General features: G+C 51.4%; 1 protein-coding gene across 11 annotated transcripts; it reads right to left on the reverse strand.

Moving 5' to 3' along the window:
- Nucleotides 1-8,337: 8,337 nt before the first annotated feature.
- Nucleotides 8,338-59,667, reverse strand: CELF5 (CUGBP Elav-like family member 5). Of its 11 annotated transcripts, none has more exons than XR_009737451.1 (13): nt 59,250-59,666; nt 40,884-40,966; nt 29,899-29,950; nt 27,973-28,101; nt 26,367-26,446; nt 24,565-24,711; nt 23,511-23,652; nt 23,261-23,407; nt 21,400-21,462; nt 20,629-20,712; nt 17,537-17,639; nt 11,603-11,770; nt 8,338-10,243 (listed from the first exon to the last, which is right to left on the reverse strand). XR_009737451.1 is itself a non-coding variant. In XM_061422704.1 (13 exons), exons 1-12 carry the CDS (start codon nt 59,506-59,508, stop codon nt 11,643-11,645), a joined length of 1,458 nt encoding a protein of 485 aa, XP_061278688.1. In that variant the 5' UTR covers nt 59,509-59,666; the 3' UTR covers nt 8,338-10,243; nt 11,603-11,642. The 11 variants fall into 11 exon arrangements, 10 of the variants coding, with proteins under 10 accessions (XP_061278688.1, XP_061278691.1, XP_061278689.1 ...); XM_061422704.1 differs by having other exon boundaries at nt 17,537-17,680; XM_061422707.1 differs by lacking the exon at nt 59,250-59,666 and adding exons at nt 47,853-49,564; nt 53,274-54,686 and having other exon boundaries at nt 8,338-11,770; nt 17,537-17,680.
- Nucleotides 59,668-67,321: the final 7,654 nt, after the last annotated feature.

The following is a 67,321-nucleotide window of genomic DNA, read 5'->3' on the forward strand; positions in this document are numbered from 1 at the left end:
ACTTGACATTGGCTCATGCCTTTTCTATAGCCAAGAGTGCCCACCTCTGGCCCTTGACCTTCATCCTCATCTTTCTAGGCTCCACCTAAATGCCACCTGGCCTCTGGAAACCTTCCATGACTGCCAGAGGACTTGAGTCTTGAATCAGCCTGGGTTTGCTCAGGCAAATCCCTTCTTTTGTTTGAAACTCAATTTCCTCATCTGTATAATGGGTCCTACAATGTCCTCTTTGCAGCTTTGTTGTGAGAGTCAATCCAGTGTCAAATGTTTCCAAGCCAAGGTTCTGGGCATGGGATGTTCCTTCCTTCTTTCCTTTATCAGACCTTTGTTGAGCACCTGCTGTATGCCAGGTCCTGTACTGAGCTCTGGGGAGCATAGCACAACCAAGGCAGACCCCAGATTCTGCTGAGGGGAGTTCTGGGGAGTCCTGACCTCATCTAAGCCACAGCACTGCCCACTTGGGAGCTGGAACAAGCCTCTTCTCTTTACACAGTCTCCCCTGCACTATGTTCTCCACACAGCAGCCAGAGGGAGACTAACCAATGCAGACGTGACTGCACACCTCACCTCTCCCTCCTATAAAACCCTTCATGGCTCCCTGTTGCCTTTGGGACAGAGACTGACATCCCCCACCAGGTCTCCAGGGCCCATGATGCCTGACAGTTAATCCCCTGCTAACTTATCCCACCCCCACTCCCTCCATGCTAGTTCCTGTGAGAGGAAAGGAGGTGATTATCTAGGGAAAGTGGGTTCCAGGCAAAGGGTCAGCCACTGCAGAGACTGCGAGCCATGGTTGGCATGATGGAGAAGCAGTGATGAGGCCTGTGTAGCTGGAGCAGAGTGAGAGAGGGGGAGAGAGGGAGGAGGAGAGGGCAGGGAGGGGACAAGGTAGGTCATGCAGGGCCGGGGGCAGGACTTGGATTTTACCCCCAGGAGGTCTGTAGGCAGAGGAGGGTTGGGGCCTGACTCAGGTGCTTGTGAGCACCCTCTGAGGAGTGTGCTTCAGGTAGGACAGATGGGTTGGGGGAGGGGGTCAGTGAAGATGAGCCAAGGACCTCGCTGGAGGGGACTGCGCTGGTCCAGGCGGGAGATTCTAGGGCTGGGTTAAGTGGAGGCAGAGGAGCAGGGGAGAAGTGGGCAGATTTAGGATATTTGAAGGCAGAGGCGACAGACTTGCTAATAGATTGGTTATGGAAAGAACAAGCAAAATGTCAAGGATAACGTCAACATACGTGGGCCCAGCACGTGGAACGATGGCACTGCCATCTGTTGACATGGAGCCGACGTGGGAGTAGCAGGACTAAGGACCAGGAACAATTTTGACCTGAGGAACTTCCACTTGAAGATGTAGAGTGGACTCATGCATCTGGGCTCCTTTGAGGATCTCTATGGGGGTGGAGCAGACAGGCAGAGAGAGAGTAGGCCTTTGTTCCTGGGGGCTGGCTGAGGGCCTGGGACGCTCTTCCTGGTCCTTGTCCCCAGAACCTTCTACACACGGGTACACCCACCCACTCAGGGCCCTCCATCTGGGCTCTGGAGCTGTCCGCGACCCCAGGTGCTGAAACTCCAGCTCCAGTGCCTGGCAGGGGGTGTGCGCTCCAAACGTATCCCTGACTTCGTGCACGACGGCAACGCTCTTTCTTCGCTATTAGTATGCGCTGGTTTCCCAACCTGTATTGTACAGACTCCTAAAAAGAGGCAGGTATATGTGTTGCTGTAAGTCAGTTCCAAACTCCCTGCTCTTCAGGAGGTTACTGCGCCTTTAAGTATCGCTGACAGCGTCACTTCTGAGGTCACAACTACCGAGGCTCTAAAGACCGGCCTGAGTTTAGGCTGTGGATTGGCTGATGGGCTCATGAATATGTAGATAATCCCCACCTCCACCTCGTTCTGGTAGGCTCAGGAGAGAGAGGGGCGGAAATGTGGCGGGATTGTGGTGAGGGGCTGGGGCGTGGTCAGGGCTGTGTGTATGTGTGTGTGTGTGTGTGTGTGAGTGTGTGCATTCTGTTCCCGGCTGTGTCTCCAGGACCTGCCTACAGCAGCGCCTGGCACACGGCTGGAGCTCAATAAATGCCTGTTGATATTCGAATCCACAGTGTTCACTTTCCTGATTCAGGAGATCTTGTCTTGTCTATAAGTGTTGTATTATAATGACAACGGCTGTTATTCGTATGCATTAATCCTGATTGTCTCAACAATCCTGGATGATGCACAGTATTTTACAGATGAAGAAACTGAGGCTCGGAGAGAGAATGACAAATATTGAGGATCCAGACGTAAGCATACTGGTCTCTGTCCTCGTGGGCTTCACATCCTGTGTCACCATGTTTAACCACCACGTGCCCTGCTTGCATCCTCCGTGTAGCTCTGAGGCCAACCTGGGTGAAGGGTTCCCTGTTCTGTCCCTAGGATCTAGACCATTGCCACCTCTCCACCTCGGCCAGTTGTGTTCCCTGTACTCGGAAGATATCCTGTGCCCTCATCCCAAGCCAGCGTCTCAGAACTCCAGGGTGGGAGGGTTTCCCGGTGGAGGAAACCACAGATGGAGAGGCCTGGTAGCTGGAGAGATGAGGGGACAGAAGGGAGGTGGGACTGATGCCACAGGCTTTAAGGGACAGGCTAAGAAATTTGGGCAAGGTAGCTTTCACGTCCCAGGAGAGAGCCCAGGGATCTCCTTCACCCCCTCATCCAGCCCCCAGCACGCGTGCAACACGCATTTGCTGTTTAGTCTCTTAAGTCGTGTCTGACTCTTTTGTGACCCCATGGACTGTAGCCTGCCAGGCTTCTCTGTCTATGGGATTTCCCAGGCAAGAATACTGAAATGGGTTGCCATTTCCTTCTCCAGGAGATCTTCGCGACCCAAGAATCGAACCCGTTTCTCCTGTTTGGCAGGCGGATTCTTTACCACTGAGCAACCTGGGAAGCCTCATTGGGTGCTCAATAAATGCTTGTTCCATTTCAAGTGAAGGCGCCACTATTTCTGAACGAAGGCGTGAGTCTCTGTTGCCCCCTGCTGGTGGCCAGGAGCCAAGCGTCTGGAAAGTGAATTTTCTATGGGATTGATTTCTTTTCCACACTCCAGTGTTCTTGCTTGGAGAATCCCAGGGACGGGGGAGCCCTGGGGGTCGCACAGAGTCAAATACGACTGAAGCGACTTAGCAGCAGCAGTAGCACTTACTCTGGGCTTTATAGATATTAACTTACTCATTCACACAACGCTCAGAAGTGTGTGCCCATTAAGCCTCATATTCCAGCCGTGGGGGCGACTGAGCCTCAGAGGGATGAGCCACTGGCCTGACAAGTGTCATAATTGGGATTCAAACCCTGCGCAGTCTCTAGATTTAAGCTTAAGCTTCCAGATTTAAACGCTGTAATTTTAGGACAGTCAGTGAGCAGATACTATGTACTGGGATCCAGGGAACAGAAGAGCAAATAAAACAGGACAGGCACTGATGATGTATAACTTTAGTTACTATAGTTTTATAACATGTCTTTCTGTTCAGTAGAGCCGTGTGGATTCTTTATCACAGTTCAGTGGGCAGACTGTGGCCAGTCACCCAATCTCTCTGTATTCCCCATCTGTGAATGAGATCCCACCTCCTGCGGTGATAAATGAGTTAAACCTAATAGTGCACCGGGAATTGTGCCTGGCACATAGTATATGCTCAATAACAGCCATTCATCTCAGGACATTCCAGCCTTGCTTCCCTTACAATTCAAAGATCCACATGAATTTGAGAATTGGCCTACCCAGTTCCAAGCAAACTTTGTAGGGATCTGAATTGTGATGAAGTTCAATGTTCATCCAGGAGAGAACTGATCCCTTAAGATCGTGAGTTGCCCCAGGTACCTCTGTTACCCAGCTCACCACTTGTCTGCTTTTCCATTTATGTTTTTCAGTAAGATCTTACCGTTTTCTCTCTACAGGTTTTTCTGAAGTTTATTCCAGGTACTTAGTAGTCTCTGTCATAGTTGACGAGCTTTTGCTAATGTGTTATTTACCACTGCTGCACGATGAATTACCTTAAAACTTCATGGCTTAAACCATTTCCTAGTTTCAGAAATCTAAGGGTGCTTAGCTGGGTTCTCTGCTTTAGGGTCTCCCACAGGCTGCAATCAAGGTGTTGTGCTGGGGTGGTGTCTCATCTGAAAGCTTGACTGGGTCAGGATCCTCTTCCAAGCCCAAGTGGTTGCTGGTAGGGCTTCAGTTCCTTGCAGGCTGTTGGCTGGAAGCGGCCCCCACTCCCCACCCCATTCCTTGCCCTGAGGGCCTCTCTGAAGGACAGTGGAGCACTTGAGTTAAATGTAGGTATTTTCCCCCAAATAACTCTCATACCTGTCATTTCCATTCTTTTATCTTCAAAAAAAAAAAGAATATTTGGGGACTTGCCTGGTAGTCCAGTGGTTAAGACTTCACCTTCTAAAGCAAGGGTTGTGGGTTCAATCCCTGGTCAGGGAGCTAGGATCCCACATACCTTGTGGCCAAAGAACCAAAACATAAAACAGAAGCAATGTTGTAACGAATTCAATAAAAGACTTTAAAGATGGTCCATATCAAAAAATCTTTTTTAAAGAACATTTAAAACTAATTCTTAATTTCCTAAATAATAATATATTCACCTTGTAAATATTGCAGCTGAGGTTCAACTCTGCTTAATCTTGGCCTCCAATTCTTCACTTCCCCAAAACCACCCCCATCATTATTTTGGTAAATATACTTCTAGCTTTTTCTTCTCATTCTTACAATCATATACATGTCCCCAGAATGTTTTAAATGCATATATTCTTTTCTCTCTCTCTCTCTCTCTCCCCCATGTTGGATCATGCGCTCTCTGGGAGAAGCCAGCTGCCATGTCATGAGCAGCCCTGTGGGCAGGTCCATGCAGTAAGGAACTGAGGCCTCCAGCCAACAGCCATGTGAGGGTGCCAGCTTGGACGCAGCTCCTCCAGCCTCAGTCGAGCCTCAGATGGTGTCTTAACTTTGACTTTGTGAGAGACCCTGAACCACAGCTCAGTTAAGTTACTCCTGGATTTCTGATCCATAGAAACTGGGTGAGATAATAAATGTGTGGGGTGTTTTAAGCAGCTGATTTGAAGATAGAATATTTGTTATGCAGCAACAGCTAACTGATACACCCTGGGTGTCACTTAGTCTACTTTCCCAGGATGAACACCCTACCTCACAACCAGGACTCAGCCATCCCAAGCACACCCCTAAGTCACTCTATGGAGATACTCAGGTACAATTGCTGTATTGTACAGGTGCACATTTTAATTGTTTAATGTCTTTAAGTTAAATTTAAAAGCTTATATTGGACTATCTCAAATAACAACTTGAACTAAGATCTAATACATCTCATTTCAGCCACTACACAGCACAGGGAAATGGGATAGCACAGTGGTTGAGACCAACCCGAGGTCCTGGGTTCACCTCCAGCTGTGCAGCCTCAGGCAGGTTAGTTAACCTCTCTGAGCTTCAGGCTACTGACTCATAAAGTGAGGCTATTGATAGGACACACTCCACAAGGTTGTGGCAGGTTATGTTATGTACAGTGTTAAGACTGGTGTCGTCCGAGAAAACTCCAGAAGTGATGAACACGTGGCTCTTGAGCCCTTGAAATGTGGCTTAGTGGGACTGAGGAAATTATAGATTGATAAACTGATCTAGATGTAAATAGCCACAGGTGGCCAGTGACTACAGTATTGGATGACATAGGCTTGAAACAACACTTGGCAAAAGGTAAGTGCTTAATAAATGCTTGATAGAAATATTACCCTGCCCAGTTGTTCTCCAGAATGCCAATTTACACCTCAACAGCAGCACAGAGGTCACCTGAGGTGTCCTATCATGCCCCTCCCCTGCTCAAAATCCTCTGTGACTCCCTATTGACATCAAGATAATGTCCCAGGAAATTCCCTGGTGGTCCAGTAGTTAGGACTCCCCATCTCCACTGCAGGAGGCATGTGTTCGAGCTCTGGTTGGAGAACTAAGATCAAACATGCCGTGTGCCATTGCCAAAAGAAAAAAAAAAGGTAATGTCCCAGATTTGTTGGTTTCATTGTGATTACAACTTTTAGCACATTGCAAATTAGTTTTTCTTGTGGGGATGGAGTACTTTGATTTTTCTTTTTTTTTGGTCCTATAAGTACTTTCTCCTCAGCTGCAACTTTGGAGGGCAGAGACAAGGTCCAGCACATGGTAGTGCTCAGTCACAAAAGAACCTCTGTAACCCATCACCTCTGCATCCATCTCTTCATCCAGTGCTATGGTCTTAGCCAGTGGCCCAACTAAAAACCACATCCCAAGACTTTGAGCCTTTGCCCAGGCTGTTCCTTCCACCCAGAAAACTTTTCCAGGTGGACTCGGACTCACCTTTCCAACTCCCACCCGAGCTGGGCCTCTCTGCTGGAGCTGGACCAAGCATTTCCTGTCTCTGAGCCTCAGTTTCCTCAACTGTAAAATGGAGTCATTGATAAAGATTAAAAGACATAGTTTCTGCAAAGCCCCTGGCAGGACATGAGTAGCTCATTAAATCAAGTGCTTAGTATTCCTCCCATGAATTTGGAAAGGCTCAGCTTGGGTGTGGCCACCCCCCTCTACTCACATCCCCACTACAAGCTCTTACCCTAGAGCCCACTCTTCTGCATCCCAGGTCTCGGGATTTTCTTTTTTAGGACCTTTGAGGACTTCATTGGAATGGGGCAGGGTCTGCAGGCTGTCTTATATGTGCTTTTTCAGCCGAAGTCAATTCCTCTTTTGGATCTTACCTCCTTCAGGTCTCACCTCTTCAGGACACTTCTGGGTCCTTTACTACCTCAGCTCCAATGGGGGGATTTCTCCCTCCACATTCCAATTTGAATCTGTTGTGTAACAAGTATTGGTGAGGATGTGGAGACATGGGAACTCTCATGAGTTGCTGGTGGGAACACAGAGTGACCAGGACCCAGGAATTCTGCCCCTAGGTATGTGCCTTAGAGAACTGAGATGGGTGTTCAGACAGAAACTTACACATGAATAGTTATAGTAGCATAATTCATAGTGACCAAAAAGCAGACCCAAATGTCCATCAATGGATGAATGGTCCATCCATAGATGGACCAGATTTTTAAAGGAGAGCACTGACACTCGTTACAATGTGGCTAGACCTTGAGAACACGATGACAATGCTCAGTGAGAGAAGCCAGACACAAGAGGACACACAGCCATGGGATTTATCTGGTGGTCCAGTGGCTCAGGCTCCGTGCTTTCAATGCAGGGAGGGGACCTGGGTTCTGCCCTTGGTTAGGGAACTAGATCCCATATGCCGAAATTAAGAGTTCAAATGGCGCAACTAAAGATCCCATGTGCTGCAACTAAGACCCAGCACAGCCAAATAAATATATTTTTTAAAAAGGACACGAGGTCATTTTGCTATACACCTGAAACTAAAACAACACTGTAAATCAGCTATACCCACAATAAAAATTTTTTAAAAGAAAAAGAGGATACACAGTGTGTGATTCCCTTGATGATAGGAAACGTCCAGAACAGGCAAATCCACAGATACTGGTTTCCTGGTTGTCAGGGGCTGGTGAGTGAGTGTTCATGGGGACAGGGCTTCTTTTTGGGGTGATGAACTCTATCGTCTGGGACTAGATAGATGTGATGGTTGCACATTGTGAATGTACTTAATGACACTGAATTGTACACTTGAAAATGGTGAATTTTACCCCAATTACAAAAATATGTATTGTACAGTGTCTCCCCTGCCCCCACCCCTGGCTGCCTCCTTGAAGCCAGAGCCCAGAACCATCTGGTCACTGCTATGTCCCTGATGGCCAGCATGGGGTCAGTCATTCAGTTGTTGCTGTTTTAGTCATTGAGTGGTGTCAACTCCTTTGGAACCCCATGGACTGTAGCTTGCAAGGCTCCTCTGACCATGGCATTTCCCAGGCAAGAAAACTGGAGTAGGTTGCCACTCCCTTCTACAGGGGATCTTCCCTATCCAGGGATTGAACCCTCATCCCCTGTATTCACAGGTGGATTCTTTACCACTAAGCCACCAGGGAAGCCACAGTCACTCAGTTGGCATTCAATAAATAGTAGACATTTGTTGAATTAATGAATGAACGTGTGAATCAACAAACTTAGGCACCTGCTTTTCATGAGAAAAGAACGCTCCATTTCTTTAGCGTCTGGATGATTCTGTCAGAATTCAGCTGTGGGGACATCAAACCCTTCTCCCCACACACCCCTCACTCTAAATCCGGATTCATCTCTAGCCCAGGCACCCAACTTGACCGGAAGCACATGGTCTTTATCGAGGAGAGGAGGGCAAATGAGGGAGGGCCCAGTCCTTTAGCAAGTAAAACTTTTATTAAATAAACTTTCAGTTTCTCCAGACCAAAGAGAGGTGTTTTGGACATGAAGGTGATGACTGCAGCTTCTCACCTGAAACACGCCACAGTGACAAGGACCTCGAGATTCAAAGCAAGTCAACTCAAAGTTCCCTCCAAGTCTTTTTCTCCTCTTTGTGTGTGTGTGTGTGTGTGTGGCGGTTTGTCTCCAAAAGTCAGTTTTGCAAGTTGAAACTTCATGAAATTACTCGTAGCAGAAATAAAGTACATCGTACAAATCACGTCGGTCTTTGATGTGGAGTATAAAAATGGTATTTACAGCCAGTAAACATGGACCAAAGGACACACACCACTGCACGCCGGCACGCAGTCCCAAGCAGGCCTGGCGGGGGCCGGGTGGGGCAGGACATAGCCGAAGCCCCGCGACCCCTGAGCACACACACACGCAGACTCACAGAACACAGGCACACTAGAGAGGGTCTTGGAACAATTATCAAACTGGAATATCGAAACAGGTTTGTCAGAAGATTTTTTTTTCTTCTTTTTTTTTTTTTTTGCTATGTTTTTTTTTTTCTTCCTTTTTTTTTTTTTTTTTGCTTTTTTTTTTTTCTGGGTCCGTCAACACATTTTGGTAGAAACAAAAGGGAATGCTTTTTTTTTTTTCCTTTTCAAAAATTTTTTTTTCTCTTGAGCTTATGAAGTTCTCTGGTGCCTCGTCTGGCATGAGGCCCCACCGGATGTCCAATAAAAAAAAAAAAAAAAAAACTTGACTCTGTGCTTCAAGGGGGGTTTTCACGGTTTGAGTAGCTATACAGAGGCGCCCCACGGGATATCCCTCCCCGCCCCAACTAGGAAACAAAAAAATCCATTGTTGTTTGATTTTCCCCCCATTTCTTCTTTGTACCTGCTCAGAAAGACCAAAAAAAAGAAAATTCTTTGTAGAGGTATCTCCGGTGAAGGGGTGCTGGGCCAGCGCACACTGGGCTCCTCCGGTGCACGTGGCGATCTTGGTCATGACATTGTGAATTCCAGGCTGGTGATCCAAAGGCAGGGAGGGTGGCTGCCTGCCCTTGGGAGGGGGCTCGAGGGGTGGGGGGGGCTTCCCCCGGCCCTGTCTGCCCCCGACGGAAAGCTAAGGGCTATTGGCCACATGAGTAAGGCTATGACTGGGGGTGGGGGGAAGGGTCGGGGGAGGCCAAGGGGTCTCTTTTGTGCCTGCATCCGGAGAAGGCAGGGCCCTGGGACGCGGGGGCGGGGGCTCAGGAAGCTGCAGCTAGGACCAGGGACACTGAAGCCGGCTGAGCCCTCAGGCCCATGAGAATTATCGGTGGCGGGGGGGTCAAAAGTCCTGGAGGTATATCGCGTTCGTTGGCTGATTCCCAGTGCTTGACCGGCGCCCTGGTCTGACATGACAGCGGGAGGTGGGGGGACACTGGGCTGCCCCGCCAACCTCAGCCCTTCTGAGCGTCCCTGCTGGGTGACTGGCCCAGGGTCACCTTCTCTTGGATGGAAAGAAGTCGGAAAAGTTTGGTCCCATGATCTATACTCAAAAAATATATATACTGTCTATAGCTCTATATATATATGCATATATATATATAGGAAAAGTTGCGATTTCGTTTGGGGAAGCCATGAAGGTTGTGTGTGTAGGAAGCGGGTGGAAGCGAGGAAATCTCCGTGGAAGGGGTAGTGAATCCTTGGCCCCCACCTCAGGAGTCCCCCAAAGACCACGAAGCCCCTTCCCCACTCCATGGGGCCTTGGGTAGCGTTTCACATTTTGGGAAGGGGAGCAGGGGAGTAGGGAGGGGAGGGGAGGGGGCTGGTGTCCAAACTCTGTTGTAATTTACGGAAAAGTCCTGGATCAGTTGGAAGCGGGAAACCCTCCTGGGGTGGGAAGGCCCCTCACCTGGCGGAGAAGGGAGGGGCGTTAGGGCGCTGTGTGAAGAGAGGGGGAGGGTGGGCACGTAGGCCAACAAATCACCTCCCACCCGCTCCCCTGCCCTGGCCAGACTTGGATCTGGGATCCCCAAGGACCCCTATCTTTGCAGAAAGAGTCCATTTTGGGGTTTGGAGGTTGACACACACGGCTTGGAGGGGTCGCTAAGCCCCGTGTCCTCGTCTGGCCACCGGGCACAAATATTTGTTTCTGTCCGTCTCCTCTCCCCTGCTCCCTGTCGCTCCATGAAGCAGCATCCCGCCCCCATTTCTGTTCACTCGTGGCGCTGGAAACAGTGCCTGGTGCACAGTAGGTGCTTAGTAAAGACTTGCTGTCAGAGTTCAAAGCGCGCGGATCACAGATGTTGGCTTCAGGTGGCGAGTCTCCGAGCATGCCCCCAAAGACCCACAACCCTTGAATCTGTGGGTGCTGAACACCCTTGAATCTGTGGGTGCTGCCCTGGCAGAGGGTCTGGAAGCAGACCCTCACTGAACACCTACTTCACACCAGACCCCAAGGTGGGGAGCCTCTGTGATGACCGCGGCAATGGTGGGTTTAGTGGAGAAAAATCAAAATAAGTTATCAAGAGCTTTCCAGGTGGTGGGTCCTGGGCTCAGCTGGAAAAACACCGAGTGCCCCGTGTGAATCCACCCCACAGCCCCTGGGGGAGGCGACGTGCATGAGCCCATTTCACAGATGAGGCTTGTCGAGGCTGGAGCACAGTTATAAGTTTCCCCACTGGCCCTGGAGGCTCAAGGTTCATGCCTCCAAAGAAGTGATGAGTTGACAGGGTCGTTCACTCTGATGGTGCAGACATTAGGGGATTTGTTCATTTGTTCAGGGGATTTCCGCCCCCACCCTCACCCCTGGCATGGCCTTGGGTGGGGCAAACATTTCACTCTCTCATCTACCCACTGGGTGTGAATTGTGCCAAAGGAAGGGCTCCCAAAGGGGCCTAGCTGGGAGAACTGATTCTTAGTACAGGACAAAAGCCCCTCCTCATGGCCCTCCTCACCCCAGACCATGCCCGCTTCTCAGGTGAACTTCTATTCATCCTTCAAAGCCTTCTCCAGGAAAGATTACCTAACTGCCCTTCCCACCCCCATCTTACTGTTCCGGCTCCAGCCCTGACCATGGGGTGAGGGTAGGGGGTTGAGGGGACTGGGGGGGGGTGTCTTTGTCCAGCTCTGTCCCCGTCAACCAAACCTGGGGGCTCCTTGAAGCCTCTTGCATCGTCCCCCCAGCCTGGGGAGGGTTTGGAGAATGAGGAGAGGGTGCGGACAAGACAGGGTGGGGGTGGGGCAGGGGCAGGGCCGCCTAGCGGCTCACCTGGGCCAAGCCCGCAGCCTCTGGGTGGCTGTGGGCCCGGTCAGTAGGGGTGTCCCGGGTCTTTGGGCCGCTTCAGCTGCACTTTGAGCCTCTTCATGCCGATCTGAAAGCCATTCATGGCCTGGATGGCAGTCTGCGCACTGGCCGGGTTGTCAAAGCTCACGAAGCCTGCGGAGACCGGGGTGGACCCACGATGGTGGGCAACGCAGGGGTCCTCGGCTCGCTCCAGTGCTGCAGCCCTGGCTGCCCGGCTTGTGGGGTCCTGGGGGCGGGGGTGTGCGCTCGCAGGAGCAGACGACCCAGGGGAGGTAGGGAGGCTTCCCAGAACACACACAGCAGTCCTGATGTGGTTCTGACATCTTGGTGGCTTGCATGCCTCTGGGGATAGGGCACTCATTCCTTACCTGGGCTCTGCTCTGATGAGGCTTCCCAACTGATAGGGGGAGAGGGGGACAAGTGGGGCTTCTGGGGGTCCAGGGAACACCACGGTCTCCCTCCCCCACCCAGGCCCACCTCCTTCTAGGCTCTGGATCCCTACCTTTTGCCTCCTCTAAGCCCTTCATCCATTTGGGGTCTTGTCTGTCCATCTGACTCTTCCTGTCTGTCTCTGTGTCTATCTGTCCTTGTCTCTCTTCTTCTCTCCTTTTGTGTGTGTCTTTGTGTTTCTTGTCTATGTCTCTCCCTCCCTCTCTTCTCTCTTTTTGTGTCTGTCTCTCTTTGCCACCATCAGTCATTCCAGCCACAGATATCCCCCAACGTGGACCATCAGAAACACTCCAGCGCACCACCTCCTGACACACATACCTTAAACTTCCACCACATAATTCCCTCCACCCAGCCCTACTCCTACCCCTTACCTGTTGGTTCTCATAGACTTTCTGGGGGGCTCTGCAGAGGCTACAGGGGCTGGGGGCCACCCCAGGGGGAGGGGAACCACATGTGTGAGCATTTGGGGGCAGGGTACCTGAGATCTGTGGGAGAAGCAGAGAGGTCAGGGCAGAGAGATGGTGGGATCAGGGCTGAGGGGTCTGGCTGAGGCCCACAGGGAGCCATAGGGGAATCTGGAAATGGGGTAGGGGGGGTGTCTTCATATCACTCACACCTCCCATTATACAGACGAGGAAACTGAGACTCAGAGAAGGCATGTGACCCCCTGACTGCTGAATGTTATGGAGGTTTTCTTCCAGAAATTTCTTTATTCTTCCTAGAAGCAGGATGCTTCCAGAAGCAAAAACAACAGCCAGTTAAGGATGTGACTGGTGATGGAAGTAAAGTTCGATGCTGTAAAGAACAATACTGCATAGGAACCTGGAATGTTAGGTCCATGAATCAAGGTAAACTGGAAGTGGTCAAACAGGAGATGGCAAGAGTGAACATTGACATTTTAGGAATCAGTGAACTAAAATGGACTGGAATGGGTGAATTTAACTCAGATGACCATTATATCTACTACTGTGGGCAAGAATCCCTTAGAAGAAATGGGGTACACCTACAGTCAACAAAAGTGTCTGAAATGCAGTACTTGGATGCAATCTCAAAAATGACAGAGTGATCTCTGTTCGTTTCCAAGACAAACCATTCAATATCACAGTAATCCAAGTCTATGCCCGAACCAGTAAAGCTGAAGAAGCTGAAGTTGAATTGTTCTATGAAGACCTACAAGACTTTCTAGAACTAACACCCAAAAAAGATGTCCTTTTCATCACAGGGGACTGGAATGCAAAAGTAGGAAGGCAAGAGATATGTGGCAAGGCAAATTTGGCCTTGGAGTACAAAATGAAGCAGGGCAAAGGCTAAGAGTTTTGCCAAGAGAACGCACTGCTCACAGCAAACACCGTCTTCCAACAGCACAGAGAAGACTCTACACATGGACATCACCAGATGCTCAACACTGAAATCAGACTGATTACATTCTCTGCAGCCAAAGACGGAGAAGCTCTACAAAGTCAGCCAAACCAAGACCAGGAGCTGACTATGGCTCAGATCATGACTCCTTATTGCCAAATTCAGACTTAAATTGAAGAAAGTAGGGAAAACCACCAGGCCATTCAGGTATGACCTAAATCAAATCCCTTACGATTATACAGTGGAAGTGACAAATAGATTCAAGGGATTAGATCTGATAGACAGAGTGCCTGAAGAGCTAGGATGGAGGTTTGTGACACTGGTACAGGATGCAGTGATCAAAACCATCCTCAAGAAAAAGAAAGGCAAAAAGGCAAAATGGTTGTCTGAGGAGGCCTTACAAATAGCTGAGAAAAGAAGAGAAGCTAAAGGCAAAGGAGAAAAGGAAAGATACACCTATTTGAATGCAGAGTTCCAAAGAATAGCAAGGAGAGATAAGAAAGCCTTCCTTTGTCAATGCAAAGAAATAGAGGAAAACAATAGAATGGGAAAGACTAGAGATCTTTTCAAGAAAATTAGAGATACCAAGGGAACATTTCATGCAAAGATGGGGACAATAAAGGACAGAAATGGTATGGACCTAATAGCAGCAGAAGATATTAAGAAGAGGTGGCAAGAATACACAGAAGAACTATACAAAAAAAAGATCTTCATGACCCAGATAACCACGATGGTGTGATCACCCACCTACAGCCAGCCATCCTGGAATGCAAAGTCAAGTGGGCCTCAGGAAGCATCACTATGAACAAAGCTAGTGGAGGTAATGGAATTCCAGTTGAGCTTTCAAATCCTAAATGATGATGCTGTGAAAGTGCTATACTCAATATGCCAACAACTTTGGAAAACTCAGCAGTGGCCACAGGACTGGAAAAGTCAGTTTTCATTCCAATCCCAAAGAAAGGCAATGCCAAAGGATGTTCAAACTACCACACAATTGCACTCATCTCACACGCTGGCAAAGTAACACTCAAAATTCTCCAAGCCAGGCTTCAACAGTACATGAATCGTGAACTTCCAGATCTTTAAGCTGGATTTAGAAAAGGCAGAGGAACCAGAGATCAAATTGCCAACATCTGTTGGATTATAGAAAAAGCAAGAAAGTTCCAGAAAAACATCTACTTCTGCTTTATTGACTATGCCAAAGCCTTTGACTGTGTGGATCACACAAACTGGAAAATTCTTAAAGAAATGGGAATACCAGACCACCTGACCTGCCTCCTAAGAAACCTGTATACAGGTCAGGAAGCAACAGTTATAACTGGAGCTGAAACAACATACTGGTTCCAAATCAGGAAAGGAGTACATCAAGGTTGTATATCGTCACCCTGCTTATTTAACTTATATGCAGAGTACATCATGAGAAATGCCAGGATGGATAAAGCACAAGCTGGAATCAAGACTGCCGGGAGAAATATTAATAACTTCAGATATGCAGATGACACCATCCTTATGGCAGAAAGCGAAGAACTAAAGAGTTTCTTGATGAAAGTGAAAGAGGAGAGTGAAAAAGTTGGCTTAAAACTCAACATTCAGAAAACTAAGATCATGGCATCTGGTCCCATCACTTCATGGCAAATAGATGGGGAAAGAATGGAAACCAAGAGAGACTTTCTGTTTTTGGGCTCCAAAATCACTGCAGATGGTGATTGCAGCCATGAAATTAAAAGACATTTGCTCCTTGGAAGAAAAGTTATAACCAACACAGACAGCATATTAAAAAGCAGAAACATTACTTTGGCAACAAAGGTCCGTCTAGTCAAAAGCTATGGTTTTTCCAATAGTCATGTATGGATGTGAGAGTTGGACTATAAAGAAAGCTGAGTGCTGAAGAATTGATGTTTTTGAACTGTGGTGTTGGAGAAGACTCTTGAGAGTCCCTTGGACTGCAAGGAGATCCAACCAGTCTATCCAAAAGGAGATTAGTCCTGAATATTCATTGGAAGGACTGATGCTGAAGCTGAAACTCCAATACTTTGGCCACCTGATGCAAAATGACTCATTGGAAAAGACCCTGATGCTGGGAAAGATTGAAGGCGCGAGGAGAAGGGGACAACAGAGGATGAGATGGTTGGATGGCATCACTGACTTGATGGACATGAGTTTAAGCAAGCTCTGGGAGTTGGTGATGGACAAGGAAGCCTGGTATGCTGCAGTCCATGGGGTGGCAAAGAGTCGGACATGACTGAGCAACTGAACTGAACTGAGAAGCAGGATGTGGGAGCAGGGGGGCTGGGTACTGGGCCAGGGGCAGGGGGGTGGGTGTTGTTCCTAACTTGCTGTGTGACCTTAAGCATGTTGTTTGACCATCTATACCTCTCCTTCCTCCCCATGTAAATGGGGACAATTCTTCCCTTTTATGGTTGGACAATGAGTATATACAGCAGGACTTCCCAGGTGGCTCAGTGGTAAAGAATCTGCCTGCCAGTGCAGGAAACCTGGGTTCGATCCCTGGGTCTGGAAGATCCCCTGGAAAAGGGAATGGTAACCCACTCCAGTATTCTTGCCTGGGGAACCTATGGACAGAGGAGCCTGGCAGTATATAGCCCATGAGGCTGCAAAGAATTGGACACAACTTAGTGACTAAACAGCAGGAGCTTAATAAGCAGTCAAGAATCAGCCCTTCCCAGAGGACAGGGTAGGGTTCAGAGTCCAGATTTTGGAGTCAGATTGTTTCTAATTTAAGTTCTTGCCTGTGACTTTGGGCAAGTTACACATCTCTGAGCCTTAACATCCTTTGTGTCTGGGGACAAGGAAGTCCTCCCCATGGCCCACAAGGCCCTTCATGACCTGCCCTTCCCCTCCCTGCCTTCCTCTCCTCCCTGTCTCCTCCCTGTCCTGCCCCAGGGCCTTTGCACATGTGGTTCTCTCTGCCTAGAACACTCTTCCCCTAGACACTCCTATGATTGGCTCCTCATCATTCAGGCCTCAGTGAAGCACTGCCTCCTCCTATCAGTCTGTATTTTCTTACTGGTTTTATTTTTCTCTATATCATTTATAACACCCTGGCCTATATCCTGGGCTATCCTGATGGCTCAGACAGTAAACAATCTGCCTGCAATGCAGAAGACTCGGGTTCCATCCCTGGGTCAAGAAGATCCCCTGGAGGAGAGAATGGCACCCCACTCCAGTATTCTTGCCTGTTTATTTCCACCTCCTCCCCCTGGACCTGTGCTTTTCAATTCAGTTGGCAGCCACTGGCCATGAGTTGTTACTGAAATTGAAATTCATTAAAATTAAGTAAAATAAAAAATTCAGTGCTTTGGCCACAATAGCTACACTTCAAACACTCAGCAGTTACATGGGGTGGACGGCTCAGACAGTGGGGATATAGAATATTTCTATCCTCAGAGAAAGTTCTACAGGCAGGGTGGCAGGGCTCTGAGCTCCCAGAGGGCAGTGATTTTTGTTGGCTTCCTTTACCAATCTGTGCCAGGCACTGTGCTGGGCACTGGCACACAGTAGGTGCACTGTATGTCTATTTGGGTTTTTTTGTTTAATCTTACACAGGGCTTGTGTTAATGATTTATTTATTGGCTGCACCCTGTGGCATGCGGAATCCTAGTTCCCTCACCAGGGATCAAACCTGTGCTCCCCACACACACACAGTGAAAGCTCGAAGTCTTAACCACTGGACCACCAGGGAAGCCCCTATGTGTCTATTTGTTGAATGAATGGATGAATGAACAAGGGAATCTTAGAAATGACTCATGCTAAGTGCTGGGTACACAGTAGGTGCTTAATAAGTGCTTGTTATGATCATAAATGTGATTCTTTCTTTCTTTTTTGCCCTTGACCCTGCTGCACAGCTTGTGGGATGTTCCTTCCCCAACCAGGGATAAACCCGGGCCCTGAGCAGTGAAAGCACAGAGTCCTAACCACTGGAGCTTCAGGGAAGCCCCAGAATGTGGTTCTCTCAGACCAGATCTGTCTTGTGGCTGACCACACCCGACCCCCCAACCCCACCCAGGGCAAGGGGCCTGTGGTTCAGGGAGTGGCAAGCAGGAAGGGGCACCCACAGCAAGGACTCACCAAAACATTTGCTCTGGTTGGTGGCCCGATCCATAAACACCTTGGAGGAGATGATATTGCCGAAAGGCAGGAACATCTGCGTCAGCTCCGTGTCTCCAAACTCCTGGGGGAGGTGGTAGATAAACAGGTTACAGCCTTCGGGACCTGCAGGTGGGGGGAGAGAAAGACATAAAGCCCCCAAGGAGAGGAGGCCGACCCCCGGGGGAGGGGCACGGGTCCGGAGCCCACAGCTAGTGTCTCCAGCTATTGGGGGAGGGGTGCACCCTAACACCCAGAAAGGAGGGGCGTGGAAACAGCGGGGAGGGAAGGCAGGGTGCCCTGAGCCCTTGTCTATAAAATTCCACATTCAGACACTCCACACCTCTGCTGATCCTCAGGCCCCAGAGAACTGACAAACTTTAGATGATCCCTAGCCCCCCAAACTGAAATAAAGCCTTTCATCCTAGACCGCAGATAATCCAAAACTCCCAGACAACCTCAACACCCCCCAGAAAACCCCTAAACCTCAAACTCTTGGTCATTGACAAAAATCAGATGAACTGGTTGTAGGGTATAACAGAAACTCTGTACTGTCTTTGCCATCATTCCATATCTTTAAAACTGGTTTAAATGGAAAGGTTCATTTTTGGAAGTCTAATGATCACAGATTAGAATAAGACAAGTAACTCCCCGGTCCCAAACCCCAAACATCCAGATAATTTTCAAAACCTTGGATAACCTTCCAAACCTTGGCTAATTTTTAAAAGCTTGGATAATTTCAAAACTGATGCAAAAATAAAATATAGAGAAATAAAAAGATTATTCTTCAGTCCCAAATCTCAGATATCCTGAAACCACTGGTCACGTTTAAATGATTTGCTGTACCAACCAGAAATAATTTTTTAAAGCACAGCTAACCATCAGAATCATTCCTTCCCGAAGAATCCCCAGTGCATGGCTCATATAAGAATTATAAATAATCAGAGCATTTTAAAACCTTAATTACCCAGTTTAGTCCTCAAACCTGCTGCTAATCCCGAACCTACAGACGATCTTCTCCTAGGTCTCCCCAAAGGTAACCCTCAAACCACCAAGAAATCCCAACACTCATGATGAACATTCCCCACCCCAGAAAATCCAAAATTCAAGATTACATTACATTCACATCCACCCTTACCTTCCTGATGAGGACCGCAGTTCTGCTAATGTGCTTGTCTGCTGTTGTTGTTTGCTTACTTGTTTGGCCCTGTCGCAAGGTTTGCCTGAATTTAGCTCCCCGCCCAGGGATTGAACTCGGGGTCACGGCAGTGAAAGCACCGAGTCCTAATCAGTGGACCTCTAGGGAATTCCCTAATGTGCTTGTTTTTAAAATACAGGTGTGTTTCCACACAACTGATATGTTACAGAACAGTTGTGAGCAAACATGAATTTTGTGTTTGCTTGTGTGCTAGCTCAACTCCAAGAAACACTAGGTGAAGGCAGAAAGCCACACCTAGCTGAACTGAACCTCATAAGAAAGCAAAATGCACACACATATGCAAAGGCAGCTTCCACATTCACCACCTTTCTCAGCTCTCCAAGTGTATTAGGAGGAGGACCTGTTCCCATCTGAGGTTCGGACTCTCCGTCTAATTTCAGACAAAACTTTCCATCACTTCACGGTAACTCACATGCTACAACCCATCTGACGCCACTTTCCTGTGCAAACTTCTAATGCCCAATTTATTGTACTATTCATGGATTTCTTAATCATCTAACATGAATAAAACCGTGCTACCATTTTTATTAGGGTCTTTTTTTTTTTTTTTGGCCATGTCACAGCCAACTTCTAAAAAAAAAATTTGGCCACACCAGGGCTGCATGAGATATCTTAGTTTCTCAACCAGGGAACTTGTGCCTCCTGTAGTGGAAGCACAGAGTCTTAACCACTGGGCCACCAGAGAACTCCCACAGGCAACATTTTGAGTGGTGTACCCTGACCCAACTTCCCCCACGAGCCCTGCAGTTGGTATTGTGAGGCTCTGGAACTCGGGTGGCTTTCCAGAAAGCAGATATCCTGTTCTGTTACAGCAGCACAGATGGCATCGGAACCAGCTTTTACCCACAGTGCCCTGCTGGGCAAGGAATTGAACAGAACCTCACAGGACTCAGTCTACAGGCCAGGCCATCCATAAACTTCCCATGTCCTGGGGGAGTCGGGGGACTTTTCTGGCTGGTCGCCTGGCTCCAGCTCCCCACCCCCACCCCTACTAGATGGATTAAGGCGAGGAAAACCTCCCAGGCTGCTGCTGCTAAGTCGCTTCAGTCGTGTCCGACTCTGTGCGACCCCATAGACGGCAGCCCACCAGGCTCCCCCGTCCCCGGGATTCTCCAGGCAAGAACACTGGAGTGGGTTGCCATTTCCTTCTCCAATGCAGGAAAGTGAAAAGCGAAAGTCAAGTCGCTCAGTTGTGTCCGACTTTTAGCGACCCCATGGACTGCAGCCTACCAGGCTCCTCCATCCATGGGATTTTCCAGGCAAGAGTACTGGAGTGGGGTGCCATTGCCTTCTCCTTCCAGGCTGAGTGCCTACAATGTGTCAGGAACCGTGCTGCTCACTCCCCAGCAAGGCCTCGGCACGGGTGGCCTTGCGGCCAATGAGGAAACAGAGGCATGGGGCAGGGAGGTTCCTTTCTGACGATGCCTCAAGTCAGCACTGGGTGGATTTGAATCCCCGCGGTCCGACTCCAGAATCTAACTCCTCTCCCACTTGACTTTACTGAGGAACTCCCATCTCACCAGAGATACCTCATCACCCCACCCCCTGACCTCAAACTCAAAACAAGTCATTCCACTCTGGAGAGAGCTCGTGGTGGAGACAGGGTCACTGCTATCCCTATGGGGTCGGGACTAGCCCGGGTCCCACTTTCCGGAGGAGAAGACGGAGGCTCAGAGACCAAGAGTCAATTGCCTCCCAAACACCCAGGTGATGCTGGGAACTGAAGGCAAGTCTCTCCGGACCTCAGGCCGAGCAGTTCCCTGAGGCTAGGTCAAACCCGGCAGGAGGTCCTGGAGGTGGAGGGGGGCGGTCAAAGGGCGGGGCTGGCGCCCAGGGGAGGTCGCGGCCCCCTCACCTTCTCGCTGCTGCTGCTGCAGGAGGGGCGGCGGCTGGGGGACGCTGTGCGCGATGGGCGTGATGGCCGCTGTGGGATACATGGCTGCAGAGACCGGGAGCGAGACATAGGGCGGAACGGGCGTGAGGCCGGTGGGCGCATGGGGCGGGGCTAAGACTGAGGGGGCGAGGTCACAGCCTAGGGTGGGGCCAAAATGGGTCTTGGGACGGTGGAGGGGGGTGGTCACAGGGGAGAGTTGGTCTGAGGGAAGTACTAAGACCTTAGTACAGGGAAGAGTAGAAGGGAAAGAGGTCATATTCGAAGGGTGGGGCCATGGCTGAGGGCAGAGCCAAGGCCAGATTTTAGGATGAAGGAGGGGGCGTGGTCACATGGGAGAGACCTATGGGGGAGGGAAGCGTTTAATGGGCGGGGCCATATTTGAGGGGTGGGGGACCACGGCTGAGGGCGGAGCCAATGCCCGGTCTTGGGAAGAATGAGGGGGCATGGTCACACTGGAGAGCGGGTCCGAGCAGGACACGACAAGCGGGACCAAAGGCAGGTTATGAGGGGCAGGGCCAAATGTCGAAGGAGGGTGAGGCGGGGGCCAAGCCACAAAGTAGGAGGTATGGCTAGACAGAAGAGGCAAGGTAGAATGAAGAGGGCGGCCCTGAGGGGTGGAACCAGATCTAAGTGCAGCTAGGGGCGTGGAGTGGCTAGTCCAGGGAGGAAACTGAGGGCGGGGGGGGTTGGGGGGGGGGTGCCACGCGTGGGGGTGCCGCACTGCCTCCCTACCTGTGTACTGCTGGACTCCAGAGAAGGCAGGATGGAGGGTCTCGGCTACCGTCGGACTCTGAGCTGCGGGGCAGACGGAGGGGCTCAGTGGGGCGGGGGCAGCAGAAGTCTTCCATCCACCCCACAGCATCCACCCCGGCTTCATTTCTGCATAAACATTTTATAGGTATGACCCTCATTCCACAGGTGAGGAAAACTGAAGCTCAGGGAACCTCTTACAGGTGGGAAAACAGCAGCTGGCACAGGGCCACTCAACTCGAATCCAGTTTTCTCAGACTCCAGAGAGGTTTAACTCCCAACTCTTTGTCCCCATCCAGACCCCCTTGCTCCTCCCCCTTTTTTCTCTGGATTCTCTAGGGCTCCAGGTCTCTGCTCCTGATCACCACCCATTCACATCTCTTCCTCCTTTTCCCTCCCCACACCTTGATCAGACAGCCTATGGATCCCCTATGTGACTGTGACCTTCCAATAGTCCCTAGTGGAGGACACAGGGGGAGGAGAGGGCTTGTCGAGGCAACTAAAAATCTCCTTGAATGGAGAGAGGTTGTTAGAAGATAGGGTAGTGAGGGCAGAGAGATAAGCCAGTAAAGGGGTCACATGAATGAATTACTTCGTAGTAATGGAACAGTGCTGTATGTTGATTGTGGTGGTGGTTACACAAAACTATACCTGTGATGAAATGACATAAAATGAACGAACCACACACACAGACACAAGTGCCTGTAAACAGTGAAGTCTGAACAGGGTCTCCAACACCTGTTCAGTTCATTGTACTGTACTGATGCCAGTTTCCTAGTTTTGACAACATACTGTTGTTACGTAAGGTGTTAGCATCCGGAGACACTGGGTGAGGGGTAACCAGGACCTCTCTGTACTATGTTTGAAACTCCCTGTGAGCACCAATTATTACAAAATAAAAATAAACAGATTCTCAGTGGTGGAAACCCAGATGACAAACTTCACCTAAGCAAGGTGTGGGAAGACATTTGCCTTGAAATCAGGGTATAGGGTAGAGAAAGGTGAGACCTCTGCTTCAGTAGGGCAGAGTCCAGTGCCACAAATCTGTGCATGGTCAATCCTGGATGAATGAATGAATGAATATGGGCACTGATCCCAAATGGTAACAATTAATAGTGAAGATTTGATGGCACCCTTCTTGGTACCAGGAGATGGGTTAGCATCTTACAGACTGATTGCCTCATCAGAGCAACATCATGAGATGAATGATACTATCTGTCCCATTTTCCAGATGAGCAAATTGAGGCTCTGAGATGTAAAGAAACTCCCCACAAGGGCCACTGAATTGGAATTTGAATCCAGGAAGGTCTGACTGCAAACTTCCTATGTTTAACCCCCTTCTCTGTGCCCATGTGTGTGTGTGTGCTTAATTGCTCAGTCGTGTCTGACTCTTTGGGACCCCACAGACTGTAGCCCTTTAGGCTCCTTTGTCCATGGGGATTCTCCAGACAAGAATACTGGAGTGGGTTGGCATGCCCTCCTCCAGGGGATCTTCCCAACCCAGGGATTGAACCCAGGTCTCCTGCATTGCAGGCAGATTCTTTACTGTCTACGCCACCAGGGAAGCCCATGAATACTGGAGTGAGTAGCCTATCCCTTCTCCAGGGGATCTTCCTGACCCAGGAATCAAACCGGGGTCTCCTACATTGCAGGTGGATTCTTTACCAGCTGAACTACCAGGGAAGCCCCTCTGCACCCACAGCTAGTATCTATTAACCTAAGAGTCCCTGCTTCCTGTACTTTTGTTCCCTGGACACCAAGGCAAAGGGATTCATGCTTGTCCCAGGGACACCCTCCCTGTCCCCTGCCACTCTCCTCGGCCCCAGGGGACCACCCAAGTTACCTGGGTAGGGCACAAGGCCATTGGCATATACAGTTTCTAGGGCAGGGTGCCCACCAGGGAAGGGCACGACACCTGCGAAGCCGTTGGTGATGGGGGCCACGAGGCCGGGCACGGCGGCGGTGCCGAGCAGCGGGGGCGAATGCAGTCCTGGGGAGTGGAAGAGCATCATGGGTAGCCTTAGTCCCAGCTAAGGCTAAGAGTCATAGCCCCGGCTCTGCCCCCCATCTGTGGGCCCCTGGCAGACTCTCACCAGAGGCAGGGGCGATGGGCGTGGCAGGCAGCCCGTTAAGGCTGACAGCGCCAATCTGCTGGATGTGGCAGGGTGAGAAGGCCACGCCGGGGCTCAGGTAGCTGCCTGATGTGGACAGGACCGTCGTCTGCTGCTGCATGAGCTGGGGGTGGAGAGGGAGTCAGGTACACAGTCCAAGTGGCACCTGGCCTTAGAGCATGGCTCATGGGGTTGAGGGGCCAGTCCTCCAGAAACAGGGGCAGGGGGTCAGGCCAGGTATCTTGGCTCAGGTTGGGTTAGGGCTCAGTTAGGAATTGGGGCTTAGCCTGGGATCAAGGCTCAGCATAGGATCAGGGCTCAGACTATGTTCAAGGATCATTTAGGAATCAGAGCTCAGCCAGGGACTGGAGCTCAGTCTATGATCAGAACTTAGTCTGGGACCAGGGCTCAGCCAATGTTTTTTTATGTGTTCTGCTTGTTTTGGTTGTGCCATGCATACGGCATGTGGGATCTTATTTCCCCAGCCAGGGATCCAACCTGCGTGCTGTGCACTGGAGGCATGGAGGCATGGAGGCATGGCAACTTCCAGGGAAGTCCCAAGCTCAGCCAATGTTGAACTCACTCAGGGCTGGGTCTCAGTTTGGAGTTAGCCTGGAGGTTTAGCTAGAATTGGGGCTTATCTAGATTTGGGGAACAGCCAGGATCTGGGGGTCAACCCAAGACTGGGTCTTGATTTGACATTCACCCAGGGTTGTGGCTCAGGCTGGATTTGGTGGCCGAGCCTGGGGTCCTGTCAGTTGGGGTTCAGCTTGGGCTCAGAGCATAGTTCATGGTGGGGGGCTAAGCTGGGGTTGAGATCAGGAAGTGGACTGGATCTGGGGACTTAGCCATAACCAGAATAAGGCCATGAGTCAGAGATTGGGCAAGAGAAACAGAAAGATAGCACTCAGAAACAGAAAGAGGCACTCGACAGAGACTAGATGGAGAAAGAGAGAGAGAGACACTGAGCTAGGCCCTCAAAACAGTGGTGTCAGGAGCCCCACTGGAGACAGGAGTGTGTCCGCCATTCACTCACAGCCTGGGCGTAGGCACTGTAGGGGCTGAAGGGCAGGGTGAGGGACGGAGTCAGGATGCCCAGCTGGCCCACCATCTGCTGCATGCGCCTCAGCGTCCGCTCCTTGTCCGTGTCGGCAAACTTGACCACCAGGCTGGAGGAGGCACCCTGCAAGGGCAGCCACAAGCAGGGAAGGAAAGAAGAGGGACATTGCCAGGACTCTGAGGTACCTTGGGGGGAGTGTAGGGGTGTGGGTGGCAGCAGCTATCAGCCCCTCCCTCAAGGTCCCAGGGGCCGCAGTGAGACTAGTCTGGAGATCAGCATCCTGGGTCTCGCACTTGACCTTGTAGGCTGCCATGCACACAAGTGGGGCACCCACTTGTCTAGTGGGGGCTGCCTCTGGGAAGCAGAGGAGGACCTGACTGTCAGCCATACTTTCAAAAAAGATGGAGAACCCAAGTGCTGGAGAGGAACAATGAAGGCCCATACAGAGGATTCTAGAGCTGCCCACACCTGAGAACAGGTGAGGTTCCAATCATTTGAGAAACTGAATACCTCCTTTGATGGGGAGCTCACTACCTCTCCACTCACCAGCTCCATCAGTGGACAGCTCTGAGCAGGAGAAAGCTTGACCTTGGATTGAGTTGATTCCTCCCTCTCCAGGGACTAGAACTGATGCCCAATGACCCAGAGAGCAAGAGAAGGGAGGATCTGAGACTGCCCTGCTCTTCATACCATGTTGCAGAACAACAGAAAAGAGAGTGGGTTCCCCAAGGCCTGTCTTCCCTGCGGCAGATTCGGACATTTTTGTACAGTGATGGAGGCTCCCAGGGCCACTTTTCTGGGTGGCAGGGCCACCCCCAAGACCCCAGTGGTCTCCTCCAGCCTCTCACGGCTGCAGGCCCACCAGCTCCCAGCTCTAGACTTGCCGCCTGCCTATCTCCCACACTGGCCCCACGGAGACATTTCCAAATGGCCTGCCCCTTCCTTCTCCTGGGGATACCCTGGGAGGCTCCCCATTGCCCTGGGAGGAATCCCAAGCTTCTTGGCCTTGAACTGCAGGCCCCTCCAGCCCCATCCCCTCCTGTTCCTCTGGGGCTCACACACATCTGCACACACACATGCATTCCACCCACAGTGACTCACACCCACCATCCACACTCATACACATACATACACTCAATAATACATGCACATATACTCACACACACATGTACACACATATTTGTCTACATTCACACACATGTGCTCACCCCTCCACACATACTCACACACTCTTACAGATGCACACACATGCACTCATTCCCCCCATATCACTGGGGCACACTCACACACAAACACACATGTGCACTTACCTATATAACTTACATATGTGCACTCACATGAGCACACCCACTCAACACACTTGCATGCATGCAGTCACAGCATATACATGTGCATATGCATCAGCATACATGTGAACATTCATGTGCACACTGACACCCACCTACTCACAACCACACACTCACATACAGGCATGGAAGCACACTCTCAGGCACATGCACATGTGTGCACACCAACACACACACTGGCCCACACATACTCACACATGGGCAGCCAAACACTGGCAGGACATTCTGCATAGTCTACACTTGCACGCTCACACACACACACAAATACATACATATACCCAGTCATACCACCATCAGAGATGCACTTCTTTCTCCCTACCCTGTCCCCTCTCTGAAGAAGGGCCAGGGGTTACCAGATGGCTGGGATGGTCAGGCCAGGCCTCTCCCCCTTGCCTACCCTGACCCAAATTGCCCAGGGCAGCTCTGACTTACCGGCATGGTCTGGCTGCCGTGCAGAGCGTGTATGGCCGCCTGAGCCTCGGTGTGGGAGGAGAACTTCACGAAGGCACAGCCTGCTCCAAGAGAAGGGGAGGGGTGAGGGGACACAGGAGAGGGGCTGGCAGCCCTGCACAGCAGGTCAGCATGGACATGGGCAGCCCACAGGTTGGACAACAGAGAGACAGGCAGCCATATGTTCAGACAGACAGTGGGACAACAAAGAACCAGACAGTAAGACAACTGTTTGTCCAACACATCATCAGAGGGTGTGAGGTGGTGCCCAGGGTAGGGAGGCAGGAACTGCCCATTAGAACAAGTGAAGGGGACAGGATTAGAGAACACCCACCAGCCACCAATACCACAAGATCCAGAGTTGTAATCAGGCAGAATTAAAGTGACAAACCATTAGACACAGAGAGAGATGTGGACACACTCGGGCAGAGGTACACTCAGACCCAGATGGATACGCCCATGTGACCAGAGTTGGATAGATGGGGAGGAAGAGTCATCGGGCAAGGGCAGAATCAGGCAGACAGACAACCAGAGACCACCAGACACAGGCAGATCCAGACAGATGGTCATAGGATACAGTTCCAGACAGAGGGCTATGGAAGGGTCACACAGATTTGGGGGAGAGGAGTGAAGACATCCTGGAATTCAGTAATGATGACAGTTGCACAGTTCTGTGAATTTTGTGAAGCATTTCACTGTCCACTTTTTTTTCCCACTGTCCACTTTTAAAAGGTGAATTTTACAGTATATGTGTGTGTGTGTGTGTGTGTATGTATACTCAGTCTTGTCCAATTCTTTGTGACTCTCTGTACTGTAGCCTGCCAGGCTCCTCTGTCCATGGGATTTCCCAGGCAAGAATACTGGAGTGGGTTGTCATTTCCCCCTCCAGGGGATCTTCCTGACTCATGGATCAAACCCACGTCTCTTGCGCCTCCTGCCTTGGCAGTATGTGATTACAGCATGTGACCATATCTCAATTTTTAGAAAAGAGCCAGGCAAATAAATAGACAGGGACCATCAAATATATTCAGTCCTAGTAAGATCAAGTCACAAGGGCAGAGACAGGCCAGTTCTGGACAGATAAACCTGAACAAGTAGAATCAGGTAGACAGAGATCACCAGACACCTGAAGACCCAAACAGAGCAGACCAGAAAACAAGTTGCTGGAGATCATAAAACCATCATTCCTGGATGGTACAACCTTATAGGAACGGTGGAGTAAGTAGGATCAGGTACACCGACAGTCCAGGAGACACAGGCAAATCGAGACAGAAAGTCTGATGGACACAGACACAGGAGGCAGCCCCGGATGTCCTGGGCCGGCGAGTGGGATCAGGTGAGACTAGACAGCCTCTGCTCGCCCCGCCCCTGGGCCAGCCCCGTCCTTTTGTGTGCCTAGAGGAACCCCATCCGGCCAGCCTGCTTTCCACGTGCCAGGCCACGCCCACTGCGGGCCAGTCCCTCCCCACAAGCCCGGCCCCGCCCCCCGGATCCAGCCTCCCTCTCCGGGGCCCGCGCCGACCCATCCCACCAGCCGCGCCCTCCTATAGTCCCGCCCCCGGAGCTAGCCCCGCCCCCAGCCGGTCACCTTTGCTGCTGCCGTCAGGTCCCCGGAGCACGGTGCACTCGTCGATGACCCCGAAGGGCTGGAACAGCCGCAGCACGTCCTCTTCTGACTGCTGCTTGTTCAGCATCCCCACAAACAGCTTCCGGTCCCCTGTGGGCGGAAACACCACCTCAGCCAAGTCCTAGCCTCCGGGAACTTCCGCATCCCTCCAGCAGAAAGCGGAGGCACCGGGGCGTGGAGTGGGGCCCCTGGACCTCCCCGGGGCCCTCTTCTACGCGTGTGAAGGAGGACGCAGCCTCGCGCTTTCCCTGCGTTCTCACCCGCCCACGTCCCTGAGGCCTACCACCTCATTCAGTGCCCTCTGCCTAGAATGCCCTCTCTGCCCAACTGCTCCCCATTCTAGGCAAAACGGCTACTCCCGCCTCTGTATTCCTCCCACCTCTCTGAGTTCTTCAGAAAGCCCACACACAGTACTAGGGTCTATGCCTTGCCTGGCCTGGGTCTATGTCTGTCTGCCATCTAAATTTTCTAGGCAGGGGTGAGCACTGAGGGTGCCTGCATTCTCACAGTACCCAGCAGAGCTCCCCATCGGACTTTCCCAGGGCTCCGGAGAAGCCAAAAAATCAATGTCTGATGAATGAATAAAGGCATGTGTGTGCAGAAGACCAGTTGTCTGGGGAGCCTGGGATTGGCTGGAAGCCTGGCTGGGACCTGCCCAAGCCTAAGGCCAGGGGCCAGTCTGGCCCAGCCTCTCCCATGTGAGGGACTAGAGCCCTCTCCCGCCTCCCGGGGGAGTTGCACTGCTCTCCTGTAATCAGGGACCAGGCAGCTTCCTCTGTGAGGAATGGTGAGTTGGGTTGCTATGGAAACCCGTTCTCTGGCAGCTGTCATTCATGGGGGTGGGAGGGAGAGAGAGGGACAGGGAGAGACCAAGAGACAGAGATAGGCAAAGAGAGAAACAGGAAGAGACAAAGAGAGACACACAGAGAGGCTCTGAGAGAACCAGAGAGATAGGAGGAGAGAAAAAGATGAGAGAGAAACAGATAGAGAGGGAGATAGAGATTGAGAGAGAGACAAAGAGAGACAGACAGAGATGAAAACATGCAGAGCCCCCTCTCCAATCCCTAACCTTCAATGGAAGCCAGGTTGAGAGTGTGAAAATGGGCTCCCAGCCCAGATGGGCTTTACCACGCTCCTATGCATACACAGAGGTCCTAACAGCCCTGCCCCACACACCATTTCCAAGGCTGAGTGCTCTCCTTCAGGCCCGTAATCCATCTGAGATGGGGAGGAGGGGTCAAAGTATCTAAGAATGGCTAGTCTTGGATCCCATGGGGGACAGTCAAGCATCTCCTGATGGCACACACCCATCCTGAGGTCCAACTTCATGTAGACACAAGACAGAGCCTGCACACCCACACTCCCAGCCTAGAACAGTCAAGCACACATGCTTGCACATATACACCTACGCACCTATGCACAGCCCAGGCACACAGATGTGCACACAGACAGGCACTGAACCAGCCAGAAAACACATGCCTATGTGCACACACCCATACACATCTGCACACAGGCATGCCCAGGAATGCATGCTCACATACACACATATGCACTGGCTCATATATCCAATTGAGCACACACACAACCCAGAAAGCCATCCATAGTCCTTTGGGGTCCCCCAGTGCCTCTGCATCTGAAGATATCCATCATTGCAACCTGAAATGAATCAGGTATTTCAAGTTCTAGGGGAAAGCAGCAGGGCCTGGCCATACCCTCCACAGCTGGGCCTGTGGCCCTGCGGTTAGGAGGGACCCATGCCTTCCTTCTCTATCACCTTGCCCCACCCTCGCGGGGGCCTCTGCCTCTCCCACCACCTTTTGTGCAAGGGTTTCCCTCCTCCCGTTCCTCCATCAACCCACAGTCTGGCAGCCATGGAGAGATGACAACTACCTCCACGGCTTTCGCTGTCCGCAGGCTTCACCTGGATTGGTCGCGCCATCTGTGAAGAGAAGGGGAGGGAGGTCAAGGTGGACAGTGTGGGCAGCGTGGTGGGAGCTTCTTCTGGGCCCTGCCAGGCACTCCTACCCACTTCCCCAGCCTCAGCATCCCACCAGCTTCTGGCAGCAACCAGCACCTCAGTCACCACTGGGTATGACCAACTCAGTCACACCCAATGACACATGGTCCTACCTCCAGGGCTTTACTCTTGCTACCTGGAAAACTCCTACTTTGCCTTCAAGCCCCAGGAACAATACCCCTTAATCCAGGAAGTCTCTCTGCTGCACCCACCCCTCCTCCCCAAAGTCTGATAGATTGCTTGCCAAGATGGCACAACTCCTGTGGTCCCTGTATATAATGGGATATTGTGGCTCCTCTCATTGAGAACTGGAGTCTGTTTCTTTACCTCTTCTATCTGGACTTGGCCATGCAACTTGTTTTGACCAATAGAATATAGTGGAAGTGAAGTAGTGGGAGTTCCAAGCCTTGGCCTCAAGAGACTTGGCCACCTTGGAACCCTGGAGATTTCAGGGTGGACAATTCCAGGTGACTCACTGGAGGATATGATATCTCATGGACAGAGATGCCCTGCTGACAGCTCATGGGGGTCCCAGCCCAGCTAACCCCAGTCAATCCCCAATTGACTACAGCTGCATGAATGACTCAGGATGAATCAGCCAAATTGTCCAGTTAAGCCCACCCTGGGCTTGCCAACCCATGGAATCATGAATAAATAAAACGGTTGAGGCAGCTTATTACTCAGCAGCAGCTGACTGGTACACCAAGGCAGCTAGTTTTAGCCAGCCCCCTGAGCCACAAGTCAGGAGAACTGTCATACTTGAATGGACCAGCCTTCAATCTGGCCTCATTGTTCTGGACACGTCTGTCCACCACCCTCCAGCACTGAAACTGGAAGAAACCAATGAACTATTCAGTGGAAGAAATTCTTCCCTAACTCCAGCTCCTGCAACTTACCCAGTCCTGGGTATGAGCTAATGCAAGTATTTCAGAACAGACTTGAGGGATGTGGGGTTGGGTGGCATTTACTTCTCTCTTGGCTCTAGGACAGAATCTTCTTCCCAACCCGGTGTCTCTGGTAAACTGTTCATCCCAGTTCAAAAGCCCCCAGGCAGGCAATCCTTCCACCTTTTGGGGCCTCCTCCTCTCTCTCTGCCTCAGGGCAGGAGGTGTCTCCATGTTTCTGCTTCCCTCCAGACTGAGACCATCACATTACTCCCCATCCTTCAGGGCAGGGTACAGGAGAGAATCAGAGGAGTTTGCTGAACTGAAGTGACCAGAAGGAAGTGGTCAACACCTGTCATCATAGAAAGGCTCCTGGTCCCTCTCCACCAGGCCTGGGGTCGGAACGAGTGCTGGTCCCAGCCCCCCTCCCAAGTCAGTCTTGGAGTAGATCCCCACAGCCATTCGGAGGTACTTGATGATACTTGATAAGTGTCTTCTAATCACAACACAGCTGCCCGGCAAGTTTTCAGAGAGAGAGGCACAATTTTTACCCTGTTTTTTACAGATGTCAAAATCAAGGCCTGAAGAGGTATTTTTCTGCTCCCCCTCCCCTGGTGGGCCCCCTCATCTGATATGCTCCCCCATTTCAAGTGTGTGTCTGAAGCATATATGGGCCTCCTCAATGTGAACTCAGCCTTGGGAGCCCCAGAACTCAAAGGGTTTCTATTTCCCCCATCTTGGCCCCCATTTCCCCCAGCGCAATCATCCTGCCACCCAACCACACCCTCAGAGGGACCCTGACCACCTGGGAAAGGCCCAACCACATCTCCCTTCCCCCACCACACACACATATACACAAACACACATATGCACGCGTGCGCGCACACACTCATCTTGGACCCTCTTCACCTGGGTACCACACCCCTCTAGCTGGAGGCCTGAGGAGAGATTATTTCAACCATATGGGACCAGTTTCTGGGCTGAGGGCAGACTGAAGTGGTGAAGGGAGATGGGAGGGAGGGGGCACCTGGGCTCCAGTCTCCCTCTCTTCTACCTCTCCCACCCGCCTCCGCTGGCCCTCACCTCCTCCCTCCCTCCCAGCACCTTGGGCAGATGAGGATGGGGTTGCCATGGCAACGCTGATTCACCACACGGAAGCTGGCAATTGTTGTTGCCATGGAAACAGCCTCTTAGGGGCGAGCCCAGCTCCTGCCTTGCACAAAAGAGATATTTAAATATAATCTTCTGGAGATGGATGAGCCGAGGGAGGGAGCGAGGGAGGAGGACCACAGGGAGGGAACCTGCCCCCATCAGGGTACCCTCCACCTTTACACCGTTCTCTGGGTCTGGATACCTGCTTCCCATCTCCCCCCACCTGCTGCAGAGCCTGGGACCTTCCGCCTACTAGGAGGCCCCTTCCCCCTCCTGGGTCAGCTCAGCGAGAGGAAAGGGGTCCTGGCCTGGCTCTAAGAAGCCTGGTGGGCATCCCCTTCCTCTCCAGTCCCCCACTCGAAAGTCGAGGTTCTGAGGCCCGGCCATCCACATCCCGCAGACCCGCGCCTCGCCTTACCCACCGGCCTAGAGATGTGCGCTAGGCTGGCATCCATGTGCCGCCGCCCGCCCGGCTGGCCCTGAGAGCACAGGCGCGCACACGCGCGCACGCTCGGGCTCCGCGCCTCGCTCTCCGCTCTCCGCGCCCAACGCCCAGGCAATCCGCACGCCAGAGGCCGGGCCCTGCCCGCCCGAGCCGGGAGGAGGCGTGCCGGGGAGAGCTGGGTCTCCCCTCACCCCACCCCTCCTGTCGCCCCTGCCCACCCATCTGGCTCTGCCCACCTCCTTCCGGCTCCCTCTCTCCATCTGTCCCACCAAGGTCTCTGCTGAATGCCCTTCCTCGCTCCTCTACCTTCCCTGGCTCCCCACTGTTGTATCCTTTCCCTTCCCTTTCCCTCCCTCTTTACACTTATTCAACAACATTCTCATGTGCTTCCAGCTGAGTAATTCTGCAACCTCAGGGAGCATTCCACTAGTAAGGCAGTGGGGGAAACAGAAGGATATGCAGTTATTTCCAGACTCATGGGGTCAAGTGCTGGGAGAGCCTAGAGCAGAGAACAGTGAAGAGCCAAAGACTTTCCTGGAGGTGCACTGAAATGGAAAATGTGCAGTGGGTTTTAAAGTATGAATAGGAGTTCATGGCAGGGTGAGGGGTGGTGAGGAACAAACTGGAGCAATACCTATGTCCATTGATTCATTTAATCTGCAAACAACTTTATGAAATGGAAACATACTCCTTTTAAAGATGGGCAAATCAAAAAGGGAGAGGAGAAAATCAGAAGCAGAGACCAGATCTCCTGCCAGTTTTCTCAGGGGGAGTGGGGGTCTCTGAGAACCCAGCCATCCCTCCAGCCAAGGATCAGGTGGACTAGGGCTCTGGGCGGGCATACGTTAAGTGACTGGAATCCAGTGCTTGCTCTGCCACCCAGCTCTTGCTAAATGACTACAACCAAGCCATACACCGTTGCGAAAATAGGGTCCTTTATGTCTGACTTATGTATATGCTGCTGCTGCTAAGTCGCTTCAGTCATGTCCGACTCTGTGCGACCCCATAGATGGCAGGCCACCAGGCTCCCCCGTCCCTGGGATTCTCCAGGCAAGAATTCTGGAGTGGGTTGCCATTTCCTTCTCCAACGCATGAAAGTGAAAAGTGAAAGTGAAGTCACTCAATCGTGTCCGACTTTTAGTGACCCCACGGACTGCAGCCTACCAGGCTCCTCCGTCCATGGGATTTTCCAGGCAAGAGTACTGGAGTGGGGCGCCATTGCCTTCTCCGTTATGTATATGAGAGATGAGGAAACTGATGCCACTTGGGGGAAGGACTGCAGGAAGACCCTTTGGTAGACAGGCTGGGGCCCCAAATATTCTCCTGGGTTTGCAAAGCTGTGCCTTTTGAAGGTGTGGGGGCCCAGAGAAAGCCCTGACTAGGTTGTTTCTGGATGGTGTGGAGGGGGATGAAGCAGGTGGACCCCTATCTGGGCTGTCTGGGCTAGCATTCCATGCTCTTCCTCTCCCATGCAAGCCCTTCTCCTGTTCTAGATTCTGCCGTGGCTCCCTATTGCCCTTGGGGTGGCGTGCCAACTCCTCATCCTGGCATCCGAGCCAACTTTGTTGCTCTGTCCCAACCATTCCTGCCCCTTTCTCCTCCCCCTCCCTGAGGACAATGGACTGGAACACACCCCTGTGCACCCCATCCTTGCCCAACAAGCCCCTTGGAATGTAACCTCCCCCCGAAGCCTTCCCCTCCATCCTCCCTGCTTCAGTTGCTTTGCCCAGTCATTGCCTTGATGACAGCATCTCCCCCCACCCTTAGCACACATTCTGTTCCTTTCTAGGAGGGGTTTCCAGGGTCAGGGCTGAGGTGAGGGGCTCTAAGACCTCCTCCTGAGAAAGAACCAGCATAGGGTCCACAAGCGGCAAACAGGATGAGACAAGACAAGACCTATGGTTTCCAGACTCCTGTCCCACAGGCAAGAGTTGGGCAGGCATGCTGGGCAGAGTGCCCGGCACGGGAAGTAACCCAAGAGCTTGTGCCAGGCGTGTCTGAGCTGTCCCCATTTCACGGGAGAACACGAGCTTGGGAAGAGACGTGACTGGCCAGAGTCCCACAGCTCGACTCCTGGGATGATGAGTTCATTCATTCGGCTGTGTATTTGCCAAGTGCATGCTCAGCCTCTGGTGTGTCCCAGCTCACAGGACCCTCAAACACACCACAAACCCATTTTACAGATGAGGACACTGAGGCCTCAAAAACCATATCCTGAGACACTTGGCTCCTCAGGGGCCTCCTGCTCACTCCCAGGACTGGCTTGACTCTGAGCCAAGTCATGAAATGTGGGGGTGGGTTCTGCAAAGGGACCACTTCAGATACCCCTGTGTACACAGAAGGGGGTTCAGGGTTTCAGGGAGGGGCCTCTGGTGGGGTGCTCACAGTTTGACAAACTCAAACTCATCCCTTTCCAGAATGCTCAGATGCGCTGCATGGCTGCTCCCTGATCTGGCTCATCCCTCACTCCCAAGAGCTTCACAAAGAAAGAGATAGTGTTGCCTCAAATGGCCACCAGCCCCTTGCCATCCTCGAGGTGGGAACTGGACCTGTTGCCTTTTGTCACCAGAGTGGGACTTTCTTCCATCCCCAGGATCCCCACCCTGGGTTTGACAGGCCAGCGGAGAATCCCTGTAACAATCGGAGGCGTCGACCCCGTGTGGATTCCAGGGTCCTGTGGTCCATGCTGGGTTCTATTCTTGGATTCTGTTATTCATTGTAGGATCTTATTCCAGAATGCTGAGATCTGATTAAACTGCATCCCCCATGGACTCTGCTGTCACATTCGAGGTGGGAATTGGAAGGGGTGTGTGTCACTTGCTACAGAAAACAGCATTGGGGGGGGGAGGGGGCGTCGGCTGTGCCAAGGTGGGGAAGATGCACTGAGCTGGCAAACCACTGGGACCACTCCCTCGTTCATCAAAAGATGAAGAGACAGAGGTGTCGATCTGTACTGTGTCCCCCAATGCGTGCACGTGCACACACACACACACACACACACACAGGGATAGGAAAGGTGCTGGCAGTCTTTGTCTCTAACATGGCCCAGCCCACGGCCCCTGTCTCCCGGGCAGTGCGCAGGCATGTGCAGCATGTGACCCTGCAGGGCAGGCTTTCTTCCACAGCCAAGACTCCATTCTCTGGCATTGACACCTATGGGGAGGCTTAGACTCCTGTGCTCAGACATGCTGACAGGTAAAGGGTCCTCCTGTCCAATAGACCCCACGTCTCCTTGTGCAATTAGTGAGCAAGCCTCCAGCTCTCCTACTGTAAGACTGGTTCCATTTCTGTGGGTGTTCTTGTGGAGGGAGGCTCACCCCCAAAGACAACCCCTTCTCTCATCAGAATTGGAAGACACACATATTCAGGGATCCCAAACTCCTGTGTATGAGACTGACCCAAACGTGGCATGTGTCCACCCAGAGCAAAACACTGGCAAGGATCTCTGTGCCTTAACAGCAAAACTAGAGACAACTCACATGTCCACCAGCAGGAGGATGGATGAATAAACGGTGCATCCAGGCTGTGGAATACCACACAGCAATGACAAAGCACAAAGCTACAAGGCATCATATTGAATCTCATCTGCATGGTAACGGAAGAAAAGGAAGGGCTGATTGCCATAAAAGTCAGAACAGGGGTTCCTCCAAGGAGAAGAGAGGGGCTTGGGCTTGGGGACGTGGGTCGGGGTGGTTTCCCGGTGCACAGTGTAATGGGTACTTGCTTTATAGTCAGTTGGGTTGCATGCACTTTTCACTAAATGTGCAGTATTTTTCAAATTTTAAGAAAAAATTTAAGCTGAGCCCCTCTGTCCCCAGGATCTAGCTCTGAGCCTCCTCTTTATTTACCAGACATCTGCCCTCACCTCCAGGGCGCAGGGAGCAGCTTACAGGAAACTCCAGCAGAGAAGCCACAGGTTCAAGGTCTGTGAAGCAGGGTGGGTGGAGCCATAGTGCTCACCCTCCTGGGTGACCTGGGACAAGTCCCCTCCTCTCTCACCACAGTCCCCTTGTCTGTCACATGGGGCCAGAGCAGACCCAGGGCCCTGCTGACATGGCAGCTGGATGAAGTGCCACCAAAGTGCTGGGGGACAATGATAACATGAGGGAAACTGAGCCCTGAGAGGAGAAGAGGTGGCTTGAGGCCCCTAATCCCTCCTCAGCTGTGATCTGGTGTCAAAACGAGACAGACAACTCCCTAACCTAGACGTATAATGATGCTGCACCATGCTCCTGAGTCTCGAACATTCTAGGTCTACACTGTTGAACAGTCTAGAACATTCTAGATCTGCGCTGTCTAACGTGGTGGCTGATCCCTGATCTAGAACATTCTAGATTTTGCAGTGTTCAGGACAATAGCCTCTAGCCACATGTAGCCAGTGGAAGTTTAAATTTACATCTATTAAAATTAAATAACATTAAAAATTCAGTCCCTGAGTCACACTCACCCCTTTTCAAAGGCTCCATAGCCAAACGGAGCAAGTGTCCACCCTACTGGACAGTGGAGACAGAACATCCAGTAAATTCTATTGGATGATGATAGCCCAATATGGGGATGGGCAAACTACAGCCCTTTTCTGCACCCCGCCCCAGCCAGTTTTTGTCAATAAAGTTTTATTGGCACTTAGCCACACTCAATGTGATTGTTTTGTGCTTTCAACAGATGCAACAGAGGCTGTATGGCTGGCAAAGCTGAAAACATTTGTTCTCTGATCCTCTTCAGAAAAGTCTAAAAACTGACTCCATTCTTGGAAAAGCTCTGAGTAGGTTTACAACAACTTGAGGAAAGGAATCTACTTTTTCAATTGTCAATTTTATAAAATTCAACTCCACATTGAGCATCTCTGGTAACCACTAAGTGTTCTGGTTGAGAGGGATTGAGGGTGTGCAAGACACACACCAGATTTTCAAACACTTGCTGCTGCTACTGCTAAGTCGCTTCAGTTGTGTCCGACTCTGTGCAACCCCAGAGACAGCAGCCCACCAGGCTCCCCCTCCCTGGGATTCTCCAGGCAAGAACACTGGAGTGGGTTGCCATTTCCTTCTCCAACGCGTGAAAGTCAAGTCTTAGGATGAAATAAAAAGAATGTGAACTATCTCATTAGTAAGTTTTACATGGGCCCTACTGACAGCCTCTTGATAGGATTTTGGGACAGTGGGTTAGAATAAAAGAAAGCATTAAAATTCATTTCACCTGTTTCTTTCTACTCTTTAAACGCTGCTCCTAGAAAAATCTAAATGCTGTATGTGGTATGCATTCTACATATTTCTCTTAGTACTGTTCTAGAACATTCACCAGCTCCTTATTCTCCTAAACAGGGTTCCTCAACCTCAGCACTGCTGATTTTGGCCTGAATCATTTTCTGTTGTGGGGGGCCGTCCTGTGCACTGTAGGGTGTGGAACAGCAGCCCTGGCCTGTACCTGCGAGATGCCATGGTCAAGATGATCATCACAAATGTCCTCAGACATTGCCCAGTGTCCCTGGGGGCAGTAAACTTCCATTAGGTTCTCGTGCGTTCCCACATTCAGCTTGCCAGGCACACTCCTGCCTCCACGTCTCAGTATGCTCCGTGCTCACATCACCCCCATCTGCCAACACCCTCCCAGTCACTCAAGACTAGCTCCAATGCTTCCCCCTCCAGAAAGCTGCCCTGTTTGCCCTCCATGAGGTCATCACCACAGGTCACCTGGTTCTCCCTTGAGATGCAGTTCCCCAGTCACCCTTCCATCCAGCTGTTCATTTTGTGGTCACCCCCTGCAGTGAAGTGAATGGCTGTCCTGCCCCAAAACGTGTCCAATACCTAACCCCTGCAATCTATGAATGAGACCTTATTTGGAAATGGTATCTTTATAGATGTAATTAACTGACAGATCTATGCACAAGGTCATCCTGGATTTAGGTGACCAGGACTGGACTGGTGTCCTCATAAGAGAAAGGCAGTGGAGATGGCAGAGATGTAGATATGGAGGAGAAGCCCACCTGACAACAGAGGCAGGAATTGGAAGGATTACAGGCCAAGGATTGCCAGCGACCACAAGAAGCTGGGGCGGGGCAAGGGGAAGGGAGGAAAAACTGGTTCAAAGGGGATGCTGTGGGCAGTTTGAGCTCTGCTGGGTATGGGGTGCCTGAAGGAGTCACCAAGGGGTATCTTCTGTACACAGAACTGGTAAGAGAAGTGCAGCATCAGGCCTACTAAGTAGGTGCTTAATAAAAGGTTGCTGGCTGGCTGGCAGGATAGATACGGATGAAAGAATTGGATTGTGCTAGGAGAGTGAGCAGAGAGAGGAGGACAAAGAGCCCTGAGACTGGGACTTCCCTGATGGTCCAGTTGCTAAGACTCCATGCTTCCAATGCAGGGGTCCAGATTCTATCCCTGGTCAGAGAACTAGATCCCATATGCTGCAACTAAAGATCCTGCATGTTGCAACTAAGACCCAGTGCAGCCAAATAAATAAATAAATACATATTAAAAAAAAAAAAAAAGACGCTGTGGCTTCTTCCTGGCTCACTCTCAGATCACATGCCCTGAGGGAAGCCAGTCACCATGCTATGAGGTCCCTCAAGTAGCAAGCACTGGGGAGATGCCCACAGAGAGGAGCGGAGGCCTCCAGCCAATAGCCATGCACTGGGCCAGATTTGCCAGCCACAGTAAGCTCTGGCTGACGACTCCACTGCAACCTCAGGAGAAACCAGAAGCCAGAACCATGCAGCCAACTCATGTCCCAGTTCCTAACCCCTGGCAGCTGTGAGACAATGCATGCTGATTTTTTGAAGCCACTAAGCTAAGGAGTAATTTGTTATTTATTTTTATAAATAAAAATCTTGGCCACATAGTGAGGCATGCAGGATCCTAGTTCCACAACCAGGGACCGAACCTGTGCCCCCTGAAGTGGAAGTGCAGAGTCTTAACCACTGGACTGCCAGGGGAGTCCCTGAAGAGTAATTTGTGACACATCGGGAGATAACTAATAGAATCCACTGAACCCCACTGTGCCCCTGGGTGCTACGGACAGACCTGCCCTCCAGTTTCCTGTTGGTTTGGGGAGGTGTTGGCAGAAGGTCCAAGTGAGGGAAAAGAGTGAATCCAGATGGTGTTTGTTCACCTTTGCGTATCTGGTCCCCTCTCCTAGCATGTCCTTCCTCCTCATCTTTCAAGTCTCTTCTCAAATGCCACCTCCTCAGTGAAGCCCTCAGTGACCTCCTCAACAGTTTCTTCCCTCTACCCCACCGCATTATACTCTTCCGGTGCTGAAGATCCGGTGCTGGTTCATCGTCACATGGCAACACCAGGTGGAAACTAAACAAGGAGCCCGCTGATGTGGCCGCCAGAGCGTATGCTCTCGCTTCTGCCACTTCATCTTTCAAAGAGGGGCTCTTTGCTCTGCAAGGTAAGGTTGAGGCCACCCCCCAAACCTTTGGATGCTTGCTCAGAGTTGAGTCAAACTCATGCCACAGCTTCCGGTTCCTGGCAGGTGAACCCCAGATTGTCCACTGTCAGCCATGTAGCATCCATGCTCCCAGCAGGAATGGCAAGATGCCACCCTAGCATCCTCTGAAGCCCCTTGATACTGAAGGGTCCCTGAGATTTCTAGAGGGAAAGGTGACACCCCCTGCCCCCAAACTCACGGGGTGGGGTGCTACAGATCTCACTGAAGACCTGGCTTGGCAGGCTGAAGGGGACCTTCCATCCTTTCCTGGGGGCAGGGACCTCCTGCCCACCCAAAAAGGACAGGGCTGACAGGAGACAACCAGCAGGCCCAGAGCTTCGGCCAGCCTCCCCTGGGGAGGAAATACCACATAAGGAGTCATAGCTTTACTTGCTCCATAAGGACAAGAGGAAAGAAAATCCCCTCCCTTCTTATGGTGAGAGGTAGGTAGGGTCCTACCAGGTAGGTAGGCCTCCCTGAGGCCCACAAGGCCCTGAACATCTGCCTTCATCCTCTCCTTGCCCTCCCCTCCTCCCTCTCTCCTCCTCACTCTCTCTGCTTCAGGAACACGGCCCTCCTGGTTGTTCCTCCAACACACCAGGCACCATCCTGCCCCTGGACCTTTGCTCCTGCTGACCCTCTGCCTGCTAATGCTTCCTCATCCTCCAGTGACACTCTCATGTGAAGCCAGGTGCCCTCAGGCAGTGTGCAACCTCCACAACCACACAAAACCACCCTGACATGAAGTGCACAGCCAGGGATGCAGTTAACACACAAGAAACGCCCATCTGGGTGATGATTTCTGTGTCTCTGCTCCATTCGTCTCTTTCTGAGTTCAGAGGCAGATGAGCTTCACAGCTGACCCCAGGAAGGACCTTAGCCTTCCCCAAACTGACAGCATCCCCTCCATCTGCCCCTTCACTTCCCAGCAGCATCCAGCACTCACCCCGGGCAAGGTCTTCTGTTCGTGCAGGGCAGTCTGAGCTTTGATGGCGGAGTCCCTGGCACAGTAGGTGAGAAAGGCACAGCCTGGAGGGGAGAGAAATAGAAGTGTTAGGAGAAAAGGAGGCTGTGCACCCATGTTCACAGGAAGATCCACTGTGAACCACTCACAGGAGATCCGTAGAGGAGTCAGATCCGCAGAGACGGAAGGTAGATGGTGGGGGCCATGGGCTGGGGAAGGGGATGGGGAGTCAGTGTTTAATGGGGACACAGTTTCAGTTTGGGAAGATGAGAAAGTTCTGGAGATGGATGGTGGAGATGTTCGCACAACAATAGGAGTGTACTTAAAGCCACTAATTTCTGCACTTAAAAATGGTTAAAATGGCAAACTTTCTGTTATGTATATTTAACCACAATTTTAAAAGCTTAGGAAATAAAAGAAGGAAAAGTGATTAAGGTGGTAAATTTAAATTATGTGTATTTCACTATAATTTTAAAAATAGAGAAAAGGAGGCTGGAGCCCCCTTTGGGGTGGGGCAGTTAGGAGTAACTCAGCTCTCCCCTCCCATACCCACACTTCCCAAAGGGTGAGACGGGAAAGGCAGAGAGGCGAATCAGCTGTTAATTAAATCTGTGGCTGATGCTAAAAAGCGGGGTGAGATGGGGGGTGGGGGAAGGGGGAAGCGGCAGAGCTGCCGCCCCAGGGAGGAGGATAGTGAGGGGCACCAGCAGCCCCAAGGAACCAGAAGAAGCCTCAGCACTGGACTGAGGAGCACAGTAACTCTGCCACTAACCAATTCTGTGGCCTCGGATGGCCCGTTGCACCTGTGTGGGCGCCTCAGTTTTCCCCATCAGAACAGATGCTCGGAGGGTGCAGTGGAATGGACCAACCTAGATGCGGGGGCGGAGCTAGAGGGGTGGGGCGTGGCGTCAAATGGAAGGACCAATCAGGAGAGGCAAGGGGCGGGGCCGGCTCTAAAGTGGTCCAGAGCCCGGGTGTGATTGGAAGACGTCCTGAGTGGGGGCAGGGGGTGCGAGGCATGAGAGCCATAGAGACAAGAAAGGTTGCAAGACAGAGACCGTAGGGAACTCAGCAGAGGGAGGCGCCCAGAGAAAGGCCAATGAGATTAAAGATATTTTAAAAGATTTTGTGGGGTGGGAGATGCAGGCAAGTTCTTTGGGATGGACACAGGGATCCGGGCCTCAGAGCTGGGTTTGCCTCTCTAACCCCAGGGGACCTCAGTTTCACTGACTGAAATGAGACCATCGTTGGCTGCTCTGATGCTGTCGAGTCCTGGGTCCTCCACCCCCAGCTCCCTTCCCATGGTCTCTCAGCTTCCCCCGACGGGGACCCCCTGTGCAGAGCCCCTGGGAACAGCTCTGGGGGCACCACTTTCGCCCCAGGCTGGAGTTAATTAAAGCTGCATCCTGCTGGGCTGCGCTCACTTCTCCGGCTGCTCCCACCAGCTGGGCCTGGTGGTGGGGAGGAGTCTCTGACCCAGGCCTGAGAGATGCCCTGGGGCCCTGGGGAAGGGGCACCAGGCAGAGCTGAGGACAGCTTCTAACATTCATTTTTTTAAAAATTGTGTTGGGAATGTAAAATGGTGCGGCGGCTGTGGAGAACAGTTTGGCAGTTCCTCAAAAAAGTTAAACATAGAATTACCATATGATCCAGCAATTCCACTTCTGGGTATATATCCCCAAAGAATTGAAAGCAGGGACTCGAAAAGAAACACTCGTGCTCATAGCAGCATTGTTCGGGACAGCAAAAAGGTGGAAAAAACCCAAATACCCATCAACAGATGAATGGATAACAAAACGCTGTCCGTCTATACAAGGACCACAAAGAAAGGAGATTCTGACACCTGCTACAACATGAATGAACCCTGCAGACACGATGCTCAGTGAAATAAGCCAGACACAGAAGGACATTTACAGTATGATTCCACTCAAATGATGTCCTAGAGGAGTCAGATCCACAGAGAGAAGGAAGTAGATGGTGGGCCCAGGGGCTGGGGGAGGGGGTGGGGAGTCAGTGTTTCATGGGAGACAGAGTTTGGGAAGATGAGAAAGTTCTGGATGGTGGGGATGGTTGCACAACAATATGAATGTGCTCAGTGCCACTGAGCTGTGGACTTAGAAATGGTCAAGATGGCAGATTTTGCTATGCATATTTTACCAGAATAAAAATTTGCAATAGGAGATATTACAAATACACCCTCTTTATATATTGTGTGTGCTTATCCTTTTTTGGTTATATTTAACGCCCATATCTTCTCCCAATACATGTCTTCCTGCCTTTTTTTTTTTTTTTTTGAGATTCTATTTTCTGAATTGAATCTCCAGGGTCTTCAAGGAATGCAGAGGCACTAAGAAAATAGCCATAAGGCCTGAGAAACATTAGGCATGGCTGGAAAGAAATTGGGAGGTATAAAAGAGGGGCAAAGCCCTTTCTCCTTGGGTCTTTTCTTGCCTGTGGAGCCCTATATGCAGAAGACAGAATGTGTCGGCTCTAGGAGTGTAGGTATAACCCTTGAACAACATTTTGCCAGCCTGTGGGTCTGTCTGGAAGGCTTGCAGCCAGATAGACGGAAAAAAACAACCACCAAAAAAAAAAAAAAAAAAGGGCAAAACATGCAAGCTGCTGTCCCTGGTACTGAAATGTCTCCTTGTTTTCTGGGCCCTATCTTCCCAGCCTCTTAGCTTCTTTTTCTAACTGGTGAAGAAAATGTGTCATATTTACCCATTTCTTGATAAACAGAGCCTTGAATTTCAGTTTCTATTAGGGCTGAATTGTTTCCCTTCTCCATCAACTCAACTCATTCTCCTAATCTCCAGGACCTTAGAACGTGATCTTATATCATTGCAGATATAACAGTAAAGGTGAGGTCATACTGGAAGTAGGGTGGACCCTAATCCAATAGGACTGGTACCCTTATAAAGGGGGAAACTTTGATCCAGAGACAGGCACACAGGGAGAATGGCATGTGAAAATGAAGGCAGAAATCTGGTTGATACAAGGATTTCCAGCACCACCAGAAGCTGGGAGATTTGCATCAGATTCCTAGTCACAGCCTCAGGAGGAGCCGGCTCTGCCAACAACACCTTGATCTCAGACTTCTGGCCTCTAGGACTGTGAGAAAATACATTTCTGTTTTTTAAGCACATTATTTCGGCAGCCCTAACAAACAAATACAGTTCCCAATGAATACAGATCTCTAATGATGTTAATAAAGCTCCCTAGATTTTTCTTTATTATTATTATTTGCCACACTGCACAGCATGTGGGATCTTAGTTCTCTGACCAGAGATCAAACTCAGGCCCCTTGCATTGGAAGCGTGGGGTCTTAACCACTGGACCACCAGGAAAATCCCTAAAGCTCCCTAGTTTTTAATGCTAATAAGCTTATACTCAATATTGATTCATTTAATCCTCACAACAACCCCACAAAGGAGCTGTTAGCATCGTCCTTGTTCTGCAGATGAGGGGTTGCAGTACCAAGAGGGGAAGCAACTTGCCCAGGGTCACACAGTGGAACATCAGAGGCACCGTGAACTGTGTGCCAACCACTTGGATACAACTACCTGGAATTTGTATCTTTTCTAAAAATTTCTCCTAGGGCCTATGGGGAGGACCACAGGCCCTTGCCTTACCTTGCCCTGAAAGGAACCTTAAAATAGTCTCACCTTTCTGAGATAATCTGGGACTGGATCCAATGGTGAAGAGGCCATGGAGCACATTTCAGCTGGGGATTGGGGGTCTGGTTTGCTGTGTCCTAGTCCTAGAGTGACCCTCCCAGGGAACTCTCAGCCCAGCCAGTGCCCACAATGAGTGAGCCTCTTCTCAGAGATTCCAACCCTGGTTACCCTCACCCCACACACCAGACTTGTCCACCATAAAAGTGTGTATGTTAGTCTCTCAGTCATGTCCGACTCTTTTGTGACCCCATGGACTGTAGCCCACCAGGCTCCCCTGTCCATGAGATTTCCCAGACAAGAATACTGGAGTGGGTTGCCATTTCCTTCTCCAGGGGATCTTCCTCACCCAGGGATAGAACCAGGGTCTTCTGCATTGTAGACAGATTCTTTACCATCTGAACCACTAGGGAAGCCCCATGATAAGAGTAGGGCCAGGTATTCAGCAAAACACACCTCAAGCCCCATGCTGGCCAAGCCCTGGAGTTCTGTAGAGGTGAGGTGAGTCAAGAAGGCAGCCCTACCTCCAAGAACCAATTGCCCAAAAGGCTCAACCCTATGATTTCCTTCACACCCACCCTTATTTTCAAAGTCTGGACAAAGGTTGACCTCTTGACACCCAAGGTGGAGCAGGGACTAATGGAGGGGGGTGGGTCTTTGGAAAACAAGAGATTTCCTCAATGTATGAAAGCAGTCTACCAACTGATCTATCTCATCATGCTTGCTCTTTGTAGGGAGGGAGCTCCCTGTCACTGCTGCTTAAGCAAGCAGAAGATCCCCTAGAGAGGAAATTTCTTTGCTGGGAAATCCTGAGGATCCCTCCTCTCGCCAAGATCCTCTGTTCTCTGCTCCAAGATCAGGGCTTTTGGGATTTCATGAATCAAAGTTGTAACAATGCTAGTATGATAATAATTGAAGTCCAGTGAGTGCCAAGCATCTTACAGGGACATCACTCATATGAACCCTTTGAACCCTCAGCCCAGCCCAAAAGAAAGAATTGATACCATTGTATCTTTCTTGTCATTTTAAGATGAGGAAACTGAAACACCAGACAGACATTGAGTTGTCTGCCCAAAGTCACACAGAGGTGGGATTTGAACCCTTGAAGTTTAACCCCAGTCCTAATCCTTCTGCACCACAATATCCCCCATTATTATAAGATAATGATAATAGTGCCAGTAAACAGCCAACTCACTGAGCCCCTAGGCCAGTTGCTGTCCTAGGTACTTTACTTCACACCCTCCTTTTCTCTGCAGGAATCCTGTGGGGGGTGGATGTGATGCACAGTATGGAGGAACTGAAGTTCAGAGAGGTAAAGTGACTTGCCTATAACTGCACAGCAGGTAAGGGGTGGGGATGGAATTTGAAGCCAGGAATATCTGATGCTGAGGGCTTCCCTCCCATCCACTGCACCTCTAGGATTTTGGTCCCTGGAGTACAGAGTGGCAGAGGCACCCAATTCTACCATCTTCCATAAAACTCACTTCAAACCTTTCATACTCCAAGACAAAGGTGGCCTTAAGTGTTTCCATGAAAAGACCCTTCTGGGCCATGGACAATCTAGACACCAATTGTTTGATGCATGAATAAACTGAATCATTAATGATACAGGCTTCCCAAAAGTGGAGCCCCACGGTGACCCCACAGAGCCTTCAATGGTGGGGAGAAGAGTGTCCACCTTATAGATGAGGAGGTTGAAGTTCCCAGTGGCCCAGGTCACCCACAGAAATGACAGGGCTGGGACTTAAGCCCATATCTGCATGACCCATGACAAAGGGCTCTACCCCCAGCCCACAAGGATGCTCCTCTCTCCAGTCCTGGAGATGCTCCTGAGAAAGGGAGCAGAAGTAGCCATGGTCCCTTCACGGCAACAGGTCTCTGTTCAGCTGGGGCTCTGGGGACAACACTTTGACTGATGGGAGATGCTAAGGTTCCCAGGCTGGGTAGAGACAGAGATGGACACACCTCCCTGTGTGTCATCAGCCTGGAAGACAGAGTGAGGGATACAGGGCTGGGGGAAGCCCAGAAGATGAGGAGCATCTTCAGGCACTCAATAGTGATCCCCCTAGAAAAGATACATCCACTCCAGGAATCTGTGAATGGGACCTGATCTGGAAAAAGGGTCTTTGCAGATGTAATCAAGGATCTTGACATGAGGTCATTTTGGACAACCAGGTGAACCCCAATCCAATGCCAAGCATCCTTATTTGAGACAAAAGAGGAGAGACAGATGGAAGGACAGGGGAAGATGAAAGCAGAGACTGGACAGATACAGACACAAGCCAAGAGATGTGTGGAGCCTCCAGAAGCTGGAAGAGGCCAAAGGGACCCTCCCTGAGCCTCCGGAGGGAGCAGAGCTTTGATCTCAGACTTCTGCCCTTCAGGGCTGAGAATCTGTGGTCATTTGTAACGGCCACCCCAGCAAACCAGTACAGATGGGAACCCAGGAGGAGAAGCGGTTTAGAAGGAAGATGTGAAACCCAATTTGGGCCCTGCTGAATCTGAGGGTTTGCAGGTCTTTATGGAAAGGACCCTCCAGGACTGACTAAAAAACCCCCCAAGTGGCCCAGGAAGATGTACCAGCTGTGTACATGGAGCCAAGCTCTGCTGAAGCCCCTCCCCCATCATCCCTGGAGCTTCACACTACTTTTATCCTCATGTTACAGGTGAGCAAACCCGTGTTCAGAGATGCTGAGCCGCTTTCTTGATGTCACACAGCAAGTCGGAAACAACCCCTGCTACTAAAGGCCAACTGGGGGTGGCTAAAGGGCTTCTGAGTCCCAGAAAATTCCACAGCACTGGGGATGACTTAGGTCTTGGGAGCCTAATACCCTGATTTAATGAACTAACAACAAAAAAAATGTTTTAAAGATGAAAACAGGGAATTCCCTGGAAGTCCAGTGGTTAAAACTCTGCACTCTCACTGTGGAGGGCCTGGGTTCAATCCCTAGTCAGGGAACTAAGATTCCACAAGCCATGCAGTGTGACCAAGAAAGAGACAAAACAAACAAAACCCCACCAAGAAAACACAAAATAAACTCAAGAAATAAATAAAAGGAAAAACTATTTTCCTTTTTACTATTCATAGCTGTCATGTTCAGGCATAAGTCTGGGATATTTGTCACTTCCCAGGGAGCTTGACACGTCTAGGAACTGATCCTGATGGACACTGGTGTGTCCCTGTCTGCACCCTGGTCCCAGATACACCTGGCCTCTCGCTGACCTGCCTTTGAATTTGCCATTTCCTTGGTCCATACATCCTCACCCTCATCTTTACCTGGCTCATTTCTCCTCAACCTGCAGGTCCCAGCTGAGTCACTCTTCCTCCAGGAAATCTCCCCATCCCCGACTGATGCTGGGGCAGGACTGGCGACAGGTAGCGTGCATGTCACTGATGTGTCCCCAGTGCTCAGCGTTGGGCCCATTACACAGCCTGTGCCCAGGAAGAATTTGACCACTGTACATGGTCTCCATCCTAGTTCAGCCCCACCTGGACTGCTCATTTCTCCTCCCCACTGGTCCCCGGCTCCGCCCTCGTCCCCCCCGTTATGTCCTCCCCAGAGAAGCCACGAGAGGGCGCCTATGAGCGCCTGAGTCAGGCCCCGCCCCTCCTTTGCCCACAGCCCTCCAGGGTTCCCACCTCCCTGAGGGAAATGCCCAAGTCCTTCCACAAGGCCCTGCACAACTAGCTCCTTCCTCTCCCTGCCCTCCTCTCCTTCCTCCCTCTCCCTCGCTCACTCTGCTCCAGACACACAGACCTCTTGACTGTTCTCCACACACCAGGAATGGTCCTGCCCCAGGGTCTTTGCATGAGCTGTTCTGGGATGTATTTCCCCTCTGATCTCTGCAGTTTACTCTCTTACTTACTTAAGGTCTTGGCTCAAATGTCACCTCCCCCAGTGAAACCTCCTTGGAGCACTCCGTTTCAAATGACAGTCCTCAAACATGCCCCACTCCCCGTTCTATATTTTCCAGTACCCTTAGAACCATCTCAAATGTCACTTTTTTTTCCCCTTGTTTCTCCCCTACTGAAATGTCACTCCAAGAGGATGGGGGGGCAGGTTTTTCAGTTTTGGGTCCCTAGTACCTAAATAGTGTCAGACACACAGTAGGTGCTCAGTAAATACTTACTGCAAAATGAATGATTTTGCTTCCAAGATGACCTGCTAATATCAAGACCACCTTGTGGGCAACGACCCCATTGATATGTTTTCCTGCCTCCCCTCCCCCACCACGCCCAGCATGGGGTCAGTCAGTATTTCCGAAGTACCGATCATGCGCCAGGTGTGCAGGGAAAACAGAGGCAGGAAAGACAACCTGTTTCATTTCTCTCTAATCCCCAACATCTCCCCTCCCCAGCTATAACCAACTGTGTGAACCTCTCATCTCAAACCCTTTTGAGCCCACCCCCTCACCACACACTGACACCCCTAATTCTAGTTCTTTAAATTCAGCTCTAATCTGGTGACTAAAGATGGGATCTAACCCTGCCCAATGCCTTCCTGCTGTGTGCTCTAGGGCCAGCCACTTAACTTCTCTGAGCCTCCACTTTCTCATCCATAAAATGACAACATCATCCACTCAGCACTATAGGCGACACTCCCTTCTGCTGTGGGGCCACCTCTCCACCACCCCTGCCCCTGGCCGCCCTCTCCACCTCCTCCTCCATCCTCTCATCCTGAAGCAGTCCCCCACTTAACTGGGAACAGAGGGGCTGATGGACCCCACTCCCCTATTCACTGTCCCTCCCTCCACTTATGAACTCATTGGCTCCTGTCCAGGAGGGCAAGACCTAGGACCCAGGGCTCATGCTTCATCAGGCACACTGTTCTAGCCTCACCTCTATCTCCCTGGCTGCTGCTCCTTAGCCTCTGTTGCTGCCTCCTCCTCTGTCCCCACGTTACAAACAGGGCTTCTCAGGGTTCATCTGGACCTATGACTTTCTGCCTGCACCCATGTCGACTGCTCCCATGGATTTAGTCACCATCGCTGCACCAGTGGTTACTCCATCAGGGCACCCACCCATCCATCCACCCATTCGCCTGTCCATCCATCCACCCATCCATCTGTCCATCCTTATATCTATCCATCCATTCACCCATCCTTCTATCCATTCATTATCATCCATTCATGTATCCATCCATCATTCACTCATTTACCCATTCATCCATCCACCCACACATCAAGCTATCAAGCTATCTCTCCATCCACCCATCCATCCATCCACCCATCCATCTATGCATCCACCCATCCATCCGCTGAGTTTCAGGCACTCACTGTTCTGGGCACTGGAGACATAGCAGTGAACACAAAAGGCAAAAATACCTCATCTTAATAGGGCTTCTAGTCTACTGGGAGGAGAGAAACACAAATAAATAAACTCTATGGTACATCAGAAGTTTTCATTTTCACAGAGGTAAAAAAAAAGGAAGCAGGAAAGAGGGATGTGGAGTGTTGGAGAGTGGCTGAGATTATAAATCAGGTCCACAGGATGACTTCACTGAGAAGGTGGGGTTTACAGAGGATAGGGAGGAGGTGTGGTCCAGACAGTGGGCAAAGCCTGTGCAAAGGCCCTGGGGCAGGACCATTCCTGGTATACTGAAGGAACAGCAAGGAGCTTGTGTGTCTGGAGCAGAGTGAGAGAGGGAAAGAGATGGAGGAGGGGAGAGGTCATAAAGGCGGGGAGAGGTCATAAAGGGCCTTGTGGGCTGTGGGGAGGACTTGGGGTTTTACCGTTGGGCAGGTGGGAGCCCTGGAGGACTGTGAGCAGAGGAGGGGTGGGGCCTGACTCAGGTGCTCACAGGGACCTTCAGCTTGCTGGGAGAAGTTCAGACTGTGGCTGGTGAGGGTGGGAGCTGGGAGATCAGGGGAGAGGAGACTAAGCTAGTCCAGGGGATGTGATGGGGTAGACAGAGGAGTGGGGAGACATGAGTGGACTGGAGAGGTTTAGAAGGCAGAGCCATCAGGAGGGAGGGATAGGGGAGCAGAGGTGTGAGACAGGGAGAGTCAGGGTGACTCTGAGGTCCTGTTCTGACACACTGAGGGCTTATCTCCATGACACTACGCTGACCACCAACTGCTCAGGCCAGAATGTTAGTGTGATCCTAGATCAGAATCCCCCTCGGCACTGCTGGCATCCAGGCTGGGTCATCCTCTGTGTGTGTGGGGGGGTGCTGTCCTGGCCACTGTGGGGATGGAGCAGCACCCCTGGCCCCACCCAAAGCCAGGAGCCCCCTCAGTCATGACCACCACAGATATCCCCAGACATTGCCCAGTGTTCCCTGGTTAAGGATCGCCCTGGGTGAGGCCCACTTCACCAGATCCCTCCCTATTGGATCCCAGCAAGAGATGATGATTTGACTTTTAAAATCACTACACATCACCACTCTTAGGACTGCTCAGCATTCTGTCCACTTTCTCATAGTGCATCGCACTCCTCTTGGTCACACAGTAGGTCTGGTTCACTCAAAGGTGGCGCATAGCAGGGACTCAAAAAAAAAAAAAAAAAACCAGTTGAGAGAAGGGGTGGGTAAGTAGGTGAATAAACAACCTTGCAGCTCTGCCTAACCACATGGGGTAGCTCTGCTGTTGCTGCTGCTGCTAAGTCTCTTCAGTCGTGTCTGACTCTGTTTGATCCCATAGACGGCAGCCCACCAGGCTCCCCTGTCCCTGGGATTCTCTAGGCAAGAACACTGGAGTGGGTTGCCATTTCCTTCTCCAGTGCATGAAAGTGAAAAGTGAAGGTGAAGTTGCTCAGTCGTATCCGACTCTTAGTGACCTCATGGACTGCACCTTACCAGGCTCCTCCATCCATGGGATTTTCCAGGCAAGAGTACTGGAGTGGGGTGCCATTGCCTTTTCCAGGGGTAGCTCTAGATGACGACAAATCCCTTCCAGCATAGACACTGCTGTGATGAACTTGTTGTGTGTCCTTGGGGAGGTGCTCTCCCCTCTCTGAGCCTGCACTTCCCACATATATCATTTTGCTCTGGAGACCCCTAGCTGGGGCGAGAATGAGGCCTCGGGTCCCTCCTCCTAGCAGAGGGTCAGGGACAAGGATGTGATGAGTGCCCCCTTCTCACCTCTCGGATGTGGGGAACTCCACCCCCGAAGGTTGCTGGGGGAAGCCAGAGGACTGGTGAGGGAGCTCACACAATCTACCCTCGTGGCACCTCCAGGCAACCTGCCACCTTTCAGAAGTCCCTCAGAGGAGCTGAGCTCACCTGTGGTGGCAGAAATGTCCAGCCACGTTCTGGGACTCTTTGTGCCTCAGTTTCCCCACCTCAAAAACGGAGGACCCAGAGTTCACTTTCCCCAGATTCAGAGCTCCCTAAAGGACCCTGACCTTCCCCTACCCACAGCCCTCCAGGGCTCCCACCAATCTACCTGTAAAAGCTCAAAGTCCCCTCCCTGCCCTTCCCTCCTCCCTCTTTCCTGCTGGCTCACTCTGCTCTAACCCCGTTCTCCCAATGCTGCAAACTTATTCTGACCTCAGGACCTTTGCACATGCTGTGCCCACTTCCTGGCATGCCTTTCTCTTGGCTTTAGAACAACCTTTTTCATCTGCCATGCAGGGCTCATCCCAGATGTCACCTCCTGACATCTTTGGTCACCCGCAGTAAGTTTTCACCCTTCAACACACATCCCTCTTTACTTCCTCCATAGCAACTTGCTCCTACTCAAGTCTTAGCTGTTTGCTCATTTAGTGTCAATCCCTCTTCTCTCCCAGACTGATTTGCGTCCTCCCAAACCAGGCACAATGCCTGGCACACCCCAGAGACTGGACAGAGGTTGTTAACTGTCTGGCTACCTGACCATTTATTAACACCAATGATGTGCAAGACGCTATTGACAGGGATTGTGTTAACTCTGTCATTATTTGCATTCTACAAATTAATGCTAATTCTTACAACTACTCTGTAAGAGAACTCTCAATACTCCTTCTCTTTTACAAGTGAGGATGCTAAGGCTCAGGAAAGATAAGGCGGCTTGTCCAAGATCACACAGAAATGAAAAGCAGAGTCAGGAATAGAAACAAAGCCTCTTGGGCTGCAAAGCTGATGGTCATTCCCATTCCCCTGATGGGGAGGAAGGTGGTAAATGTTGAGGAGGTATCCACCCAGCCACCCACTCACCCATCCATCCACCCATCTACAAATGCATACCTCCATCCATCCACCCACCTACCCATGCATCCCTCCATCCATCCACCCACCTACCCATGCATCCCTCCATCCATCCACCCACCTACCCATGCATCCCTCCATCCATCCACCCGTCTTCCATGCATCCATTCCTCCATCCTTCCAGCCATCCATCCACTCCCTTAGTCCAGTCCTCTATGCTTCTATTCCTCCATTCTCCATCATCTGTCTACCCAACCATCTTTCCATCTATCATTCCTCCATCCATCCATCCATCTATTCATCCACCCATTCATCCACCTAGATATCTATCAGTCCATTCAGCCTTTCATCCACCTACCCACACTTGCATCCAGCAATCCACTTATCCACCCACCAAGTCATCACCATCCATCCATTCATGCCTGTAGCCGTCTACACATCATCTGTTGGCCAGGCCACACCCAAGCACCCCCTCACCCTCTCATCCTCTCCTTCCCCTAGGCCTTTGCTCATCCACATGCTCCACTTCAAAATGGTGAACAGGACACGGTCCCTACCCTCACAGAACTTACATGTCAGTGATGATCACCATGACCCCAGATCAACAGGACTATTGCTAGGTCCATGTCTTCCAAACTTAGCAGCCCCTCCCTCTGGCCCTGGTCACCTTCAATCCAAGGAGAACAAGGAACCCTGGATGGCTTTCACCTTGAGTCTACAGCTCCACGATCACATCTCTTTCCCTACTTCCCTTATTTATTTTCCAAGGTGGGTCAAGTCTCAGGCTGGGAGACTATTTTGTTGTGTGACTTGGGTGTGGGTGTTGCCTGTCTCTGAGCCCCAATTCCTTGTCTATCCATGGGGGAGGGGCTGGTTCTCTAAGAACCATTGTGACCTAAGCATGTGTCTGTTTATTTGTGTCCTTTTCATCCCACACTGTGAGCCTCAACCCCAAGGGGAAGCTTCTGTTGTATCCGCCCAGGTGTGTGAGAAGTGTGCATATTACAGATAAGGCTAGGAGGCTGGCAAGAGGCTGATGGTAGCAATGACAGTTAACAGGACATGAAGCTTTCTTTCCACATGGGTCTGAGATCCTCCTCTGCTCTAAATTCTTCCATGGCTCCCCAGTGTCCTCAGTAAAGATCCAAGCTCAGTGCAGCATAAGAGGCCCTTCAGGGTTGAGTCCCTGACTTCAAGGTTGACTCCCTGGCCTCAACTACCATGCCTCACCTAATTCCTCCTCGACTCCAGCTGTGCTCCTTCACACCTCCAGGCCTTTGCAAACCCAGTTCCCTCTGCCCACATCCACGAGGACAGAGACAGTCACCTGGCTGGCTCACTGCTGTGTTTCACATCCACCATAGGGCTCAGAACATAGAAAGCGCTTCTGTGAATAAATACATGAAATGCTTTCTCCACCTAACAAATTCCTATTCACCCTTCAAAGCCCCAGTTCTAATCCCCCTCCTCCACCCAGCTGGATTCCCTAGGCAGAGCCTTCAACTCCCTATCCAGTTCTCTCAACACTGCACCCCTTCCCTTTGAAACACCCTGACCATTCCAGCTGTAGGTGCCAATGTGTAGCTCTGCTCATTAGGGGGGTCTCAGATCTCTCTTGCCTAGTACAAGGCCCCAGAAGGCTTTCAGGAAGTGTTGGCTAAATGAATGAGTGTGGTCCTACTGAGTGCTCCTAATGGCCAGGGTCTCATCAGCCAATATCAGGGTTTAAAGAGACAGCAAATGTCATCAAAAGGGAACCATGGGGCTCCCAGGACCCTCTGCTGTTTCCCCACCAAGGCAAAACTCCATCCACTCCTAACCTGGAGGGTCTTTGCACATGCTCTGCCAGGATCACCTTTCCCCATCAACAGATCCTTCAGGTCTCAGCTTAGTAGCATAACAAGCATAGGCTCTGCGCCCAGCCCTGTGTCAAGAGCTTTAACCACTATTCTGGCCCTCATCTCCCTTAACTCTCCTCAAGATGGGAGGCCCCACTGGTCTCACAACTCTTTTACAGATGACAACACTGAGCCTTGAAAAGTTGAAGGCAGCTGCCCAAGTTTTCATAGCCAAGAAGATGCACAGAAACCAGACATCCTAACTGCTCTCCCTTATCAACTGCCTCCTCCAGGAAGCCTTCCTGGGCTCCACACCTGCAGCAGCTGGGGCCTCCTCTGGATTGTCCCTGCGGATGTGCGTCCACCATCTCAGCCCTGACATCAATGCCTTGGAACTTCCTGTTCCTCACTGTGTGGGCCCCCCCTCCCCGCCGCCCCCCCCCCCACTCCCCCGCAGCACATCACCACCAAATGGGATCTGGGGGTGGGAGGAGTCTGGGAGAGGATTTTTCTCTATTTTGCCAACACTGTATCCTGGGTCTGGAAGAAATAGTGGTTCCATTAATAGATGGCTTCACAGCCTGTTGACTCCATCATGCCCCCCAGGAATTCCTGTTTGCCTGGACTCTCAGACCTGCACACAACAGGCGCTCAACCAATGCACTCTGCCTAACGGAAGGCAGAAAGGATGTCATGGTCACCCATAAGGTCCCCAGGGCCTCATAAAAGCCTGTTAGCCCCCTGAGGATGGAGTGGTTGGGGAAACTAAGGCATGGAGGGAGGCGTGCCCAGCTCGAAGCCACACAGCCAGCCCTGGTGGCTTGCCACCCGCCCCCTCCCTGCCCACCCGCCGCTGTCCCCTCCCTTCGTCCCTCCTCACCGGGCAGCGCCTGCCGGCCGCCCAGCCCGCCGGCTCCCTGGGGCTGGCACGTCACACACGGAATTTCATGCCTGGAGCTCGGCGTGCTCCAGCCTCTCCCCCCACCCTCCGTCACCCCCCAACCGCCAGCCGAGCAGCTGGTGCTCCCATGGAAACTGCAGGCCCCCACCCGGCCCCCCCCCCCTCCTTACCGGCCCCCTTCACAACCTCCGCTTTAAGACAAATATTGTCATTAACATGCAAATGCATATACGATTACCATAAAGGGGGCCGCGCGGCGGTGGCGGACGAAGCGATAGCGGGCTCCTGCCCCGGGCAGGGCGGGTATTAATATTCAAGCCGATCGTGCGAGAGAGGGCCCGAGCCACATCAGGCACCTGGGAGGAAGGGAGGGCATGTGTACCCAGCCCTCTCCGAGGGAGGGTCCCAGAGGGGGCCCGTCCCCCCAGCAGGTGGCTGGAGGGGACTATGACGGGACCCTGATCAGTGGGAGCCCCTCCAATTCCTGGCCTGAGCCCCTGGCTGGGCTGGGGGCACCAGGCAAGGCCTTTCTCTAGATGAGGCGCAGATCTGAGCAGAGGGGAAGCAGTCTCTTGGCCTCCCTGCCCCCCCAACTCTCTCCCCAACTCCCGCCCTCTCTCTGCCTTCCCCTGTGGGTGGGGATGGGGGGAGGCTTCGTCAGTCTCCCCCTCCCTCTGTCTCTGTGTATCTCTCTCCTCTGCTCTTGCCAAGCCTCTCCACCTCTGTCTCTGTCTCCATCTCTCGATCTTAAAAACAAAAACAGCCAGCACCCATGGGTCTGCGCTCTTCCAGAGAAACCTCCACTTCTTCCCTGCCTTTCTCTTGGTCCCAGCAGGGAGGGCCCCTGCACAGACCCTTAGGAATGGGGGTGCCCCCACCTCACCCCTGGCTGGTGGCTGTCAGATGTCATAGCCCCACCCCCTCCCTTCCCCTCCCCAGCACCACCCCTGGGGAAGGTGGGGGTCCCAGCTCAGCTTGTCACTCCTTCATCCCACAGATACACTTCTGCTTCTTTGGCCTGGGTGGGAGACAGGTGTGTGACAGCTGGGTGAGGGGCACCTCTGGTCAGTCCTTGGGACCCAGTATTTGCCCCTCCAGCCTCAGTTTCCCTTCCACATGAAATGCACAGATGCTCACAAGCCTGTGGGAGTCATGATCCCATCAGCAGCAATCAACCAGGCCCCCCATTGTAAAAATTAAGGGTGAGACAGTGATCATGGGAATAATGCAATACTGGATGTCCATTCTCCTGCTGGCTGCAGGGGCCACAGGGCCACAGTCAGTGTTCTCAGCGCCCCTGGTGCCCAGCCTCCAGGGGCCCCCCAAGGCTCTCTAGGGATTTCTCTCCACAACCTGAGGTCCACACTCCCACCCCTGGGCTCTCAGCCAGCACCCTCAGTAGGCACCCTGCACCCTGCAGGTTCCCCAGAAACAAAACCAGATGAGTGTTAGCAGGAGGTGCCTGGACCTCCCCACGCATCATTCCACTTCCCTTTGGCTGAGGCCCAGAGAGTGACAGCCACTGGCCAGAAGTCACACAGCTAAGCACCCCCACAGCAGGCCTCCAGCCCAGCTTCTGGCCCTTGAGACAACTCCCATCTTCAACACCCCCTCAACTCCCTCCCACAGATAAAGTCCTACCAGGCCCAGCACAGGTGGGATAAGGAGGAGCCTCCATTGGTGTCCTGAGGGCACTGGGTTGGACAGGTGGATATGGAGAGAAGGCCCTCCACTCAATTACCCCCAGGCCCTATATCTGGGGCTCCAACCTGCCTAGGGCTCCTGCAAAGTGGATGTGAGGGACACCCAGCTCCTTAATTTTCACCCTCCAAGGAAAGACTGCAAATGGGAAACACACTGAGGCACCCCCTAGTCCCAACATTCTCCAGCCAGAAAAAAAAAACCTGCATTCATGAGACCCTGTTCTGTCGACAACAGGTAAACTGAGGCTCTCAGGTCAGTGAAAATCCAGCCAGTCTCTCCCTTACCCTTCTGTGGGGGTGGTAGGGTTCTCCAGGAGAGATTTAAAAATGAGAAAAGAAGGGAGGACCGCCGGGTGGCTCCATCTCCCCACGCCCCATCTGTCTCCGAGACCCAGAGCTCGCCAGCAGCCTTTCATTCAACGTTTGGGGGGGGCACGTGGACACCACCTCCATCAGAATCTTTCTAGAAATGAGCCCTTCGGACACACTGGGGGTTCGGGTTGTGGAAAGACCCCTCACACAGCTGTGGATCCCTCAGCTTGACTCATGGGTGAGCACAAGCCCTTTGCCCTCCTAGGCCACAGGGAGTGGTTAGATTTTCCAGGCCGGTTTTTTTTTTTTTTTGGGTGATGGTTGGATTTGAAAGAGATGGGGGATGGGAGGAGCTGCTTTCCTCCCCCTGGGTATCAGCTGGAGGGGCTAGCTGAAGTGGCAGGCCTGGACTTCAACCCACCAGATCCTCTCTATGGCCGGTCCCAACCCATCATTCACTGATTCATTCATTTGTTCATTATTCATTCATTCATTCATTCAACAAACACGTATTCATGCTTACCATGCCTGCCACACAGAGAGGAAGATGGGGATGAATGCAGTCTGAAATAGGTCACGGGCCCTGATCCAACCCCAAGGCCCCTCCAGGGTCTCACCGAGGGTGTCAGCACAAAGTCTTCACCGTCCCCACCCCTCAGTCCCCATCCCCTGCCAGGAGAACTGCCAGGGCCACCCCAATCCAGACACTGTGCCGTGATCTGAGCCCAGGGCTGGGGCCACAGTCCCCAGCACCCCCTGTCAGCATGCCAACAGAGAATCAGGTGGCAGGGAGGCAGGCAGGCCTTCCCACCCGACCTGCCTCCTCTGCTGGGCTCACAGGTCGCCCACACCTCCCTGTCCACCCCAGGATCTGGGCTCTGCCAGATGGACAGCCCAAGCTCATCATCTTTGGCCTCAGCCCTCAACACACTGCTAACAGGCTTGGCCAGTTTTAACTTGAGCCAAAGGTGGAGGCGGCAGTCTGGGTGCGGAGGGGGCAGTGGGTGGCACAGAGAAATGGAGGGGGAATGCTGATCCAAACAGAGAGGGTGGGCATGGGGGAGGGTACACGGTAGCCTTTGAACCACCCAAGAGGCCGGTGCTCCCCCTGACTGGCTTAGCTGCCTGCACCCCCACCCCCCAACCCGCTTTCTTTGTAGTTACCGATTAGCCCGAGATCCTGAGCATCCGTGTCCCCCGCGGCCGGCTGGACCTGCCCCGCCGGCCTGGCTTTGTGCAAATGACCAAAGCAATGAAATCCAGTGGTGCAAACTTCCCCGACGGGCCTGGGGAGGCCGAATGAATGGAGGGGGGGTGCACAGGGAGGGGTGGCAGTGTTTAGGCAGCTTCCCAGCAAAGGGGCAAGAAAGAGTGGGTGAGGGAGGAAGGACGGGGTGGGGGTCTAGAGGGAATGAGAGGGAGAGGGAGAGAGGGAAGGATGCTGGGGCGGGGAGGATGGGAGGAAGGGGGAGATGAGAGAGGAGAGAAAAGGGAAGAGGAGAGAGAGGGAGAGGGAGAGAGAGACAGAGAGAGAGAATGCCGGAAGGTGGGGAGGGAGGGAGTGGGGGCGGAGGAGGGGAGGGGGCCAGCTCGGATCTGTCAGCTGCACCCCCAGAGGGGGGAGGAGGGGGTGGGTAGACCGGGGTTGGGGGGGAAGAAATGATGCCGTGGCAGAGGCAAGCGGAGGGAGGAGGTGAGGAGAGGAAGGTTGGTGGCGGGGAGAAGATGCCGGAAGGTGGGGTGGGGAGGCCGAGGGAGGAGAGGGGAGGGGAGGGGAGCGAGCCGGGCGCCCACCTTTGTGCATGCCCGTGTAGGGGTCTTTGAGCACCGTGAGCTCATAGATGCGGCCGAACTGCTCGAAGAGTGGCTTGAGGTCCTTCTCGTCCAGGTTTCGCGGGATCTGGCCCACGAAGAGCTTGATGGCGTCCAGGTCCTTCGTGCCGTCGGGCTGCCCCCCGGGGGGCTCGGGCCCGCTGCTGCCCACGGGCGAGGGCCGCGGCTGCAGGAGCTGCTGCTGCTGCCGGCGCGCCTCGCTCTCCGTCAGGCGGGCCATGGCGGGCGAAGGCGGGCGGCGGGCGCGGGACCGAGCCGGCGGCGGCGGCGGCGGCGGCGGCGGGCGGCGGGCGGACTCGCAGCTGGAGCGACGGACACCGCCTCCCGCCTCCCTCCCGCCGGGTCCCCGCGCCCTCCTCCCTCCTCCGCGCGCCCGCTCGCGCCAGCATCAGGACCACAAAAGGGCGGCTCCGCAGCGGCCCCTGGCGGCCAGAGAGCTCCTCGCCGCGGCGGCGCCCCCGCGCGCAGCGTCTATCCCGAATCGCACTTGAACATCCTGCATCCCACACATCCGGCATCCTTCCTGGCCGCCCTGTCCCAGCCGGAAAACTAAGGCCAGCGGGCTCGTAACCCCTGCCTTCTGGGTGGGTGACGGCAAATCTTTAGGCAGGACCGACCGGGCTTCGAGGTGGCTCGAGGTCTTCCCACTGATAACACCAGGAAAAACACAAAAAGTAGCACACAGTTCTATGGGGCGCTCACTTGGCTTTTACAGGACTGTCCATGGAATGGTTAAGCAGACAGAATAATAACATTAATAATAATAAAAATAATAGCAACAAGAAGGAGTATTTTGATAATACTATGCTCAGCACTTTTACGTTTGTAACTTACGGAATAGAAACAGCGATCATTGTGTTATATCCTCAGCGACACTTTTGGTCACACTTGCCACGGGCACATACTGTTCAAAATATATAGAAAGAAATGGATGCATTTGAGCCAAGTGCTCTATGGGCATCACGCCATCCCTGCTAAAACTCTCCATCAAAACCCAAGGAGGTTGTCACCTCACACTGGCCATCATCAAAAAGCCTACAAATAATAAATGCTAGAGAGGGTGTGGATAGAAGGGACCCCTCCTACACTGTTGGTGGGAATGTAAATTGGAGCAGTCACTATGGAGAACAGTATGGAGGTTCCTCAAGAAGCTGAAAATAGATCTATCATATGATCCAGCAATCCCATTCTTGGGCATATATTTGGAGAAAACTTGAATTTGAAAAGATACATGCATTCCAAAGATACATAGCAGCACTATTTACAATAGCCAAGAAATGGAAGCAAGCTAGATGTCCATCAACAGATGAATGGATAAAGAAGATGTGGTATGTACGTCTGTGTGTATACACACACACACACACACACCAGAATACTACTCAGCCATAAAAAAGAATGAAATAATGTCATTTGCAGCAACGTGGATGGACCTAGAGATTCTCATAGTAAGTGAAGTAAGTCAGGCAGAGAAAAACAAATATCATATGATATCACTTAAATGTGGAATCAAAACAAAATGAGGCAAATGAACTTATTTACAAAACAGACTCACAGATATAGGAAACAAATTTATGGTTACCAAATGGAAAGGGGGGTATAAGTTAGGAATTTGGGATTAGTAGATACAATAAATTATATTATCTATATTAGTAGATATATTAGTATTATATTATTTATATTAGTAGATATATATCTATGTTATATCTATATAGATATATATAATATATATATATAATTAGTAAATATAGAAAATAGATAACAACAAGAACCTACTCTATAATACAGGGAACTATATATATTCAATATTTTGTAACAATTTATAATGGAAAAGAATCTGAAAAAGAATATATACATATACATATGTACACAGCCACTTTGCTGTACACCTGAAACTAACACAGCATTGTAAATCAACTACAATTCAATATAAAAAAATATCCAAAGATGTCTCCAAATTAAAGCCTGAGTTTCCTGCAGCACCTCCCTGCCCTCCCCTCCACCTTCTCTCTCCCTTGCTCAGTCTGCTCCAGACACATGCACCACTTCACTGGTGCCCCAACACATGAGCTGTGGTGCTGCCTCAGGGCCTTTGCACAACTGTGCCTGGAATGCCCTTCGCCCAGTCCGCTCCTTCAGTCTCCCATCACTTTCTGTGTCTACCTGATCTAAAATCATTTAGCCACCATTACTTCTTTTCTTAGGCTTCCTTTTTCTTCCATAGCATTTATACTCATGATAATTTAATTAATTTAATTCTCTGTTCAGTTCAATCACTCACTCATGTCTGACTCTTTGCAACCCCATGGACTGTAGCACACCAGGTTTCCTTGTCCATCACCAACTCCTGGAACTTGCTCAAACTCATGTCCATTGAGTCGGGGATGCCATCCAACTATCTCATCCTCTGTCATCCCCTTCTCCTCCTGCCTTCAATCTTTCCCAGCATCAGGGTCTTTTCAAATGAGTCAGTTCTTTGCATCATTATATATTGATTGATTGATTAAGTCACTTTGCTCTCTTTCCAACACCAGGCTCTGTTCTCAGTGCTTGACTCAATCCACAGCACAATGCCTGGGATGAGTACAGACAAATAAACCAGATACTTTATTATTATTAGCCATGCTGCAAGGCATGTGGGCTCTTAGTTTCCCCACCAGGGATAGCCCTCCGCAGAGTCTTAACCACTAGTCCACGAGGAAAGCCCCTAAACCAGATACTTTGGACTGTGTTCAATGCAATGGAGGAAACAGAAGTAGAGAGATGGCTTTAGGAGGCAAATTCAGGGAAGGCTTAGAGAGGATGGCCTTTAAGAATGAAAAGGCAGATGCAAAGGCCCTGAGGCAGGGTTGGAGGAACTGGGGTCAGAGGTTGTAAGATAAAAAGCACCACACAGCCACTGGAGGGGTCAGTCTACTGACCCTGACTTTAGTTTAAATGTATTTCCTTTGTTTTTTGTTTTTTCTTAATACAGAAGGCTTCTTTTCTCTCTCTCTCTCTCTCTCTCTCTCTCGTTTTTTACAATTTATTTTTTGGTCATGTAGCATGTGGGATCTTAGTCCCCTGATCCAGGATCAAACTCATGCCCCTGCAGTGGAAGCATGGAGTCTTAACCACTGGACCACCAGCGAAGTCCCTCTTTTTTTTTTTTTTTGAAACAAAAACAGGATCAGTCATAGTGCTGTAATGAGCCAAAGGAAAAATCAGTAATTCTGATTCTATTTAAAATGTTGACCTTTTTGTTCATCATGGATTTTTTTCAGCATTATTTTTAGTTTTTGAAAACTATTATATTAAAATATTCTCTATTTTTCTCTATCCTTAAAGTTTGCTCCTCAGTAGAGGTCACCCTCATAGCAAGCATAAGAGGTGGGTAATGTTACTATACCCACTTTACAGAGGGGGAAACTGAGGCCCAGAGAGGTCGAGTCACTTGGGCAAGGTCACACACTGAGACTGCTGGGATATGAACCCACATGCTTCCCACAGTCCCACAGCATCTTCCCCATGTTTTAGACAGCCAAGCTCCAATTTCCTTATTTGCCAAGTTAGGACTAAAGAGGGTGAAGCCCCTGGCATGGATTCAGTGATGCTAATAGGTGAGGCTCAGCATAAAACCAGGAGCACCTTTAGCATTCAATAAATGGCTGTTACCCTGCCTGATACCAGCAGCCACCCCAAGACAGGATTGAGGGAGGAGCAGAACCCGGGTAAGGGATCCAGTGTCCTCCTAGAACACCCCACCCCTTGACCCTGCACCCCTGGTTCTCAGCTCAGCCTGGGGCTGAGCTGGTGGTGCTGGGCTGGAGACAGGCTCTGTCTCCATGGAGACAGGATGCTGAAGCCCTGTGGCCCTCTGATATGCTGGGAGAGTCATTTAAAAGAATAAAAATAAAACCCCACCAGCTCTCTTGTGAGTCAAAGAGGCATTTTCCTCAGCCTCTTTCTCCCACTGGGGACAAGGAGTGGGGAAGAGCCCAGTATAACTTGAGTCTGAACTCCATGATCTAAAATTCAGTAACTGTGTGTGATCAGTCGTGTCCAACTCTTAGTGACCCCCATGGACTGTAGCCCACCAGGTTCCTCTGTCCATGGAATTCTCCAGGCAACATTAGTGGAGTGGGTTGCCATTTCCTTTTCCAGGGGAATCTTCCTGATCCAGGGATCAAACCCTCATCTATTGCATCTCCCACACTGGCAGGAGAATTCTTTACCACTAGCATCCCACCTCCTGAGCAATCTTCACCCCTGGCGTTTATTCCCTGACACACATCAGCCATATCAGGGAACAGGTCATGGCAGAGAAAACCAAGACTGTGTAGCTGAGGGCACCTAGAACACTTGAGGCTGACTTTGATTTTATTATCAGCAGAGGAAAGCTGGTCACACCGGCTTCGTGGCAGGAGGTCCTTGGTCTGGGCTGTTACTTAAAAGACAGTGAGGGTGGGAACAGAGCCTGATGGGGAATCTGGGGCTGAGTTACTTCCCAGCCGGTTGACTGGCTCTCAGGATCTGCTGTCAAAAACCTGCCCCAGGACCTTTGCACAGTCTCCCAGAATAGAGTTTCTCAAAATAATTAAACAGACTTAATTTATCTTAAAGGAAAACTCCCTACAGTTGGGATCAGGTCATTCTCTGTGCAGGGGAGGTGGGGGGTGCTGTTGAGCAGCTTCCCTGCCCCACCTTCTTGGTGCCAAGGGCACCCCCAGTTGTGACAGTTGTCCCTAGATGTGGCCCAGGGTCCAAGGTGAGAACTGCTGATGTGAATGGGTAAGGTGCTTACTTTGGCTTACCTTGGCAGAGGGGCAGTGCCCCTCAGATGTGCAGGAGACCACCTGGGCAGGCATTCCCTTGAAAACACAGAACCGCCCCCAACCCCATGGGTATGACGAGGGGCATGGGACTCTATTTCAAACCAGTCTCCAAGTGAGGGGCAGCAAAAGTGTGAGGAGACAGCCACTGTGTCCCCGTCTCGACGTTTACAGGCAAGACTCTCATTTCACGGGGTGTGGGTTCATTTCACAGGGCGTGGGTGTGATGATGACTGAGCCCATGAAGGGAAATGTCCTTTCTGGGTCCTGGTCATGCCGTCCCTTGGTTTGGGGGTTCATCCGGTGGTGGTGGGAGGGTCAGCCAGTGGGACTGGGGGCCCAGCCTGGAGCACCAGTGCCAGTGGTCTCTGCACTGCCAGCCCAAGTGTCATCCTGGGTAAAGGTCAGCCATGCCCCGTCCCCTTGGACCCTGTGTCCTTCGGCCTCATCCCTTCAGTGCCCCCAAGACCCTCATTGTCCAGGCTGTGTACACCTCCTCTGGCACATCCCCAGAGATGTGCCCATCCGACAGGGCTTAGGGGCTCAGGGTGTGCCCCCCAGAAACACTGTACCACAGTCCCCACCCGCCCCAGATGCCTCCTGCCTTCACACATTTAAGGATACAAGGCACCCGGGGCTGTCCAGGGCTCAGTGCCCCCAGCCCCTCTGCCCTCCCTCTGCTGGGATGGAACTGCCCAGATCCTCTCTGACCCTCGCCATTTGGCTCAGGGATGGGAAAAGGTTTTTCATCGAGCCAACCCCTTGCTGCCCCCGTCTCAGCAAACCGCACTCCCTGGACACAGCCAGGGGGTGGGGGTGGGGGGAATCTGAAACACAACTCTGTCACCCCCTGAGCAAATCTCTCTCCCGTGGGGAGGTGGGGGAAGAAAAGGAGGGGCTGGAAATAGGAGTAGGGACCCAGCCATGCACCCCTCAGTGATCATGGTCTCTTCCCCCCATCCCTCCTCTGCTGTGGCTCTGCCCCTTTGGCCCTAGGAGTGGACACCTGCCCCTCAGGGCTTCTTCCTTCCTCTTCTGAGCCTGGGAACAAGAGGGCCTGGGTGTTGAACTAGGGAGTTTGTCAGAGGATCTTCCCCCTCCCCAAGTTAGAATGAGAAAGAGATGAATAAATGCTCTTTTCTGAATGAGCTAGCCTTACTGTGTTTCTGTAACTCGCCATCAAAACAGCATGAGAGTCTGTATTGCAGGATTCCATTTCTGTGAAATGTTCATAACAGGCAGAATCCAGAGACATACAGTGCGTTTGTGGTTACCAGGGGCTGGGACAGAGGCTGGGGAGGTGACTGCTCATGAGAGCAGGGTTTCCTTTCAGGAGTGGGATAGGACGTTCTGGAATTAGATGGAGCTGACAGATACACAGCTCTGTGAATGGACTAAAACCCACTGAACTATACACATTGAAATGGCAAATGTTATGGTGTGTGAATGTATCTCAATAAGACTTAAAAAAAGAAAAATAAAAAAGGTGGGAGACTTCCCTGGTGGTCCAGGGGTTAAGATTCTGCACTCCCACCTGGGGGACACGGGTTCAATCCCCAGCTGGGGAACTAGGATCCCACATGCTGCAGGACGCAGCCAAATAATAAAAATATATATATTTTTAAAAGTGACTGCCAGCAGCGTCCTGTTGCCAAGGGACCTTAAGGCAAGATACTTCTCCTGCCCAGATACCCTTTTGTCCTCTGCAAACTGGACATAGATGCAAGTATGTGATCCTGACCCGTGCCTTTAGCAGAGGAATTCAAGGAGGGTCCCCGCTGGGCACCAGGTCCCGGTGGTTTCAAGCAGGAGCTGTCAGTGGTTGCCGACCCTTGGACTAAAGGATCAACCTACAACTTGCTCATTAATCACAAAGGGGGAACAGTGACTCTCTTGTGGGACACCCAGCAGACACATCGCCCTGAGCTTGGCAATGACACCCCCACTTCATTCCTGGTTCCTGTACCAGCGCCCCCTGTACCCCTGCTCCTCCTCTCCCTTAATTTTTTTCTGGACCTTCTGTAGGTCAAATATGATTAAAATTATCAATAACTCTCAGAACTGAGCCTGAAATGTCAAAAGAAGCCAAGGATGTGGATGTGTGTGTGTGTGTGTGTGTGTTAGTCACTCAGTTGTGTCCAACTCTTTGCAGCCCCATGGACTGTAGCCCGCCAATGGAATTCTCCAGGCAAGACTACTGGAGTGGGTAGCCACTTCCATTCTCCAGGGGATCTTCCCGAACCAGGGATCGAACCCGGGTCTCCTACATTGCAGTCAGACTCTTTACTGTCTGAGCCACTTGGGAAGCTCCTGAACTGAGGCTGAAATGTCCAAAGCAGCCCAGGACGTGTGTCCCCTGCAAAAGGACTGTACCACCAGTCTGTTCTGGTAGCTGCCAGATGTGTCCTATGGTGAGAAAGGGGAGAAACCAGAGGGCAGTGGACCCCCCACAGTGGGGGCCTGTGGACTTCTGGGCTGGAACAGTAAGCATTTGAGGGTTTGTGGCCCCTGCAGTGAGAAAACAGCTGAGGGTGATTCACAGCTGGGTGAGTCTGGTTGTGGCCATGTGCCAATAAAGCTTTATTTACAAAGATGGGCAGTGGGCCAGACACAGTCAAGGGCCACAGTTCTCTGGCATCTGGTTAAACACACTCCCTCCTGAGAAGCACCTATGAAGGCTTGTGATGGTATGAACATCAGCAGGGCGCCAGTAGATAAGCCGTTGTCCCTTCTGAGTTCAGAATACTACACAGCAGGGAAAAGGAGCATGGAGTGTAAGTGAGAGATACCAAAACAAGAGTTAATGCAAGAGAAGGACAGTACAATGTGACTCACAGATGTGTAGGCCACACACAAGCAAAGCTGAATATTGTGTACACATCCATAAACAAGACGCTTGTTTCTTGTAAGGAAAGCTATGACAAACCTAGACAGCATATTAAAAAGCAGAGGCATCACTTTGCCAATAAAGGTCTGTCTAATCAAAGCTATGATTTTTCCAGTAGTCATGTACAGGTGTGAGAGCTGGACCATAAAGAAGGCTGAATGCCGAAGAATTGATGCTTTCAAACTGTGGTGCTGGAGAAGACTTTTGAGAGTCCTTTGGACTGCAAGGAGATCAAACCAGCCAATCCAAAAGGAAATCAACCCTGAATATTCATTGGAAGGACTGATGCTGAAGCTGAAGCTCCAATAGTTTAACCACCTGATAAGAAGGGCCAACTC

The sequence above is a fragment of the Bos javanicus genome, chromosome 7 (assembly GCF_032452875.1).
Source record: "Bos javanicus breed banteng chromosome 7, ARS-OSU_banteng_1.0, whole genome shotgun sequence".
NCBI lineage: Eukaryota > Metazoa > Chordata > Mammalia > Artiodactyla > Bovidae > Bos > Bos javanicus.

What these genes read in the sequence shown, in the direction of transcription:
- CELF5 (XM_061422704.1), bottom strand. Translation starts at nt 59,508, where the DNA reads ATGGCCCGCCTGACGGAGAGCGAGGCGCGCCGGCAGCAGCAGCAGCTC. An exon ending in CTACACGGGCATGCACAAAG is followed by an intron (nt 40,967 to 59,249) that starts GTGGGCGCCCGG and finishes TCTCCCCTCCAG; the next exon opens with GCTGTGCCTTTCTCACCTAC. An exon ending in CAGCGAAAGCCGTGGAGGTA is followed by an intron (nt 28,102 to 29,898) that starts GTTGTCATCTCT and finishes TTCCGCCCACAG; the next exon opens with GGGACCGGAAGCTGTTTGTG.